At 40.3% G+C, this 53,000-nt stretch overlaps 9 non-coding genes and 1 pseudogene across 9 annotated transcripts; 5 read left to right on the forward strand and 5 right to left on the reverse strand.

Moving 5' to 3' along the window:
• Positions 1–8,086: 8,086 nt before the first annotated feature.
• trnak-uuu (transfer RNA lysine (anticodon UUU)) lies at positions 8,087–8,159 on the reverse strand. Its single transcript has one exon. It is a non-coding gene; the product is annotated as a tRNA-Lys (tRNA).
• Positions 8,160–10,455: 2,296 nt separating this feature from the next.
• On the reverse strand, positions 10,456–10,528 carry trnak-uuu (transfer RNA lysine (anticodon UUU)). Its single transcript has one exon. It is a non-coding gene; the product is annotated as a tRNA-Lys (tRNA).
• A 3,972-nt stretch (positions 10,529–14,500) lies between these two features.
• trnah-gug (transfer RNA histidin (anticodon GUG)) lies at positions 14,501–14,572 on the reverse strand. The gene has a single exon. It is a non-coding gene; the product is annotated as a tRNA-His (tRNA).
• A 185-nt stretch (positions 14,573–14,757) lies between these two features.
• trnar-acg (transfer RNA arginine (anticodon ACG)) lies at positions 14,758–14,830 on the reverse strand. Its single transcript has one exon. It is a non-coding gene; the product is annotated as a tRNA-Arg (tRNA).
• A 1,390-nt stretch (positions 14,831–16,220) lies between these two features.
• On the forward strand, positions 16,221–16,303 carry trnal-cag (transfer RNA leucine (anticodon CAG)). Its single transcript has one exon. It is a non-coding gene; the product is annotated as a tRNA-Leu (tRNA).
• A 12,865-nt stretch (positions 16,304–29,168) lies between these two features.
• trnaa-agc (transfer RNA alanine (anticodon AGC)) lies at positions 29,169–29,241 on the forward strand. Its single transcript has one exon. It is a non-coding gene; the product is annotated as a tRNA-Ala (tRNA).
• A 3,647-nt stretch (positions 29,242–32,888) lies between these two features.
• trnal-cag (transfer RNA leucine (anticodon CAG)) lies at positions 32,889–32,971 on the forward strand. The gene has a single exon. It is a non-coding gene; the product is annotated as a tRNA-Leu (tRNA).
• A 12,908-nt stretch (positions 32,972–45,879) lies between these two features.
• On the forward strand, positions 45,880–45,951 carry trnae-uuc (transfer RNA glutamic acid (anticodon UUC)). Its single transcript has one exon. It is a non-coding gene; the product is annotated as a tRNA-Glu (tRNA).
• Positions 45,952–50,630: 4,679 nt separating this feature from the next.
• Positions 50,631–51,798, reverse strand: LOC134307250 (craniofacial development protein 2-like; annotated as a pseudogene).
• Positions 51,799–52,204: 406 nt separating this feature from the next.
• trnar-acg (transfer RNA arginine (anticodon ACG)) lies at positions 52,205–52,277 on the forward strand. Its single transcript has one exon. It is a non-coding gene; the product is annotated as a tRNA-Arg (tRNA).
• Positions 52,278–53,000: the final 723 nt, after the last annotated feature.

Consider the following 53,000-nt stretch of genomic DNA (forward strand, 5'->3'; position numbering starts at 1 on the left):
CCGAGCGGTCTAAGGCGCTGGATTAAGGCTCCAGTCTCTTCAGAGGTGTGGGTTCGAATCCCACCGCTGCCAACTCAGGCTTTTCAACGCCGGCTCCATGTTTACCCACCCAATGCAACGTATACTCAATCACAGTCCCAAGTATGGCACACGCGATTGGCCCTTTTCGACCCACAACCTTTCTTAACTTTTTTTTTTATGTAACATGAAACAGTTCGACCGCACTGTGCACACAAACCTTAACTTGGTGTACCTTTGTATCGTTGCTGTCATCTCTAGCATCGCTCCGACTACATGCAACTATGATATAATAGGAAGCATAATAAAAAAAAAAAACTTGTACTCACCCAATAACTGTGTTTATACCTAAAATGAAACGCAGACACTGTGAAAACAGCATACGTTCTAAAGCCAATGAGCTTTTAAACAAGCTCAAACACACCGATGCACCACGGAGTCTTAAATTAAGCATACAGCACGATGGTTTAGCAGAAGAAATGTTGTAAGAAAGTAAGCCCTTAAATACTGACCGTCTTGTTGCTCTGCTTGCAAGCTTACTGTAACAAAAGAACGGTCGTGTATCTGATGGGTTAAGATTAGTCGCTACTCCAACAGTTCTTCGCTGTGGCTGGTTAAATGCTGGAAATTACCGCTTACCTAATGCAGCAGGAAGCAACTCACTCAAACAGGGACTTGAACCCTGGATCCTCAGATTAAAAGTCTGATGCTCTACCGACTGAGCTATCCAGGCTCTGCAACCTGCTTTAATCCCCACAAGCATGTGACTTAAATTACAAACTTTAACATATGTTGTCCTGTAGAACTTCAATTAATATAAAATGTTTTTATTTCTGTTTCGGCTCTCTTGAAGGTGATTATATAAAGTTTTAGGTGAAGTATGTTGCTGCTTACACCAGTGGCGGAGCCAGACAATTTTCATAGGGGTGGCCAGACTGAGACCATTGCTCACACAGGGGTGGCACAGAAACTGTCTGAAACCTTTTTTTTATGTGGCAAGTTGCTGTGGATCTAGTAGTGTTTTGGTCACTCACTCATTTACCTATACAGGCAGTGAGTGTCATGTAGAATTACATCAAGCCTAGCATAAAAAAAAAAGCCCAATTTAGAGGAAAACCGCCCAATCTGGCAACACTCAGGGCTCTAGACTAACCTTTTGCACTGGTTGCACTGGTGTGCCTAACTTTTTTTCTTAGGTGCACCAGCACAAAAGTTAGGTGCACCCAAATTTTCAACCGCATCGCATTTAACACCTGTTTCACAGGTTCACTTTTTTTAATACTGACTTTGATTGATATTGATTAACTAACAATCTGGTCAACATAAAGTTCTTTATTTGAAGCACAATTCTACACGAAAGGTAACTTACTGAAAAAGTGTTGGTAATTAAAGTGCTTCACTAAGCTGAAATTTAAACTCAAGATAAATTAAATTAAAAGAAAATCTAAATTAAAAGTGCAAGTGTTTAAGGGCTTCAAAGTGAACATCTCATTTAATGATAAGAATATTACATATAATTAATGCAGTAACGAGACGCATATTATTGACATAGGCTACATGACATGACATTATTACATTTTGAGTCAGTTTGTCGCTGATATTTTTAAAGTGCCTTAAAGAAAAGATGAACTGTGTGATGTGACGCGGTAAAAGTAACCCGGACAGAACGAACAACGTTTAACGTGAAATATAAACACCACACGTGAAGTAAATCCAGTTAAACACAGATACATGTGGAGCTGTTTAACTGGGTTTGATGGTTATTTCACACAGATGTTTGTTTGTATCATGGAACTTTAATGATGTTTTATCTCTCGAGTCGAGCGCTGAGCAAATCGGTTATTTAGGTCGAGAGTCGCGGTGAAAGCGAAGCGCAAAACTCTTCTCACGTCAGTGAACTAAAGAAAACAACAACTGAGACAAACACGTCACGTCTTCTTATCACCGATATTTGATTGATGTTTTTACATTAAAACAAACATCTGTAACAGCAGCACAGATGCTCACACATATTCTACACACTCCGTCATGATATTTCGCTGTGTAACGCCCGCCGGTGATGACGCTGGTCCCGCCCTTCACTATCTCTGATTGGTTTAGATTTATAGATATGATTAGATATGGGCCTAATGTGTGTCTGTTGGTGCACCGGAGACTTTCAGAGTCACAGAGACTTTTTTTTCCCCTCGAACGGCTGGTCGCAGATTGACTGTGGATGCTCGTTCACTCACAGCTGTTGAACTCATTTAGCCGCTAATATCCACCGTGTTGTAGGTATTATAGTGTAATCAGAGCGATAACTGTGGCGCACGTCATCATGCACTTACGTATGCATATCGATCGAATTTGTTTAAAAATCATATCACCGTTATTGAAACATTTTCTATTGCGATATACAGTTTATCACAAAAGTGAGTACACCCTCACATTTCTGCAAATATTTCATTATATCTTTTCATGGGACAACACTATAGACATGAAACTTGGATATAACTTAGAGTAGTCAGTGTACAACTTGTATAGCAGTGTAGATTTACTGTCTTCTGAAAATAACTCAACACACAGCCATTAATGTCTAAATGGCTGGCAACATAAGTGAGTACACCCCACAGTGAACATGTCCAAATTGTGCCCAAAGTGTCAATATTTTGTGTGACCACCATTATTATCCAGCACTGCCTTAACCCTCCTGGGCATGGAATTCACCAGAGCTGCACAGGTTGCTACTGGAATCCTCTTCCACTCCTCCATGATGACATCACGGAGCTGGTGGATGTTAGACACCTTGAACTCCTCCACCTTCCACTTGAGGATGCGCCACAGGTGCTCAATTGGGTTTAGTCCATCACCTTTACCTTCAGCTTCCTCAGCAAGGCAGTTGTCATCTTGGAGATTGTGTTTGGGGTCGTTATCCTGTTGGAAAACTGCCATGAGGCCCAGGGGTTTTTGTATCTGTTGGTCCTGGATTTTGTAAAGTTGCTTTGAGACAATGTATATTGTAAAAAGCGCTATATAAATAAAGTTGACTTGACTTGACTTTTCGAAGGGAGGGGATCATGCTCTGTTTCAGAATGTCACAGTACATGTTGGAATTCATGTTTCCCTCAATGAACTGCAGCTCCCCAGTGCCAGCAACACTCATGCAGCCCAAGACCATGATGCTACCACCACCAGGCTTGACTGTAGGCAAGATACAGTTGTCTTGGTACTTCTCACCAGGGCGCCGCCACACATGCTGGACACCATCTGAGCCAAACAAGTTTATCTTGGTCTCGTCAGACCACAGGGCATTCCAGTAATCCATGTTCTTGGACTGCTTGTCTTCAGCAAACTGTTTGCGGGCTTTCTTGTGCAGACCATGCAGACCGAGTTGATGCAGTGTGCGGCGTATGGTCTGAGCACTGACAGGCTGACCTCCCACGTCTTCAACCTCTGCAGCAATGCTGGCAGCACTCATGTGTCTATTTTTTAAAGCCAACCTCTGGATATGACGCCGAACACGTGGACTCAACTTCTTTGGTCGACCCTGGCGAAGCCTGTTCCGAGTGGAACCTGTCCTGGAAAACCGCTGTATGACCTTGGCCACCATGCTGTAGCTCAGTTTCAGGGTGTTAGCAATCTTCTTATAGCCCAGGCCATCTTTGTGGAGAGCAACAATTCTATTTCTCACATCCTCAGAGAGTTCTTTGCCATGAGGTGCCATGTTGAATATCCAGTGGCCAGTATGAGAGAATTGTACCCAAAACACCAAATTTAACAGCCCTGCTCCCCATTTACACCTGGGACCTTGACACATGACACCAGGGAGGGACAACGACACATTTGGGCACAATTTGGACATGTTCACTGTGGGGTGTACTCACTTATGTTGCCAGCTATTTAGACATTAATGGCTGTGTGTTGAGTTATTTTCAGAAAACAGTAAATCTACACTGCTATACAAGCTGTACACTGACTACTCTAAGTTATATCCAAGTTTTATTTCTATAGTGTTGTCCCATGAAAAGATATAATGAAATATTTGCAGAAATGTGAGGGGTGTACTCACTTTTGTGATACACTGTATATCGATATCGAACTATTGTCCAGCACTAGATATTCCCTTGCAATACTTTATCATTTGGCTGCCAACTTGTGTTTAATGATGAGACTCATTTGAACCCCAGAACATGCTAGTGTGAATGCATGGAAAACTAATTTTAATTTTCTTTTAACAATATGATACAGACTGACCAACACTATTAAGCCAAATCAGCATTGAAAATAGACTTTACTTTTAATAGCCTTCTACAATGCTGGAGCTTCTTAAAACGGAATATATTCTTTTAAATAGAAGTGTTATTTAACTGCGATTAAATTGTTTTCCAACAAAATCCGCCCAATTAGGCGGATAACCGCCCAATCTGGCAACACTGGAACGCGCAGAGCCAGCTGGCGCCTTTACTCGTAGCTCGCCACAAATACTACTAAATAGTACTAGTAGTACTAAGTAGTACTAAGTAGTACTACATCTGTAATTGTGTTGGTGGTTGACATTTATGTCGAGTGTATTACTGCACTGTTTTGGTGGAGAACTACTTCTTTGAGGTGCGCTGTTGAATTGCGTCCCTGTGAGAACACCTGCGTGCAGAAATGCTTCCGCAAAAAAAGTTGCCGGTAAAGCGGTGATGGGGGGGCCGGAGGGGTGGCCGAAGATTCATTTATGGTGGCCATGGCCACCACTGGCCACCCCCTGTCTCCGCCCCTGGCTTACACACAAAAAAAAACATCTCAGGAGGAGAATTTTGCAGGTAGATTACAAACAGATTCCTTTCTTTCACCTTTTTCCTTTTTTCCTGTATCAATTGCACGATTGTTTTCCAGTCCTTAAATGTTACGTGCATTTATATGTGGCAAGAGAAAAAAATCCATAAAAATCAAATTGAGTTAGCAAAGAACCTTGAATTATACTACAGAGTTCTTCAAGTAGAAACAGTTCTAGCAAAAACACAAAAAACCCTTAAGACTTCTTAGTCTTAGTTTTTTATTATTTCAAATGCCATTAATAATTTATAATCACTGATTTGTGAGATATCAGCAGTAGTAGGTCATGTTTAACTGGTTTAATATTGTTTAAGCGCTGATTATCGGCTGTTTTTCATGAGTATGTTGGGCGGTTTTCCATGCATTTTGGCGGGCTTTTAAATGCGCAATCTGGTAACCCTGGCTGAAGCGTTAATTCATATTTTGGAGCGATGTGTGTTTGTATGCTAGAATATAAATAACATCTTTTACAAACTGCTGTCTATTTACATTGACATTTTCTCTTCTGTCTAAACATTTTTGGAATTGGGTTTGTAAAGATAAGGGATACAGTAGATAATATATTTAATGAGCTGAACTAACTGAGAGAAGCGCTAACGGTGGTGGAAGAGTCTAAAAGGGTTTGGAACATAGTCGTATCATCATAGCAGTATCCAGAAGCTAATATACACAAACCTTTCTTTAAAAAATAAACTTACCTTGTTAATAAAGTATGACCTCAATTTCTAAACAAACACAGTATCCGCTGCTGCAGTCTCTACACAAACTTTGCTGCACTGAAATCGCAAGGACACATTTTATGGATATTACGGTAATGCACTGAGAACTCGTCCTGCAGTCATGCAAGCACATACAACAGTGTGTGAGTTTACACTAATCAACCATAACATTAAAACCACCTCCTTGTTTCTACACTCACTGTCCATTTTATCAGCTCCACTTACCATATAGGAGCACTTTGTAGTTCTACAATTATTGACAGGACCACCACAGAGCAGGTATTATTTGGATGGTGGATCATTCTCAGTACTGCATTGACACTGACATGGTGCTGGTGTGTTAGTGTGTGTTGTGCTGGTATGAGTGGATCAGACACAGCAGCGCTGCTGGAGTTTTTAAATACTGTGTCCACTCACTGTCCACTCCATTAGACACTCCTACCTAGTTGGTCCACCTTGTAGATGTAAAGTCAGAAACGATCGCTCATCTATTGCTGCTGTTTGAATTGGTCATCTTCTAGACCTTCATCAGTGGACATAGGACGCTTCCCACAGGGTGCTGATGGCTGGATGTTTTTGGTTGGTGGACTATTCTCAGTCTAGCAGCGCTGCTGTGTCTTATCCAGTCATACCAGCACAACACACACTAACACACCACCACCTGAATTTCCTGCATAAATCTGTTCCATAAAATATTTTCTGCCTTACTCAGCCCTCTGCTTCCTTGTATAGAAATAGGCTAAAAACCGGGTGTAGTAAGTCCTGCTGTCCACAACAAAGGACTTTGGATAAATGTTTTGTTTAGAAAGGGTTAAAATTGCTGTACATTTCTGTAATCTTTATAAACTGAAGTTACGACTCATATTGAACGAAACTGATCTCTTACTTTGCTTATTTCCATGAAATGTAAAATATGACATGGCAGCCATTTTTAAAAGAAAGTTCATGGGCTGCTTGTCGCACACCTACAAATGGGACATTAATAAAAAGCTCAGGATGTACTCTATAAAATACAGTAGTACTCAAATGGATTGAATAAACGGTGCTTGAGTTAGAGATCTCGGACACATGTCAAGTCAGATTTATTTATATGGCGCTTTTTCCAATGAACATTGTCTCAAAGCAACTTTACAGAATCCAGGCCGAAGGGCGAGAGTGGCAAGGAAAAACTCAGGAAGAAACCTTGAGAGGAACCAGACTCAGCAGGGACCCATCCTTCTTGGGTGGCCTGGAGGATACTTTAAATAAAAAGGATTTACACAAATCATACAAACACAAATTTAAATTGAACTGAAAGTTGTAACTAGCAAAAAAATAATGTAAGTTCTTCATTGTTCAGTCCAGTCTGTGATAAAGTCTGTTGTACGTTCTGGACATTTTTGGTGCAAACACGCCAGGTTACTGTCACATCTAGTAGGAGCAGCATTGTTGGCACTGCAGTCTCGACTTGCAGTCTTTAACCTCGAGAGAATGAACAGGTTTCCGTCAGAGCCTCCTCGGGTTAAAACAACAGAAGATGTTGTTACAATGTGAAATCGTTAAGAGTAAAATATCAGAGAGTTTTACAGGTTTAGACTCCAGCACCCCTAACTATTACAGCATAACTAGGTTTGCTTGTTTAGTTTGAAAAGACCAATCAAAAGCCTGAGTAAATAAATATGTTTTCAATCTAGACTTGAACATAGAGACTGTGTCCGAGTTCTGACAGCGGATCTCCCTAAGTTTGAAGCAGATCTGTGATGTAAATGTTGTGTTTCAATAAACAATAAAAGTTATCAGGAGCAATTTCTTGGAAAGACTCCAAAAGGGGTTACCAAAAGTACAGTTGTTTTACATCAGGGGTGCCCAATACGTCGATCACGATCTACCAGTCGATCACACAGTGCATGCTGGTACATCGCCCCTCATTTTAACAGGTCAACGTGATTGACATGAAATGTGGCCACTGTTTTCGTAAATTTGCGGTTTGCCTCCACCTAGTGGACATTTTGAGAAATGCAATATATTACAGGTTAGAACATAACATTAAAAAAACCTCTTTGTTTCTAGACTCACTGTCCATTTTACCAGCTCCGCTTACCATATTAAAGCACTTAGTATTTCTACAATTACTGACTGTAGTCCATCTGTTTCTCTACATAAATTTAAAACCCGGAGGATGCAGGCATCGATCCCGCTACCTCGAGCACTCTACCATTTGAGCTAATTCCCCTTACGAAGGACCCTTTGTAAATTGTAATGTACTAACAGAGCGTTGATGCTGCATTATGTAGGGGCCACAATAGTGCAGGATATACCAACTGTTTAGTGCAGTGCAATAACAAAGCGGCTCTGTGAAGCAAGAACTGAAGTCTGTTTGAAACAGCTGGGCGTACAGCTAGTCGGTGTGGAGAACATGTTACACTCACAGTGTGCTATTATTTCAAGCTGATCAAGTACATGCTATTTCACTTACAAACATCTCACAAAGTACAAATTCTTCATCATTCTAAACAAACCATGTAGTACGGGACATTACCGCTTACCTAATGCAGTAAGAAACAACTCGCCCGAACAGGGACTTGAACCCTGGACCCTCAGATTAAAAGTCTGATGCTCTACCGACTGAGCTACCCAGGCTGTAAAGATCCGTGCTGTCTCTCTTGAAGGCGATTATATAAAGTTTTAAGTGAAGTATGTTCCTGCTTACACACACAAAGAAAAACATCTTGGGAGGAGAATTTTGCAGGTAGAAACAAACAGATTCCTTTCTTTCACCTTTTTCTTTTTTTCCTGTATCAATTGCACGATTGTTTTCCAGTCATTAAAATGTTATGTGCATTTATATGTGGCAAGAGAAAAAAAAATCCATAACACTCAAACTGAGTTAGCAAAGAACCTTAAATTATACTAAAGGGTTCTTCAAGTAGAAACAGTTCTACCAAGAACACAAAAAGAACCCTTAAGAAACACTTCTTAGTGCTACATACATCAGTTGTATTCTAGAGGTCAGCATGCGATGAAACTGTGATAGAAACAGACATCGTTTTACTTTATACAACAGTTAGTTCCGACCTTACAATCTGATTGGTTGAGAAGCGTTCTAACCGTGCTGATATTCGTGATAACAGCACAGCCTTTTCACACCACAACTGTATTACTCCGCTGACGCGTTGCCAGTAACGACAAGCTTCATGCACACAAACGCGCACGCAGGCGACACAGACCTTTTTCCCGATCGCGTTTTAAATCCGTTATCTGATATACAATCTAGCGCACTGTGTAGGGAACATAAATCAGTTGTCTAATTCACTGTCTAGTACACTATGTAGGGAACATAAATCCGTGATCTGATACACAATCTAGTGCACTATGTAGGGAACATTAATGTGTTTGTAACGCGAACAGTTAGTTTAATAGCCCAGTTAGCAGCTCCTAAAAGTTCTGTTATCACCAATATCCTTTGGTGTGTGCAAGAGGTTTTTTATTTCTTTTTTCCCTTCGGAGGTTCTTGCCTTTTTCTTCTTGTTGTTCTTACCTCCCTGAAATGAGTTTTTGCAACTTGGGATGTCTGCTTTGTAGTGTTAAACTTTATATTCGTTGTGGAACTACTTTTTGGCGGAAGGTATTGTCAATATTAAAGCATATTTATTATGAAATTCAGGACTTCTTTGATTTATTTTCTTTCTTTATTTTGTAAAAACTGTTGTATAAAAGCAATAGAGCACTTGAGGTCGTGTGTTATCGCGAATAACACGCGTGCCTGTGACCGAATCACAGCCGTGATGTTAGTCGCGATGACACACTCCCTCTCGTGTTCTATTGCTTGAGTCTAACGCAATATTAACTGTATTCATATTATTCCATCTAGTGGACGATTGAATAGCCTACAACAAGCACAAACAGGGTTTGAGTTCTTAACAACTAATCCAGTCAGTTAAAAACCCAACAAGAAGGCTGTACCTAATACACTCATACCAGAGAAAACACACCCTAACATGCTAGTGCCGTTACAGTGCTAACAATGGTCCACCCAAAAACATTATTTGGTCAGTTGGAGATCTCATATGGGGCTCCCTTTCTATTGATATATGATTTACAACCTAGTGACAAAGTGTACAGTGCAGCAAATGGGTTACAGTCAGTACATTTACCATACATAATAATGTGAAAGATTAAGCAGTTCGTACAAATATTAGTCCATGTGGGGCGAGGGTGGTGTCGAAGGTACCCAAGCTAGTCAGGATGAGGTCTAAAACGCTGAGTTCAGGTCACAGTGTCCCATTGAGGTGTGGGTTTGAATCCCACTTCTGACTGCTAGTGCTTTATACAAATGTATGTCTTTAACCCTCTAACATACATAATAATGTGAAAAGATTCAGCACTTTGTACAAATCTTTGGCCATGTGGGGAAAGCCTTAGTTCAGGTCGCAGTCTCCCCTGGAGGCGTGGGTTCAAATCCCACTTCTGATAGCTCCTGCTTTATACATTTATCGCAGCCTTTAGGACGAACTGAACCAGATTGTACCACTGACAGACTGACTTAAGGGTTGATGCTGCATTAGGGGCCAAAATAGTGCAGGATATACCAACTGTTTAGTGCAGTGCAATAACAAAGCGGCTCTGTGAAGCAACAACTGAAATTATAATGCATGTAATTCAGCATAAAATATGTGGGTATTAATATCTAAAACTCAGTGCATTATTAGGCTGCAGATAAATATAGATTTAAACGGTCCTATATTTACTACAGTCTGTTTAAAATAACTAGTTGGTGTGGAGAACATGTTACACATGCAGTGTGCTATTATTTCAAGCTTATCAAGTACATGCTATTTTACTTAGAAATATCTCACAAAGTACAAATTCTTCATCATTCTAAATAAACCATGTAGTACGGGACATTACCGCTTACTTAATGCAGTAAGAAGCAACTCGCCCGAACAGGGACTTGAACCCTGGACCCTCAGATTAAAAGTCTGATGCTCTACCGACTGAGCTATCCGGGCTCTGCACCCAGCTTTAATCCTCACAAACATGTGACTTAAATTACAAACTTTAACATACGTTGTCCTGTAAAACTTCAATTAATATAAAATGTTTTTATTTCTGTTTCGGCTCTCTTGAAGGCGATTATATAAAGTTTTAGGTGAAGTATGTTGCTGCTTACACACACAAAGAAAAACATCTCTGGAGGAAAATTTTATGTTATGTGCATTTATATGTGGCAAAATAAAAAAATTTATAAAAATCAAATTGAGTTAGCAAAGAACCTTGAATTATACTAAATAGTTCTTCAAGTAGAAACAGTTCTAGCAAGAACACAAAAAACCCTAAAGAAACACTTCTTAAGTTTTTTATTATTTCAAATGCCATTCATTATTTCAAATGCCATTAATAATTTATAATCACTGATTTGTGAGATATCAGCAGTAGTAGATCATGTTTAACTGGTTTAATATTGTTTAAGCGCTGATTATCGGCTGTTTTTCGTGAGTATGTTGGGCGGTTTTCCATGCATTTTGGCGGACTTTGAGATGCGACATCTGGCAACCCTGGTTGAAGCGTTCATTCATATTTTGGAGCGATGTATGTTTGTATGCTAGAATATAAATAACATCTTTTACAAACTGCTGTCTATTTACATTGACATTTTCTCTTCTGTCTAAACCTTGAAATTGGGTTTGTAAAAGTAAGCGATACTGTGGATAATATATTTAAAGCGCTAAACTAACTGAAAGAAGCGCTAACGGTGGTGGAAGAGTCTAAAAGGGTTTGGAACATAGTCGTATCATCATAGCAGTACAACACAGTTTTGTCCGTAGCATCCGAAAATATCCAGAAGCTAATATACAAAAAACGTTTATTTTAATAAACTTACCTTGTTGAAAAAAGTATGACCACAATTTCTAAACAAACACAGTATCCGCTGCTGCAGTCTCTACACAAACTTTTCTGCACTGAAATCGCAAGGACACATTTTATGGATATTACGGTAATGCACTGAAAACGCGTCCTACAGTCATGCAAGCACATACAGCAGTGTGTGAGTTTACACTAATCAACCATAACATTAAAACCACCTCCTTGCTTCTACACTCACTGTCTATTTTATCAGCTCCACTTACCATATAGGAGCACTTTGTAGTTCTACAATTACTGACTCTAGACTGCTCACTCTGTTCTTCAATGGTCAGGACCCCCACAGGACCACCACAGAGCAGGTATTATTTAGATAGTGGATGATTCTCAGCACTGAGAATCAGGGCAGTGGTTCATTATTCCTGGTTCAATCGATTAAGACTCCCATGAAGTCACCCAAATGTCAAAGCATCCCCACACAATCACACTTCCACCACCTGGTGGTATGATGGATGTTCTTATTGTTTCTTATTATGGAATACATTCATTCATTCACTGCCTGTTTTATCCTGGTAATGATCACTGTGAGTCTTTTTTTCAAAAAAACTTCAAAAAGTAAATAAAAAAGATAACAATAATATCATTTCAGTGATATCAATAGCAGCGATCAAACTAAAAAATAAAACTGGTGCATTTTAATATTGTAGCATTATAAGTTCATGCGTTTCTGTCAAAACAAAACAAAAAAGGTATGTAAATAAAACTGTTTAAGAGTAAATAGGGCGTTAATGACATGGTAACACTGACAGACTGGCCTAAAGATTAATGCTGCAACGAATTTTGCCATAATTTTATCATTTCAGATTCCGAGTTGCTGCCAAATGATCATAATGTTTCTGCACTGGACAATGCGGGCATCGATCCCACTACCTCTCGCATGCTAAGCGAGCGCTCTACAATTTGAGTTAATTCCCCTTACGAAGACCCCACCTTTACTAATGTACTAACAGAGCGTTGATGCTGCATTATAAAGTCAGGGTGCAAGTGTTTAAGCTCAGACTCAGCTTTATAGTCATTCTACTGTATTATATAATACAATATTAACTGTATTCATATTATTCAATCTTGTGGATGATTGAATAGCCTACAACAAGCACAAACCGGGTTTGAGTTCGTAACAAATAATCCAGTCAGTTAAAAAGCCAACAAGAAGGCTGTACCTAATACACTCATACCAGAGAAAACACACCCTAACACGCTAGTGCCGTTACAGTGCTAACAATGGTCCACCCAAAAACATTATTTGGTCAGTTGGAGTGCTCATATGGGGCTCCCTTTCTATTGATATATGATTTACAGCGTAGTGACAAAGTGTACAGTGCAGCAAATGGGTTACAGATTAAGGAGTTTGTACAAATCTCAATCCGTGTGGGGTGAGAGTGGTATTAATAATTTCCTGGCTAGTCAGGATGGCTGAGCGGTCTAAGGCGCTGTGTTCAGATCGCAGCTTCCCCTGGAGATGTGGGTTAGAATCCCACTTCTGACAGCACATACTTGATACAAATTTATATCATTAACCCACTACCATACATAATAATGTGAAAAGATATAACAGTTCGTACAAATCTTAGTCTTAGTTTTCTATTACAAAAACTATCCTTTACCCTTTGTAAATTTTAATGGATTAACAGAGCATTGATGCTGCATTAAGTAGGAGTGCAACGTGTTTAATCTTACGTACTCTTTTCTATATTATGTGGTGCTTTTATATCATCACAGACTCAGTTTATTTAAAATGTTCATCCCAGCTTTTAGGACGAACTGAAAAAAATAATAACTGTCTTTGTACCACTGACAGACTGACTTAAGGGTTGATGCTGCATTTAAAGGGGATGTCGTGAGTTTCAGCTGTTCATCTTTTACAAAGCAGTTCACCAGATGAAAAACCAACAAAATGTCACGTACCGCTGCTTTAACCAAAAACATTTCAAAATTGAAAAATTACAAGTTATTGCGTTTGGCAATTTAAAAATCAAAAATGATTTTTAAAAAATCTTTAAAAAAATTTAAAAATGATTTGAGTGAAAATAGAGCATAAATGTTATTGTAACATTGTAAATTTTGATGCTGCATTTCAGTGAGCATTGACGCAACAAGTTTCATATTACGTGATGCCTTAAATGATCATAATGTTTCTGCACTGGAGAATGCGGGCATCAATACCGCTACCTCTCACATGTTAAGCGAGCGCTCTACCATTTGAGCTAATTCCCCCTACTATGAACCTCTTTTACCCTTTGCAAATTGTAATGTACTGACAGAGCAGAGCGTTAATGCTGCATAACTGTCTTTGTACCACTGACAGACGGACTTAAGGGTTGATGCTGCTTTATGTAAGGGCCAAAATAGTGCAGTTCAAAAAGTCTCAGTCAGCCGACAGTGCCAACATGCAGCCATATTCGGGGATGAGATCTTTCATGAAGTGCATTCTCTTTGATTTTGTTGGACTTGTAGGAGATTCTTCTGTTCTTGTTGCAGTGCTGCTGGAGGGTTTTCTTTTTAATGGTGGTGGTGGGGTGTTTGTGATTATATGTAACTGTAATATCTTATGTGCATTTGCATCTTTGTTCCCATTTTGACGGTATAAAGCATGAGCTGTCAGAAGGGGAATTCGAACCCACGGCTCCAGGGGAGACTGCGAGCTGAACGACTGCTTGGCCATCCTGACTTGCTTGCACGTTAACAATGCCAATTTTCCTCAACACCCCCACATGGCCTAGGATTTGAACTGCAAGCTGCTTGAGCTACAGCAACAAGGCGCCGAGGAACTAATACACAGAGTTTTACTCGAGTCCAATCATAAAGGCCAATTCCCAAACGGAAGTCGAAAACCTGGGTAAAAATCAGGAATCCTGACCGCTAGACCATATGGGAAACTGCAAGGCTCAGCACCGGCTGACGCCAGAATCAGCCACTTCATTCTGCTCTGCCAAGTCTTTGTCACCTTGACAAGACCTGCATTGTTGGATCTGGGGTACAGAGAACCATGCACAAGGAGTTAGAGAGACAAAAAAAGAGAGAGAATAGAAACCTTCGAAGCACGGCATACAAAAAGACAGTGCCGTGACCCGGATTCGAACCGGGGTTGCTGCGGCCACAACGCAGAGTACTAACCACTATACGATCACGGCTTCCGAGCAGTCTGCCACTGGTGGCTCATGTCAGCTGCTCCCTGATAGACTGCAGTCATAGCTCCAACAGCATCAGCCACTTCTTTCCGCTCTGACAAGTCTTTTTCACTTTGACAAGACCTCCATTGTTGGATGCATTGTTGGTGCTCCATACACAAGGAGTTAGAGAGACAAAAAAAGGAAACCAGGCCAGCCAGGAGTCGAACCTAGAATCTTCTGATCCGTAGTCAGACGCGTTATCCATTGCGCCACTGGCCCCTGTTTGACTATGGTTCTGACTTTCCTGAAGCTCCAGCCTAATTTCGGTCTCTTGCCAGAGGAGAGAATAGAAACCTTTGAAGCACGGCATACAAAAAGACAGTGCCGTGACTTGGATTCGAACCGGGGTTGCTACGGCCACAACGCAGAGTACTAACCACTATATGAGCATGGCTTCCCAATGCTCAGCCACTGCTCCCTGACAGACTACAGTCACAGTTTCAACAGAACAAGCTGCTTGAGCTACAGCAACAAGGCAACGAGGAACTAATAGGCAAACAACGAGCACAACAGGGTTTGAGTTCTTAAAAAATAATAAATAATCTTAATAAATAATCCAGTCAGTTAAAAACCCAACAAGAAGGCTGTACCTAATACACTCATACCAGAGAAAACACACCCTAACATGCTAGTGCCGTTACAGTGCTAACAATGGTCCACCCAAAAAACATTATTTGGTCAGTTGGAGATCTCATATGGGGCTCCCTTTCTATTGATATATGGTTTACAGCCTAGTGACAAAGTGTACAGTGCAGCAAATGGGTTACAGTCAGTACATTGTTACGATGAAATCTTTTATTGAATGAAGACCAAGAACCTCAAAATTAGCCACTAAAATATAATTATTTATTTAGAAAAGATGGAAGGAGTCTCTGAGCTCTGCAGTTGAGCGCTCGCCTGCAAGTTTCTCTCTGCCTGTGTTATGCCGCCAGCCAAGGAGGAACTCTCTCGCCTCCGTGCTGAATTTCCTTTTTATAGCAGTGCCCCAACTTAAAATCTTCGTCTCTTTAGGTTCTGCAGAACCAGTTCAAACTAGTTTACTCTAACCAAGGTTTAGCTCTGCATACACTTCCTACTCTGCATGCTTTGTTTAGATTGTTGTTTAACACCCAGGCCGACTTCTGACCACCATAACCCCCTACTTGACCCTGATCAGCTTTTTATCTTGTTTGTGCAGTTCCATCTTCTGCTTTCTTATGCTAATGTCTTCGAACATCATGCACACAGTATGGCCTGCAGATATTAGGTGCGTTATTAAGAACACACAGCAACGGTTGAAATCTGTCCCAGAATGCTAACAGGATTTTAAAATTCTAACAACATATACTGTACATAATAATGTGAAAAGTTCGTACAAATATTAGTCCGTGTGGGGCGAGGGTGGTGTCGATGGTACCCAAGCTAGTCAGGATGCGGTCTAACGAGCTGCGTTCAGGTCACAGTCTATCATTGAGGCGTGGGTTTGAACTTCTGACTGCTAGTGCTTTATGCAAACTTATGTCTTTAACCCTCTAACATACATAATAATGTAAAAAGATTCAGCAGTTCGTACAAATCTGTGGCCATGTGGGGGTGTTGAGGAAAATTGTCTTTCATAATGTGCATTCAGGTCAGGATGGCCGAGTGGTCTAAGGCGCTGTGTTCAGGTCGCAGTCTCCCCTAGAGGCGTGGGTTCGAATCCCACTTCTGACAGCTCATGATTTATACAAATCTACTTCTTTAGAGGACACAGTCATCAGGGAATACAGTTTTCATCAAAGGGTGAACATGGTCTGCAACAATGCTGAGGTAGGTGCTACGTGTCAAAGTAACATCCACATGGATGCCAGGACCCAGGCTTTTGATCACTGAAAATGTGAGAAACTGAATCATGTATTCATCCTGATCTTGCTCTGTTTATTGTTGCAGCTCTGCTGGAGGGTTATTTTGTTGGTGTTTGTGGTGGTGGTGGTGGGGTCTTTGTTCCCATTTTGCTTTATTTAGTATATGATGTACTTTACATCCATTTAAATATGTAATTAAATACTTAAATATCCATTTAAGTATGTTTATTCAGCGTCCATTTACATTGTTACAGCAGTATTTTACGACAAAAATGGAAATGTTCACATTATTTAAATGGGTGTAAAGTACATCATTTACTAAATAAACCAAAATGGGAACAAAGACCCCACCACCACCACCACCACAAACTAACAAAATAACCCTCCAGCAGAGCTGCAACAAGAACAGGACAATCTCCTACAGGTCCAACAAAATCAAATACATTTTTACATTTACATTTTCGGCATTTAGCAGACGCTTTTATCCAAAGCGACTTACAATTATGACAGAACACAATTTTTTTTTGAGCAATTGAGGGTTAAGGGCCTTGCTCAGGGGCCCAACAGTGGCAACTTGGTGGTGGTGAGGTTTGAACCGGCAACCTTTTGATTACTGGTCCAGTACCTTAACCACTGAGCTATCACCGCCCAAAGACAAAATGCACTTTATAAAAGACTTCACATTGTTCGTCCTAAAGGCTAAGATCAACGTTTTAAATAAACTGAGTCTGTGATGGTTCAAAAACAACGCATAATATAGAAAAGAGTACGTACCAAAATGGGAACAAAGACACCACCACCACCACAAACACCAAGAAAATAACCCTCCAGCAGAGCTGCAACAAGAACAGGACAATCTCCTACAGGTCCAACAAAATCAAAGACATTTTTACATTTACCAGACGCTTTTATCCAAAGCGACTTACAATTATGACAGAACACAATTTTTTTTGAGCAATTGAGGGTTAAGGGCCTTGCTCAGGGGCCCAACAGTGGCAACTTGGTGGTGGTGAGGCTTGAACCGGCATTTTTTTGATTACTGGTCCAGTACCTTAACCACTGAGCTATCACCGCCCAAAGACAAAATGCACTTTATAAAAGACTTCACATTGTTCGTCCACAGTCGCCCTCGGCTTGCTCAACAGGGGTTTTTGTATCTGTTGGTCCTGGATTTTGTAAAGTTGCTTTGAGACAATGTATATTGTAAAAAGCGCTATATAAATAAAGTTGACTTGACTTGACTTGACTAAAGGCTAAGATCAACGTTTTAAATAAACTGAGTCTGTGATGGTTCAAAAACAACGCATAATATAGAAAAGAGTACGTGAGCTCAAAGACGTTGCACCCTCATTTTATAATGCAGCATAGAATAGAAGAATAGAATAGAATCTTTATTGTCACTATACACAAGTACAATGCAATTTCGAGTGGCATCTCTCCAATAGAGTAGCAGCAGTAGAAGAAAGACAGTAGTAGTAATCACAAAAAAAAGAAAGAACAATAAAAATCCATTGAGCTGTTTTCACTACGCGATGCAGATCCTTACACTCGGCGGCAGTGCAGCTTGAATACCACTCTGTGAAATTGCTGGTCAGAATACTTTCTATTGTGCTCTTGTAAAAGTTTACTAGTAGGTTCTGCCGTAGTTTGGCCTTTTTCAGCTTCCTGAGAAAGAAGAGTCTTTGTTGAGCCTTCTTAATCAGGTGTGAGGTGTTAACGGTCCACGTCAGCTTATCAGACACGTAGACTCTGAGGAATATCAGGCTTTTCACCATCTCCACCTTGTTTCCATGGATGTGCAGGGGGAGGTGGTTTATCTCCTTTGTTCTTCAAAAGTCAATGACGATCTCCTTTGTCTTAGAGGTGTTAAGAGCCAGGTTGTTTAATGTACACCAATCAGACAAGTGAGCTACCTCCTGCCTGTAGGCCATTTCCTGATTGTTGGAGATCAGTCCATCTATAGTTGTGTCATCTGAAATTTTAATTATTCTGTTGGAATTGTGAATGGTGGTACAGTCCTGTGTAAAAAATGTGAAAAGCATAGGGCTTATCACACAACCCTGCGGCGTTCCTGTGTTTAGGATGAGGGTGGAGGAGGTGTGGTTGCCAATTTTGACCTTTTGTGGACGTCCAGTGAGAAAATCCATAATCCAGGTGCACATTGAGGAATTCAGGCCCAGGTTCACCAGTTTGCTGACCAGTTTATTTGGGGATGATCGTGTTAAATGCGGAGCTGAAGTTCACAAATAAAATCCTCACATCGCTGTCAAGTTCCTCCAAATGTGTCAGCGCGGTGTTGAGTGCTGTTGTTATGGCGTCCTCTGTTGAGCGATTTGGTCGGTAGGCAAACTGATACATGTCCAGGCCAGATGGGATGACTGTTCTGATGTGTGAAAGCACCAGCTTCTTGAAGCATTTCATGACTATGGGTGTTGTGTTAGAGCCACTGGACGATAGTCATTCAGGCATGATGAAGCTGATTTCTTGGGTACTGGAACGATGGTGGAGGATTTGAGACACGTTGGGACAGCAGCTTGTTGGAGTGAGAGGTTGAATATGCTGGTAAACACCTCTGTAAGCTGGTCGGCACATGCTTTCAGCACCCGGCCGGGAACTCCATCTGGATCTGCTGCTTTGCTTGCATTGACTTTCCTCAGGGTGGTTCTCACCTGGTGGTGGTTTAGAACCAGTGTTGGTCCTCCAGTAGTTGGGTTGGTGAGTGGCGGGATGGGCGGAGCCACATTCTGAGTATATAAAAATATTAGTCCGTGTGGGGTGGGGGTGGTGTTGAGGATGACTCAGCTAGTCAGGATGGCCGAGCGGTCTAAGGTGCTGCGTTCAGGTCGCAGTCTCCCCTGGAGGCGTGGGTTCGATACAGCTACAGGATGATCAAACCTGAGCTTGTGTCCCATGCCCAATCATGAGAATTGCCTGGTTATTTAAGTGAAGCAGCCCACGGGACTATGCAAGGCAGGGGGTGTCCTCTTCCCCGAGTCAAGCCTAGCACTAATCGTATACCTTGTTCATCCTCCTCCTGGAGGGTGTGACCTGGGTTCTCTAATGGGATGGGGTGTGGGGGGAATTAGTGAGCGGGTCCTGTCGATGCTCTTTGAGCCCAGCAATGGTCCTTCCGCTTGATCCATATCCACTGGCTGCTTCTTTCGGCCGCTTCAGAGACTGATCTAATTGTTTGTCGTAGAGCCTGTCCATGGATGCCAAGTTCTTTCAGCAGCCTGATGGTGGAAGAAGCCACAAAACCTCTGCATCCCACTTCAACTGGATAGACTTTCACGTTCCATCCTCGTTGCTGAGCATCTGCTGCCAGTTCTGTGTAGCGCAGTTTCTTGCGCTCATAGGCCTCTTCTGTTGAATTCTCCCATGGAACTGTGAGCTCTGTGATGTATACAGACTTCAATGAAGGGGACCAGAGTACCAAGTCTGGCCTAAGGGTGGTGCACAACAGGGTTTGAGTTCTTAAAAAATAATAAATAATCTTAATAAATAATCCAGTCAGTTAAAAACCCAACAAGAAAACTGGACCTAATACACTCATACCAGAGAAAACACACCTTAACACGCTAGTGCCGTTACAGTGCTAACAATGGTCCACCCAAAAAACATTATTTGGTCAGTTGGAGTGCTCATATGGGGCTCCCTTTCTATTGATATATGGTTTACAGCGTAGTGACAAAGTGTACAGTGCAGCAAATGGGTTACAGTCAGTAAATTTACCATACATAATAATGTGAAAAGATTCAGGAATTTGTACAAATATTATTCCTTGTGAGGCGAGGATGGTATCTGTGGTACCCTAGCTAGTCAGGATGGCCGAGCGGTTCGGTCTAAGGCGCTGCGTTTAGGTCGCAGTCTCCCCTGAAGGCGTGGGTTCGAATTCCACTTCTGACATCTCATGCTTTGTACAAATTTACATCTTTAATGCTCTACCATACATAATAATGTGAAAAGATACAAAAGTTAGTACAAATCTTAGTCTTAGTTTTTTATTATTTCAAATGCCATTAATAATTTATAATCACTGATTTGTGAGATATCAGCAGTAGTAGGCCATGTTTAACTGGTTTAATATTGTCCTCGATCAGCTCTGTCCTCTTACCCTTAAACGAGGAAAAACTTCTCACCCTGCTCCTTGGCTTTCAGATGCAGCAACAGAAGAGAATTAAGGGCAGCTGAGAGAAAGTGGAGAAAATCTAAGCTTGGTGTTGATCTCCACTCCTACCACGATCTGCTGTCCAGGTTCTCATCCGATGTGACTGCTTCAAAAACATCTTTTTACAAAGCCAAGCTTGAACAATCTGCTGCTGACCCACGTAAGCTTCATGCTATCTTTTCCTCTCTTCTGAACCCTCTTCCTTCTCCCCCATCTGCCTCTCTTACTGCTACTGACTTTGCAACATTCTTTCAGGACAAGATTGACAAAATCAATCAATCCTTCTCTCTGACTGACCCACTTTCAACTGACCCTCAACCCACCAACACACTCACCAGCTTCACCCCACTCACCATGGATGAGGTTGCACAGCTCCTCTCATCCAGCAATCCCACTACATGCACACTCGACCCTATACCATCCACCATCCTCAAAGACATCTCACAGGACCCAATCCCCTTCATCACACCCATCATCAACAACTCCCTGACATCAGGTGTCGTCCCTACTGCTTTTAAGAAGGCTCAGGTCATTCCCCTTCTTAAGAAACGTACACTAGACACTACAGACATTAACAACTACAGACCTGTCTCACTCCTCTCTTTTCTATCCAAAATTCTTGAACGTGCTGTCTATAACCAACTATCTTCCTTTCTTACTCATAATGACCTCCACGATCCGTACCAGTCTGGCTTCAAGGCAGCGCATTCTACGGAAACAGCACTTGTAGCTGTTACTGAGAAGCTTCATGCAGCCAAAGCAGCCAAACTGTCATCTTTCCTTATTCTTCTTGACCTCTCTGCAGCCTTCGACACAGTGAATCACAGCATTCTCCTGTCCACTCTCTCCAACCTTAGAGTAACAGGTTCAGCATGGCAATGGATGGCCTCCTACCTCGAAGGGCGCTCCTACCAAGTGTCATGGAGGGGATCCATATCTCCCCCATGCACTCTCTCAACCGGTGTTCCTCAGGGCTCTGTACTTGGCCCACTTCTTTTCTCTATCTACACCCGCTCTCTGGGTAAGGTCATAGCCTCCCATGGCTTCTCCTACCACTCCTATGCAGATGACACTCAGCTCGTTCTGTCATTTCCTCCTTCAGACACACAAGTCTCAGCTCGCATCTCAGCATGTCTGCGAGATATCTCACAATGGATGTCAGCTCATCATCTAAAACTTTATCCCAGCAAGACAGAGGTGTTGCTTATTCCTGGAGATCAGTCTCCAACCCAGGACCTAGTCATTTCTCTGGATGACTCCCAGATCAGGCCATCTGATAAGGTAAGAAGTCTTGGTGCTGTCCTGGATAACCAGCTGACCTTCTCTCCTTATATAGCCAACATGACAAGATCGTGCCGGTTCCTCCTGTACAACATCAGGAAGATTCGGCCATTTCTCTCCAGGAAAGCTACCCAGATTCTGGTCCAATCACTTGTAATCTCACGGTTGGACTACTGCAACTCCCTCCTGGCAGGAGCTCCCATGTCCACTATTAAACCCTTGCAGCTCATTCAAAATGCAGCTGCACGTCTGGTTTTTAACCAGCCCAAACACTGCCACATCACCCCACTGCTGCGTTCTCTTCACTGGCTTCCTGTAGCTGAACGCATTCAGTTTGAAACACTGATGCTCGCCTACAAAGCCAAAAATGGACCAGCCCCAAGCTATCTTCGCGGTCTAATCAAACCCCCGCTCTGTACCACGCAACCTCCGAATCACTAGTCTCGCCCGACTTGATCCTCCACCCAGGACTAAAGGAAGACAAGCATCAAGGCTCTTCTCTGTTCTAGCACCCAAGTGGTGGAAGTGGGTGAGTCTCTTGCTGTCTTTAAAAAAACGATTAAAAACCCACCTTTTTACTAAGCACTTAAGCTGACTTGTACCTATTTACTAACATTTTTTTCCATTTCCAAAAAAAAAAAAAAAAACACTTTGGTTCTAACAGGTTTCAGCAGATTTGTTTTCTTCGACTGTTGTTAACTAAAACTTGAGAAATGAAATGTTTACTATGGAAGCACTTCTGTCGCTCTGGATGAGAGCGTCTGCTAAATGCAGAAAATGTAAAATGTAAATGTAATTATAGATTTAAACGGTCCTCTATTTACTACAGTCTGTTTGAAACAGCTGGGCGTACAACTAGTTGGTGTGGAGAACATGTTACACATACAGTGTGCTATTATTTCAAGCTTATGAAGTACATGCTAGTTCACTACAAACAACTCACAAAGTACAAATTCTTCATCATTCTAAACAAAGCATGTAGTACAGGACATTACCGCTTACCTAATGCAGTAAGAAACAACTCTCCCGAACAGGGACTTGAACACTGGACCTCAGATTAAAAGTCTGACGCACTACCGACTGAGCTATCCAGGCTCAACCCTTTTACAGCTTACAATAGATAACCCTTTTACATCTTTAACACTTCTGTAAGTCGCTCTGGATAAGAGCGTCTGCTAAATGCAGAAAATGTAAATGTAAATGTAAAATGTAAAACCCTCTACCATACATAATAATGTGAAAAGCTATAACAGTTAGTACAAATCTTAGTACTAGTTAGTCTTAGTTTTTTATTATTTATTATTTCAAATGCCATTAATAATTTATATTCACTGATTTGTGAGATATCAGCAGTAGTAGGTCATGTTTAACTGGTTTAATATTGTGAGTATGTTGGGCGGTTTTCCATTCATTTTGGCAGCTTTTAAATGCGCAATCTGGCAACCCTGGCTGAAGAGTTCATTCATATTTTGGAGCGATGTATGTTTGTATGCTAGAATATAAATAACATCTTTTACAAACTGTCTATTACATTGACATTTTCTCTTCTGTCTAAACATTTTTGGAATTGGGTTTGTAAAGATAAGGGATACAGTAGATAATATATGTAAAGAGCTAAACTAACCGAGAGAAGCGCTAACGGTGGTGGAAGAGTCTAAAAGAGTTTGGAACATAGTCGTATCATCATAGCAGTACAACACAGTTTTGTCCGTAGCATCCGAAAATATCCAGAAGCTAATATACACAAACTTTTCTTTAAAAAATAAACTTACCTTGTTAATAAAGTATGACCACAATTTCTAAACAAACACAGTATCCGCTGCTGCAGTCTCTACACAAACTTTTCTGCACTGAAATCGCAAGAACACATTTTATGGATATTACGGTAATGCACTGAAAACGCGTCCTACAGTCATACAAGCACATACAGCAGTGTGTGAGTTTACACTAATCAACCATAACATTAAAACCACCTCCTTGTTTCTACACTCACTGTCTATTTTATCAGCTCCACTTACCATATAGGAGCACTTTGTAGTTCTACAATTATTGACATGACCACTACAGAGCAGGTATTATTTGGATGGTGGATCATTCTCAGCACTGCAGTGACACTGACATGGTGTTGGTGTGTTAGTGTGTGTTGTGCTGGTATGAGTGGATCAGACACAGCAGCGCTGCTGGAGTTTTTAAATACCGTGTCCACTCACTGTCCACTCTATTAGACACTCCTACCTAGTTGGTCCACCTTGTAGAGATAGTCAGAGACGATCGTTCATCTATTGCTGCTGTTTGAGTTGGTCATCTTCTAGACCTTCATCAGTGGTCATAGGACACTGCCCACAGGGTGCTGTTGGCTAGATGTTTTTGGTTGGTGGACTGTTCTCGGTCCAGCAGTGACAATGAGGTGTTTAAAAACCTGCAGCGCTGCTATGTCTTATCCACTCATACCAGCACAACACACTAAGACACCACCACCATGTCAGTGTCACTGCAGTGTTGAGAATGATCCACCACCCAAATAATACCTGCTCTGTAGTGGTCCTGGGAGAGTCCTGACCATTGAAGAACAGCATAAAAGGGGGATAAAAAAGCATGTAGAGAAACAGATGGATTACAGTCAGTAATTGTAGAACTACAAAGTGCTTCTATATGGTGGAGCTGATAAAATGGACAGTGAGTGTAGAAACAAGGAGGTGGTTTTAATGTTATGGCTGATCGGTGTATACTCACCATGTATGCGTGGCTTTCCTCCGGGTATGAAAACGTGCCAGTAGGTGTAATTGCTGCTCTAAATTGCACCTGTATGTGTGAGTGAGTGGATAAATTAGTGTGTGATGCTTTGCGATGGTTTGATGCGCCCTGTCCAGGGTGTATTTTTGTCTTGAGCCCCGTGTTCGTGACACTGGACTCACGCTTGCCCTGTAATGCTGAATATCAATACAGGCAAATGAAGCGCATTTAAAAAAAGCTTTAAAGCATTCTTGAAAAATGATGAGGCCAACCTTTTTAAAAAGTAGATCCCGATGACCTGTTGACTGAAATAGTAGATCCCAAACCACAGAAGTGTGGGCACCAGTTTTCCATTGGCTACGTTTTAACAAGACGTACCAAGAATGGCCTGTAGATGGCGCACTGTAGTCGTTTTTAAAAGCAAGCCAATTATGCCACTGAACTTAAATATGTACAATACTTTATAATGTATCAATTGTAACAGTATCAAATAATAAAACATTATAAAAAATTATAAGTTTATGCGTTTCTGTCAAAACAAAACAAAAAAGGTATGTAAACAAAACTGTTTGAGCGTAAATAGGGCGTTACTGACATTGTAACACGGACAGACTAGCCTTATGGTTGATGCTGCAACGAATTTGACCGTAATTTCATCTTTTCAGATTGCAAAATGATCATAATGTTTGTGTACTGGAGAATGTGGGCATCGATCCCGCTACCTCTCGCATGCAAAGCGAGCACTCTACCATTTGAGCTAATTCCCCTTACACAAAACTTTCCTTTACCCTTTGTAAATTGTAATATACTAACAGAGTGTTAATGCTGCATTATAAAGTGAGGGGGCAACATGTTTAAGCTCACGTACTCTTTTCTATATTATGCGTTGCTTTTCATTAAAATGTTATGTGCATTTATATGTGGCAAAATAAAAAAATCCATAAAAATCAAATTGAGTTAGCAGAGAACCTTAAATTATACTAAATGGTTCTTCAAGTAGAAACAGTTCTACCAAGAACACAAAAAGAACCCTTAAGAAACACTTCTTAGTGCTACATACATCAGTTGTATTCCACACAGGTCAGCATGCGATTAAACTTTGAAACAGACGTCGTTTTACTTTCTAACTGTATTCATGTTATGTCATCTAGTGGACAATTGAATAGCCTACAACCAGCACAAACAGGGTTTGAGTTCTTAATGAATAATTATTAATCTTAATAAATAATCCAGTCAGTTAAAAACCCAACAAGAAGGCTGTACCTAATACACTCATAGTAGAGAAAACACACCCTAACATGCTAGTGCTGTTACAGTGCTAAGAATGATCCACCCAAAATCATTATTTGGTCAGTTGGAGATCTCATATGGGGCTCCCTTTCTATTGATTTTTGGTTTACAGCCTAGTGACAAAGTGTACAGTGCAGCAAATGGGTTACAGTCAGTACATTTACAATACATAATAATGTTTAAAGATTAAGCAGTTTATGGGTTCGAATCCCACTTCTGACAGCTCATGATTTAAACAAATCTACTTCTTTAGAGGACACAACCATCAGGGAATACAGTTTTCATCAAAGGGTGAACATGGTCTGCAACAATGCTGAGGTAGGTGGTACGTGTCAAGGTGAGGTAGGTTTGGTTTATTTGATGTACTTTACATCCATTTAAATATGTACTTAAATACTTAAATATCCATTTAAGTATGTTTATTCAGCGTCCATTTACATTGTTACAGCAGTATTTTATGACAAAAATGGAAATGTTCACATTAATGAAATTAGGGCTGCACGATATTTCGTTTCAGCATCGTCATCGCGATGTGTGCATGCGCGATAGTCACATCGCAGGACGTGCGATGTTTCTTAATGCAAATGATATCAAATACGTCATGCTACAACTTTTTTGCTGCTTGACACAAAACAAAAATTCACACCGTTCTCATTTTCAATGACGGCTCACACCCGCCTTGTGTACTGAGCAGCAGCCAGTCAGAGGACTCATAAGATCTGGGTTCATTGAGATTTCGGACTCGTGATTCCTGATTCAGTACAAAGATTCGAATCATTAACCCGGTTGATTCAGGAACCGCCCAGCTCTAGTATTGAACAGTCTAATCTGCAGCATTTCTCTCCCATTGATAAAAATACGGAACAAAGCGCATCCCGTATCAGTTCAATACGGAACACGACATTCAGTTTTCAAATACGGAACGATTCCGTATTTTACGGGACGGTTGGCAACCCTAGCGCTAACATGTCAATATAACATCTCGATTCGTGTACAGAAAACGGTTACATTTGCTGACAAGCCCATACTTGCTAATAAAAACACTTGTTTAAAATCAATAATTATTTATTTACGTTTGAAAATAACTTTGTCCGCTCCGTCAGCCATGTTTATTTTTCTGTGAGAGAAGAGATATTGAAGCTTTCTTAGTTTAATGCTCAGTTTCAACCAAGTACAAAGATGTAGCTGGTCATAATCTTTTGTAACCCTTGTAGGCACCACCCTTTTTCACAGATGAGCCCCTTATTTAGAGTAAGATACATGCATTATTAATATTATTAGCAATGTGGTGAAAATTCCTGCATTTTTTTAATATCGCAATATACAGTATATCGCAGGGGGAAAAAAAATCGCAATGTCAGTTTTTTCCAATATCGTGCAGCCCTAATTGAAATGGACGTAAAGTACATCATTTACTAAATAAACCAAAATGGGAACAAAGACCCCACCACCACCACCACCACCACCACCACAAACACCAAGAAAATAACCCTCCAGCAGAGCTGCAACAAGAACAGGACAATCTCCTACAGGTCCAACGAAATAAAATAGAAAAATGCACTTCAAAAAAGACCTCACATTGTTCGTCCTAAAGGCTAAGATTAACGTTTTAAATTAACTGAGTCTGTGATGGTTTAAAAACAACGCGTAATATAGAAAAGAGTACGTGAGTTTAAACACGTTGCACCCTCACTTTATAATGCAGCATCAACACTCTGTTAGTCAGTGGTGTATAGTAACGAAGTAATAATACTTCGTTACAGTACTTAAGTAGTTTTTTGAAGTACTTGTACTTTACTGGAGTATAAAAACTTTCACTTTTACTCCACTACATCTTCTAAAGAAATTGTGTACTTTTACTCCGTTACATTCGCTGTATGTAAATTCGTTACTCGTTACTACAAAATGAAAGTTAAATGATGTGAGATGTGTGACGGACTGCACGCTGGTTTGGTGAATCTGCGCTTGTGAGTTAAACACATTAATGCGCATGTGCAAACGTTCTCTAAAAGCTATCAGAGTTTTCTAGATGTGCGTCGTTCACCCAAAGACCCGCAAATATGGAGATTTCAGAAGCTCCAACACACTGATGTAAGTTAACAATGATTAACAAAGTAAAGCTGAAGCATCAGCGTTTTTTTTTTCATATTATTAGCATTAACATTGTTCAGATATCTACCTACCACTTTCACCGATTACATTCGAACCACAAATAAAACGTTTCATAAATCATTACATTTGTTTGGAATTCATTGACTGCAAAACTCATGAAGACACGTCCATTATTTTTAAAAACTCGCCTACGGACAAATATTTCCTCAGATAACTTCTGTATTAGACCGGCGGAGGAGAGATTCATGGTGCTGAGGAACATGCAGCACGTCTTTAACCTTTAATGCTCTCAACAAGAACTCAACTTATCCAACTTATTATTAATGATTTTTCAGCTGTTGGCTTCAAGTTAGAAATGGTGTTTTCTTAAAGTAAGAATACCAATATTTTTTTAGTTTAACACATGCCATTCAGTGAGTAGATACAGCCCAAAAAAGATGATTTAAATACAGCTTATTTTACTCAAATATTTTGATTTAAAATAATGGTTGAACAGATCATTAAAGGGATAAAAGTGCCACACGTTGTTAAACTCTCTTGAGTTTTGCTTTAAATTAATTATGCCAAAATTATTTTTTTGTTATTGAAATATACTACCCAAATAAAAAAATGGGACAGTATAGAAAATGCAAATAAAATAGATGCAGTGTTTCTTACATTTACATCGACTCATATTCTAAAAACGTTGGAACAGGAACATTTAGGGCTAGTAATAAGTTAAAAAAACAATTAAATAATGTCATGATTTCAAACAGGTGATGTCAACAAATGATCATGAATTGGCACAAATCATGTTCAGATGAAAGGAAGAAAACAGGTTAATTGTTAAGGTGGTTTACAGGCTTAAAAGAACAATCTTTATATTTAAAATGACCGCTTCCATTTATACTAACAGCATTTACTTTTACTTCTACTTTTAATACTTAAGTACATTTAATATCAAATTACTTTTGATACTTAAGTACATTAAACATCATATACTTTTAGACTTTTACTTAAGTAATATTCTAAAAGGTGACTTTTACTTCTATCAAAGTAAATTTCTGGTAAGATACTTGTACTTTTACTCAAGTATGGCCTTCCAGTACTTTATACACCACTGCTGTTAGTACATTACAATTTACAAATCATAAAGGAAGGTTCTGTGTAAGGGGAATTAGCTCCAATGGTAGAGCGCTCGCTTAGCATGCGAGAGGTAGTGGGATCGATGCCCACATTCTCCAATGCCGAAACATTATGATCACTTAAAGGCAACACATAATATGAAAGTCGTTGCTCACTGAAACGCTGCATCAAACATTAGGTCAGTCTGTAAGTTTTACAGCGACAGTTATGCTCTATTTTTACTCAAATCCTTTGGTTTAAAGGCCTTTTTTGACTTGTTTAAATTGACAAATGTAGCGCCCCCTAGCACCCCTGGCTGTATTTGGAAAGCGCTCCCTGACTTCTTTTATTTGTTTAAGAAATCTCTTTCTTTGTGGTAATGTAAGGATTTAAAAGGGCCATTACTTATCAGTACTTACGGTTATTTTATATTTAAGCTATACTCTTATTTAAACCGAAAAACTACTTCAATTACCCTATATTTATGTGGTACTAACCTTGCACAAAAAAACCTGCGACTAACACCATTTACAGTAGCTGTATCAACATTATCCCTGACTCACATACCAAACTTGTATACGTTAATAATACTTAAACAAATTAACTATTTACTCATTTACACAATCTTTAATATGCATTTCAAACCCCAATATATTTTACAAAAATGTCATAATACAGATTCACTCAAATTACCATCAGTAATATTCAAAATATTATCAATCTCTCCTAAGTTAGGTAAATAACTAACTAAAAATTTTTTTAATTACCATTGCATTGCAGGCCTGATCCAACCTAATAGTCCCAATCAACACAGATCATGAAGTATATTTGGTCGGTTGTGGTGGAGCTGTCCACGTTCTTTGTTTACATGGATGAAACAGAAAAAATCCACCAGTCTTTTTCCTTTTGATCTTGGATGAAACAATCAGAGTTAATCCGATGCTTTTAATCCACTGTAATCATCACAGTTGCTGAGGAAGCGTACTGCCTTCAATGTCCATGCGCGAAACTCAAGAGACGAAGTTCACGGCTGATACAGCATAAACAATGTCACTAATCGACTGCAAGATGTTAATATAAGATTCACTGTCCGTTTGTCTTTACGCATCAACAGAGATAAATCCTAAACAGGTGTTTTACCCGCTTACATGACACTTGTTTCACATCACGCTATTTTCTCCACTTTTTTCTTCTTTTCCCGACCTGTGACAGTTCATGCTGATTGGCTTAAAAATGAATCAAGGGATTTACATACACTTTACTTTAAACAGCATAAAACAACCAGAACATTATTTACAGAACAAATAAGAACAACTTATTTACTAGTTATAAATTAACATAAAATATTAGTAATCCCCAAATTTTAATTGGGCTACACAAACACACAATAACTTATAATTCTCCAATTTTGAAATGTCTCGGAGTTTTATCTAAAACGACTTTTTGTTAAAGTAGCGGTACGTGACTTTTTAATGATTTTTCATCTGGTGAACTGTTTTGTAAAAGATGAAAAGCTGAAACTCACGACATCCCCTTTAAAATGCAGCATCAACCCTTAAGTCAGTCTATCAGTGGTACAAAGACAGTTTTGATTGGGTTTAGTTCGTCCTAAAGTCTGCGATAAACGGAGTCTGTGATGGTTTAAAAGCAAGGTATAATACAGAAAAGAGTATGTGAGCTTAAACACGTTGCACCCTCACTTTATAATGCAGCATCAACGCTCTGATAGTACATTACAATTTACAAAAGGCTAAAGGGGGTTAATCGTAAGGGGAATTAGCTCGAATGGTAGAGTGTTCGTTTAGCATGCGAGCGGTAGCTGGATCGATGCTCGCATTCTCCAATGCAGAAGCATTGCAAACTTTTAAGCACATTTTCCCATGAGCTAAGTAGGGACTTGTAAATAACATTTAGACTTGTAACGCACTGTAGTTAAAAACATGGTCTTCATAATATTTATTTTGTTCTTCTGTCTGTGTAGGGTTTTTACCATGAAGTAAAATCGAGGGAATCTAAATGCAATTATCCATCCAACAATCCATTCATTAGCTTTTAACTATTCATGCAAATGAATGACTTTTTATATTTATATATTGCTCATTGTAGTACTTGTGTCTACATGGACTTGAACATCACATGACTAAACATTAGGTAGAACTACAGAGACTTATTTACTGTCTTTACAAATTGGCATAAAGTACTCGACGAGTACAACACACTGAACAATAAAATATAGATGACATACTATAGGCCAGTGAGGTGGCTGCTGCTTCTGGGTGTGTAGTTTCTAAATGATCAAGTCAGCACAGGCACAAGCACTACAAGTATTTATAATAAATATCATTTTATGTTCAATATTGTGTATATACTGTATCCTTTCCCTCCGCCCAGTAAAAAATGACCCACCACAACCCCGTCCAAGATAAAATGTTTGATGAAAATTAAATAAAATAAAAGAATATGCTGCACTTACAAGCACCTGAGATAAATCTACTTTTGGTTTAAACTAGACTGTGCTGGTGTTATGTTGGGTTAGTCTGTAACTGAGCAACAGTGTATGCTACAATGACAACTATAACAATGGTTATCACTGCACACTAAGCTATTCAGTTTTTTTGTGATTGTCATTTTAAGACAATACTGAACCAGTCATCAATAAGAGGTCAGTCAGGACACAGAAAGAACTAATTATGTAAGGGCCAAAATAGTGCAGGATATACCTACTGTTTAGTGCAGTGCAGTAACAAAACAGCTTTGTAAGGCAAGAACTGAACAATTTAAAAAAGCATGTAATTCGACATAGAATATGTGGGTATTAATATGTACAACTCAGTGCATTTTTAGGCTGCACATAATTATAGTTTAGTTGGTGTGGAGAACACATTCACTATGCGATTGTTTCAAGCTGATCACTTAGAAATATCTCACCAAGTATAAATTCTTTAACTTTCTTAACAAACCATGTAGTACGGGACAATGCCGCTTACCCAACACAGTAAGAAACAACTCACCCCAACAGGGACTTGAACCCTGGACCCTCAGATTAAAAGTCTGTTGCTCTACCGACTGGGCTGTAAAGATCCGTGCTGGCTCTCTTGAAGGCGATTATAAAAAGTTTTAGGTGAAGGTTGTTGCTGTTTACACACAAAGAAAAACATCTCTGGAGGAGAATTTTGCAGGTAGATTACAAACAGACTCCTTTCTTTCACCTTTTCCCTTTTTTCCTGTATCAATTGCACGATTGTTTTCCAGTCATTAAAATGTTATGTGCATTTATATGTGGCAAGAGAAAAAAAATCCATAAAAATCTAATTGAGTTAGCAAAGAACCTTGAATTATAGTTCTACCAAGAACACAAAAAGAACCCTTTCAAAAAACATTAATTCGTCAGTTGGAGATCTCATATGGGGCTCCCTTTCGATTGATATATGGTTTACAGCCTAGTGACAAAGTGTACAGTGCAGCAAATGGGTTACAGTCAGTAAATTTACCATACATAATAATGTGAAAAGATTAAGCAGTTCGTACAAATGGTGGTGTCGATGGTACCCAAGCTAGTCAGGATGAGGTCTAAAACGCTAAGTTCAGGTCACAGTGTCCCATGAGGTGTGGGTTTGAATCCCACTTCTGACTGCTAGTGCTCTATACAAATTTATGTCTTTAACCCACTAACATACATAATAATGTGAAAAGACTCGGCACTTTGTACAAATCTTTGGCCATGTGAGGGTGTTGTTGGTAATTGGCATTAGGACCTCGCAAGCATGTCAGGATGGCCGAGCGGTCTAAGGCGCTGCGTTCAGGTCGCAGTCTCCCCTGGAGGCGTGGGTTCAAATCCCACTTCTGACATCTCATGCTTTATGCAAGTTTACTTCTTCAGAGGACACAGCCATCAGGGAATACAGTTTGCATGAACTGGGTGTACATGGTCTGCAACAATGCTGAGGTACAGTAGGTGGTACGTGTCAAAGTAACATCTGCATGGATGCCAGGACCTTGGTTTTTGATCTCTAAAAATGTGAGAAATTTAAACATGTATTCATCCTGATCATAAAGTATGTTTATTCAGCGTCTATTTACATTGTTACAGCAGTATTTTACAACTGAAATGTTCACATTATTTAAATGTATGTTAAGTACATTGTATACTAGCTGTTTACTTTTTTCCTAAGTAAAAACTGTCATTACCTCAACATGTCATTACCAACACATATCTTGTTGTGATGGTAAAAACACTTAGTGATGGTAATTACAGGTTTTTAGTTTCACCATCACTATCTTATTAACTATTTAATAATTAAAGCTAATTAAAGCTAAATAAGCATAATGGTTTTATTATACAAGGAAACATTAATTTTCACTGATTAGTCAATATGGCCCACAATTCTCCTTTACCCTTTGTAAATTGTAATGTACTACAGAGCGTTGATGCTGCATTATGAAAGGGCCAAAATAGTGTGGAGCTGATAAAATGGACAGTGAGTTTAGAAACAGAGAGGTTTTTTTAATGTTATGTTCTAACCTGTAATAAATTAGGTGGAGGTGGAGGCAAACCGCAAATTAGAAAAACAGTGGCCACATTTCATGTAAATCACGCTGACCTGTTAGAATGAGGGGCGATGTACCAGTATGCACTGTGCGAACAACTGGTAGATCGCGATCGACGTATTGGGCACACCTGATGTATAACAACTGTACTTTTGGTAACCCCTTTGGAGTCCTTCTAAGGAATTGCTCCTGATAACTTTTATTGTTTATTGAAACACAACATTTCCATCACAGATCTGTTTCAAAATTTGTAAGGTCAGTTATCAGATCTTGTATTTCTAAATTAAACTGTAATGAGTGACATTATGAGCTTTAATTAACATATCCTTCTGAGACAGAGCAATTCATTTTTGTCCCCTGTGGGAACATGTGTCTGAGATCTCTAACACAAGCACCATTGATGCAATGCATTTGAGTACTACTGTACTTTATAGAGTACACCCTGGGCTTTTTAGTAATGTCACATTTGTGGGTGTGTGGCAGCTCATGATCTTTCTTGTAATCTTTTCCTAATAATCAAATTGTTTCAAAAGATTTAAAAATGTACAGCAATTTTATTCAATGTCCTTTGTAGTGGACAGCAGGACTTTCTACCCCCTGTATTTAGCCTATTTCTATACAAGGAAGCAGAAGGCTAAGTAAGACAGAAGATTTTATTACAAATGTATGCAAGAGAGTCAGATTTAAGGGGTGGCTTGGTGGGTAGCACTGTCACCTCACAGCAAGAAGGTCCTGGGTTCAATCCCCAGGCGGGCCGCTCTGCGTCCTTTCTGTGTGGAGTTTGCATGTTCTTCCAGTGTCTGTGTGGGTTTCCTGGAGTTAATTGGAGACACTGAATTGCCCTATGGGTGTGTGTGTGTGTGTCTTCCCTGCAATAAGACACACACAGCAGTGCTTCTGGAGTTTTTAAACACTGTTACTGCTGGACTGAGAATAGTCCACCAACCAAAAACATCCAGCAAACAGCACCCTGTGGGAAGCGTCCTATGACCACTGATGAAGGTCTAGAAGATGACCAACTCAAACAGCAGCAATAGATGAGCGATCGTTTCTGAATTTACATCTACAAGGTGGACCAACTAGGTAGGAGTGTCTAATAGAGTGGACAGTGAGTGGACACTGTATTTAAAAACTCCAGCAGTGCTGCTGTGTCTGATCCACTTATACCAGCACAGCACACACTAACACACCACACACTAACACACTAACACACTAACACACTAACACACCACCACAGTGGTAGCCTAGTGGGTAGAGCTTTGGGCTATTACCCAGAATTGGCGGTTCAAATCCAGGCTCTGCTATGCAGCCACTGTTGGGTCCTTGAGCAAGGCCCCTGTCTGCTCCAGGGGTGCTGTACGATGGTTGACCCTGTACTCTGACCCCAGCTTCCAAACAAGCTGGGATATGCGAAGAAAGAATTTCATTGTACTATGTATATATGACAAATAAAGTATGTCTATATCTTTATATCTACCATGTCACTGCAGTGCTGAGAATCATCCACCACCTAAATAATACCTGCTCTGTGGTGCTCATGTCAATAATTGTAGAACTACAAAGTGCTCCAATATGGTAAGTGGAGCTGATGAAATAGACAGTGAGTGTAGAAACAAGGAGGTGGTTTTAATGTTATGGTTGATTAGTGTAAACTCACACACTGTTGTATGTGCTTGCATGACTGTAGGACGCGTTTTCAGTGCATTACCGTAATATCCATAAAATGTGTTCTTGAGATTTCAGTGCAGAAAAGTTTGTGTAGGGACTGCAGCAGCGGATACTGTGTTTGTTTAGAAATTGTGGTCATACTTTTTTCAACAAGGTAAGTTTATTAAAATAAACGTTTTTTTATATTAGCTTCTGGATATTTTCGGATGCTACGGACAAAACTGTGTTGTACTGCCATGATGATACGACTATGTTCCAAATCCTTTTAGACTCTTTCACCACCGTTAGCGCTTCTCTCAGTTAGTTCAGCTCATTAAATATATTATCCACAGTATCGCTTACTTTTACAAACCCAATTTAAAAAATGTTTAGACAGAAGAGAAAATGTCAATGTAAATAGACAGCAGTTTGTAAAAGATAGCATACAAACATACATCTCTCTAACATGTGAATAAACGCTTTAGCCAGGGTTGCCAGATTGCTCATTTCAAAGTCTGTCAAAATGCATGGAAAAACTCCCAACATACTCACGAAAAACAGCCGATAATCAGCGCTTAAACAATATTAAACCAGTTAAACATGATCTACTACTGCTGATATCTCACAAATCAGTGATTATAAATTATGAATGGCATTTTAAATAATAAAAAACTAAGACTAAGACTAACTAGGACTAAGATTTGTACGAACTTTTGTATCTTTTCACATTATTATGTGTGGTAGAGGGTTAAAGAAGTAAATTTGTATAAAGCATGAGCTGTCAGAAGTGGGATTCAAACTCACGCCTCCAGGGGAGACTGCGACCTGAACGCAGCGCCTTAGACCACTCGGCCATCCTGACTAGCTGGGATTTCATTGATACCACTTTCGCCCACACCGACTAAGATTTGTGCAAACTGCTTAATCTTTTCACATTATTATGTATGGTAGAGGGTTAAAGACGTAAATTTGTATAAAGCATGAGCTATCAGAAGTGGGATTTGAACCCACCCCTCCAGCGAATACTGCATACTGAACACAGTGCCTTAGACTGCTAAACCATTCTGTCTAACTTGGACACTGTTGACACCACTCCCGCCCCACACAAACTAATATTTGTACGAACTCCTGAATCTTTTCACATTATTATGTATGGTAAATGTACTGACTGTAACCCATTTGCTGCACTGTACACTTTGTTACTAGGCTGTAAATAATATATCAATCGAAAGGGAGACCCATATGAGCACTCCAACTGATTAAATTAAGTTTTTTGGGTGGACCATTGTTGTAATGGTAACGGCACTAGCATGTTAGGATGTGTTTTCTCTGGTATGAGTGTATTAGGTACAGCCTTCTTGTTGGGTTTTAAACTGACTGGATTATTTATTAAGAACTCAAACCCTGTTTGTGCTTGTTGTAGGCTATTCAATCGTCCACTAGATGGCATAATATGAATCCAGTTAATATTGCGTTGGAAAGTTTCATTGCGTGCTGATCTGTGTGGAATACAACTGATGTATGTAGCACTAAGAAGTGGAACGCCTTTTCAGAAGAGTTGAAGCTGTTATAGCTGCAAAGGGTGGGCCGACATCATATTAAACCCTTTGGATTAAGAATGGGATTTCACTCAAGTTCATATGCATGTGAAGGCAGATGAGTAAATACTTTTGGCAATAAAACCTTTTTATATTAATTGAAGTTTTACAGGACAACGTATGTTAAAGTTTGTAATTTATGTCACGTCCTTGTGAGGATTAAAGCAGGTTGCAGAGTCCGGATAGCTCAGTCGGTAGAGCATCAGGGTCCAGGGTTCAAGTCCCTGTTTGGGCAAGTCATTTATTAATGCGTTGTGTAAGCGGTAATGTTCTGTACTACATGGTTTATTTAGAAAGTTGAAGAATTTGTACTTTGTGAGATATTTTCAAGTGAAATATGTACTTGATCAGCTTGAAATAATAGCACGCTATATGTGTAACATGTTCTCCACCCCAAGTAGTTGTACGCCCAGCTGTTGCAAACAGACTGTAGTAAATAGAGGACCGTTTAAATCTATATTCATGTGCAGCCTAATAATGCTAATAATGCAATATCTAAGAGTTTTAGATATTAATACCCACATATTTTATGTTGAATTACATGCATTATTATTTCAGTCCTTGCTTCACAGAGCTGCTTTGTTATTGCACTGCACTAAACAGTTGGTATATCCTGCACTATTTTGTCTACATAATGCAGCATCAACGCTCTGCTCTGTTAGTACATTACAAAGGGTAAAGGTGGTTTCTTCGTCAGGGGAATTAGCTCAAATGGTAGGGCGCTCGCTTAGCATGCGAGAGGTAGCGGAATCGATGGCCGCATTCTCCAAGGCAGAAACATTATGATCATTTAAGGGCATCACGTAATATGAAACTCGTTGCGTCATTGCTTACTGAAACGCAGCATCAAAAATCAGGTCAGTCAGTAAGTGTTACAAAGACATTTAGGCTCTGTAATTAATCGTTTTGTTTGACTTTTTGAAATTGACAAACATGCAATAACTTTTAATTTTCGAAATTTGTAATGTCTTGGATTTTTAACACCACTTTTTTGTATCGTTACATGACCTTTTGATTGTTTATTAAGTGAACTGCTTGGTAAAAGATGAACCGCTGATATTCACAACATTCCCTTTTAAAATGCAGCATCAACACTTAAGTCTGTCAGTGTTACAAAGACACTTTTTTTTCAGTTCGTCCTAAAGGCTGAGATGAACGTTTTAAATAAAGTGAGTCTGTGATGGTTTAAAAGCAACACATAATATAGAAAAGAGTACATGAGCTGAAACACTTGAAGGCAACACGAAATATGAACTCGTTGCGTCATTGCTCACTGAAATGCAGAATCAAAAATCAGGTCAGTCTAGGTTCGACTACTGGCTGACTTGGTTACCTTATGGCTTTTTGGTCTCTTTATGGGTATGGGAAGTGGTCTTTATTGTAGCGTAAAAGAGAGATTTGCATTTGATTATTTTTTTATAATTAATAGCTTCACGAGGCACCACCAACATTTAGTTGTTTGGTTAGGCTAAATTGTTTCAAAAAACCTAATTCATAACATATCAGTCCCTTTCTGTTGGGGTAAATAAATAAAGCAGATTATTTTTCTCACCGAGGTAATTAAAACCACAGTGCTAAGTTTTGAATCGTTGTAATGTTTCTTAAACTAACAAAACATAACACATATAATGACAGTTAATAAGTAGGTGGCATAACTAAGTGGTAATGATAGAAGTATAAATCTGTAGGCGAACTATAACATGAAATTAGCATATGATTCAAGAGATTGTCGTGGATCTTTTGTTAGAATCGATCCGAATTTATCAGAAGGCAAGGTGACGTTCTTTAAAAGTTTTATTCAGAAAAGCTTGGTTCGTCTTCCAGGTCACAAGCAGCTGCGTTCTGAAGCCTCTCCGTCTAAGTGAAGAATACAACAGACCTCGAGTAGAGCGCGCAGTTGTTATTCATAGTTTACCACCACCCCCTAGTGGCCAGGTGTAGTACTACTCCATATAAGGTATGCCTTTTGTTCCAGGCTTCCACTCAGCCAGTTCTAACCGGTTTTATGCCACGTGGCGGTTTGGCACAACTCCAATCACATTCCTTGAATACCAAAATGTTTTAGACCAATATTGTAATGCCCAATAATAATTTACATTATAACAATTCCCCCTTTGAATGCAAAACATTGCATTCACTTCAACAAAGAGCTTCAGAAGTCTATAGTTACACAATCAAAGCTTACTTGGACCTTTCAGCAACCGGATAGGAAAGAAATTCAAAATTTATAGTCCTTTAGAGACTTCCCTATATGTGTTACATCTTCAAAGTAAGCTAAATTCCCTTATGTGTTGATGATGATATCTTTTTGTTGACAGGAAATCCATGGTCCCCCTTTTGATCTCAGTGATCTCCTTTTGGACAACTTGAACCATCACCAATCATGCAAGGATTACATTAATCAAATATGTGCCTATGTATTTTGCAACTTAACATTACTATTTACTTAAACTATCAATATGTCCTTTACCCTATATATGTTGTATTGTAGCTAAATACACACAAAACATTAATTCACTACATTTTCTTCTATTCTTGCTTCTTGGGGTCCCCCTTTGGTGTCATCCATCGATCAGCAATCTAGACAGAAGAATATTGACAAACGAGACAGACAAACACTCAACATTGAAGTTAAGTCCAGTACTCCTGATCTTCCTCATTCTTTAAGTTTTCTTTTGGCCCATCGGTTTGTATGTAGAGTACAGTTTCCTGGACTTCGCCTGCTGCTGCCCCCTTTTGAATCACGGTGTTGATGAATCTCACAATCAGGGTCTTTATGCATGGCACACAACAACATCCACACACCACTAGGATAGCCAATCCCACACAAACTGCCATAGCCAATTGAGTTATTACTCCTTTCCATGAGCCAAAGAAATTCTCCATCCACTTAGTGAACCAATTTTCGATACCAGAGTTCTCTTTCCATTCCTTTGAGAGAGCCTTCAGCCCCTCCAAGGCTCTGGAAACAGTTCCATCTGGGGCAGTATTGTTGGGTATATCAGTGAAATCGATGCAAATTTCTTTAAAGGGTCTTTCAGGGACAGGAAACCGTCCTGCAGTCACTCTATACCCTGGTTTTGGATTGTAGCTCTGACACACCTCACAGTCAACCACGAACCTCTTCACCATATCCCTAATGTGTGGATGCCACCAATTTTGCATCAGACTGTCAAGCATGTTGGACGTACCTACATGTGTTGGACCATGTGCTTCTTTCATCAACAGTGTGAGCAAATGTGATGGTGCCACAATCAATCTCTTTACTTTTCCACAGTCCTTCCACTACACTAGCTCCCTTATCTAACCAGCTGTTCTTTTCATATGCTCCTGCCTTTTCCTGCATTTCCCTTACCTGCTCTTCTTCTAGCTCAGGCAAGTTTTCTGACGCCAACACCACCATTTGGCTAATGTATCCTCCCGCTTTCTTTGCTGCCTGATCTGCTGCATCATTACCTAGTGTCACTAGTCCAGGCTCTTTTGAATGACCCTTACACTTAATCACAGCCACTCTCTTTAGTTTATTTACTGCTTTCAACAGCTGAAAAATCTGTGTTGCATGCTTGATGGGTGTCCCTTGTGCAGTCACTAGTCCTCTCCTTATCCACTGCGGCCCATCTAGATGCAACGCAGAATGGGCATAAGCTGAGTCTGTGTAGATGTTAACTGTTTGATCAGCAGCTTTCTCCAATGCTTTGGTGATTGCTACTAACTCAGCCAATTGGGCAGACGCTGGTTGTTTAATGATTCCTGAGTCCACAGGGATGAAACCCTCATTAGTCTGCTTGACTACTGCATATGAGGCTACAAGTCCCTTGTCCCCTTTGTAACAGCATCCGTCACAGAATAGAGTCAAGTCAGGGTCCTCTAAAGGAGTGTCTTCCAAATCTTCCCTACACTTCAACAGTTTTTGTGTAATTTGCTCACAGCAATGTGGTTCTGCATCAGGGTCGGAATTCAGACCTTCAGTCATGTTCACCCTGTAGTGTATGAGATATGAGGTTGAGTGAGAATACTATTGATTCTGTCTTTTCTCGCTCTTGACAGGGTAAAGGCTGTGGAAATAAAAAATGCAGTCACACCATGACTTGTATTGACAATAAGAGGATGACACATGACCAAATGTGCTGTTTTGGTAATTGCTGTGGACAATGCTGCTAGGTATCTGACACAACCTGGTTGACCTGTTACCACAGGGTCCAATCTTGAGCTATGGTACAAGAGTACAGCTCTGACACCACTCCCCCTTTTCTGAAAAAGAACTGCATTTATAATGCCATTCTTTTCAGAAACATCCAAATAGAAAGGGTCAGAGTATTTCGGTTGTTGTAGGTCACTGGCTAAGGTCAGTTGCTGTTTTAATTCAATAAAAGCAGCCTCAAGGGGCTTGGTCCACTCTACTTTGGCTGTTAGGTTTCTTTGACCTAACCTGGTAATTTCAGCCCTCAAAGGTGCAACCAAGCCTGAGTAATTAGGAATGTAATTCCTGGAATAACCTGTCAAGCCAAGAAAAGACAGAAAAAGACTCACGGTAGTTGGCTTCGGGTGATTCAGGATGCAAACTCTGGTGTCAGCAGTCAGGGAGTGACCCTTGCTGGAAACCCTCCGTCCTAGAAATGTCTTGAGTGCTGCAACTTTCAGGAGTTTCACTTGACACCATCTGCTTCTTTAAGCTTATTCAGTTTCATGAGTACATTTTTATCAACATTTTCGGAGTCTTTAATTTTTCTGTCATGTTTTGTCAAATAATGAACAACCTGTGTGCTCCACATCTGCTCATCCATCTGATCTAACCCTACCACATCCTCTAGCTTTTCTTGTACAGGCTTTGGTAAGCATCCCATTACTCCTTGTCTAAAAAGGGTCTGTGTAGCATGATTGCAATCAGGTCTAGTTCCAGTAGAAGATCTCCAAGTCCTAGCAGCACGCTCCAAAAATTCCCTAGGATCCTCATTCTCCTTCCTAGCCATTCCCTTGAGCGCCTGATAGTCCACTGAAGCTGGCAACAATTGTCTTAACTGTCCCCATGCTGCATTCCTGTGTTGATCGAACAACCTATCATCTGGTACAGCTCCCAATCTCAGAGCTACCTCTATAGCCTGCCAGGTTGAGTCATTACTCGTCCTTTTCATGATAGCCCTTATGTCCCCTAGGGCTAATGTGTCCGCTGCCGTTAACTTTTCAAAGGTACTGATCCATGGAGATGCCCCTTTAGACAGAGGAGGTAAGTCCTCTGCTAGAGCTTGCATGTCTCTGTGCGACCATGGAACGTAATCACGTCCATTTCCTGTCACTACCACAGGGAATTGTCCTACCCCAAGCTCATTACTCTGTTCATTAGTAAAGCCCATGTCCACTAGGGGTTCTAGTTCGTCCCAACATTGTAGTTTCCCCCTAGACACAGGGCTACCAGTTCTAGTACATTTTGGCTCTTCATGGCCAGTCTCACCTGTTCCTGTGGTATTTGAGGTATGTGTGAGAGTGAGAGACGGGAGGGGGGTAGTCGTCTGCTCAGGAATGGCTGACGCTACATATGGGGGAGGGGCGCAGTCCAGCACAGCTGTGTCGGGCGGAGCCAACTGTGCTGAATTGGTTACTTCCTGTTTCTCCTCAGTGGGTGTGGGTGTGTGATTCTCAGCGGGGGCAGAACTCACGCTTAAACAAATATGATTCATATGTTGGACTATAATCTGTGTCAGAGCTAAATCATTTTCAGCAGATATTAAAACCCTTTTAACAGTACATTTTTTTCAACCCTTTAGCTTTCTTCAATTCAGTTTTTGCATCGCTTACACCCTGTTTAGCAATTTTCACATACGCCAATCTAGTATTTGTGTCGGGGGTTGGGTCACCACGTGTAGGATACAGTCCTTTGTCTACTCGAAATTTAAACCATTGTTCTACCTTCTTCAGCATGGCCTTGCGAATTTTCATTGAAGAAGTTTGTTCAATTTGACTTTTTACCCGCCTTTCCAATTCCCCAGCTGTTATGAAGGCCATTTTTTTATTTTTTTATTTTTTTAATTTTTTTAGAGAGTTAGAAGAATAGAAAACTAGAGAAAATAGAACAGAGCACACAGAAACAGGAAACTATACAAATCCTATACAACAACTAAAACAACATACCCATAACCAAGACACCGGTAAATAGTTTCCCTGACCAGTTCTAGCCTCACTGACTTTACTAACCAATTACTAACAATGCAATAGGAAACTTAATCAATTCCAATGATTATTCCACAAAGCAATTGCTATATTGGTTTTCAGGACCGACTGCTCAAAACCGACCAGAAAAAACTTGCCACACAAACGGTTGAACTTTAACCAACCGACCTGGACCCATCCAGGCTTTCACAGTTGGACTCAAACCAACTGACCTGGTACCAGGCTTTGCGTTTGGACTCTAACCAAACGGGCATGGACTCTAACCACACTGGATCCTTTAGACTCACCTGGAGTCAGGGCATGCCCACCATACCTTTGCTAGTGAAAGAGGAACCACGCCTTAGCATTTATCAGTAATTATTTCTAATTATCTACGAGAGAATTCTCAACATACCAGACTCAGAACTAAATATTTGATTGCATCTAAATGAGGACTTAAATCGCCCTTACCTTTTTAGTCGGGTACCCTTTTGAGTCTGGCAGATTTCGAATTCTCACGATCCGGGACCCAATCTGGTCCCGTCGACCTCTGCAGTCCTCCTGATTTCTCCAATGAACACTAATTAATCGATTTTAAACCATCCTCTGCTACCATTTATTGTCGTGGATCTTTTGTTAGAATCGATCCGAATTTATCAGAAGGCAAAGTGACGTTCTTTAAAAGTTTTATTCAGAAAAGGTTGGTTCGTCTTCCAGGTCACAAGCAGCTGCGTTCTGAAGCCTCTCCGTCTAAGTGAAGAATACAACAGACCTCGAGTAGAGTGCACAGTTGTTATTTATAGTTTACCACCACCCCCTAGTGGCCAGGTGTAGTACTACTCCATATAAGGTATGCCTTTTGTTCCAGGCTTCCACTCAGCCAGTTCTAACCGGTTTTATGCCACGTGGCGGTTTGGCACAACTCCGATCACATTCCTTGAATACCAAAATGTTTTAGACCAATATTGTAATGCCCAATAATAATTTAGATTATAACAAGATTTAGAGCCTGATTGAAACGTATGCTATTGTAACCCATATGAAATATGGAGCTACTAAAACCTCAAAAGTCATTTAAGAGGTGTAATTACTTGTCGTCCCCAAAACAGGGCGCAGTGGTAGAAAAAGACTTTACCTTCGTTAGTTTTTCTCTTTTTGGCTTGAGAGATCTTGAGAGGTTGCTGCAGACCAGCTGAGCAATATTCGCTACAAAATAATACATAATGGTTTAAAATATTGACTTTTAGCATATATTAGAGCTGATAAACTGTTTTTTTTTTTTTTTTTTTTTTTTACCAGAGTTCCAGCTATGAACGTGAGGGAGGCGGTTTTCTGTCAAGTAATAAATGTTTGAAACTTCCGTGAGTTTGTTCTGATAGCCTAGCTAGCCACTGTAAAAGGAGAGTACACCTTTCTTTTGAGTTCATACGCTTTTCATTAGAAATGGAAGGAATAAAAAACCAATTGGAGTTATGAGAATGTTCTTTAATGCTTGTCGAAATGATTTAAAAGTATAGCTATGCTAATCGCTTGCTAGTGGCTAGTTAGCAAGTAGAATTACTAATAGCGTGGTGGAGCCTTAAAGGCACAGTGCACATATTCCGTTAAGTCATTCAGTTTGGTTAGATTGATACATCTTAATTATTTACAGCACAACTGTGCTATGATTGAACATATTTTGGTTATCATAATGCACATATTAATGGAGTTTAGTGATGGTTCAATTCAAATTCATGTTAAAGGGATAATTGCACATGTTACAGCTAAAAAGTTGGAAAAGCGTAGTAATTCATTAGTCAGTGCTAAAATACCAATACTGAAGTGATGTTCATGTTAAATGTCAATGTTGCTGTGATGTATGAATGTTAATTAATCATTTGTAGTCAAGGTGCATCCTTAGTTTTTGTACATGTTATAAGATGTTCTGAAATGAAGAAAAGAACTTAATGAGATCTCATTTTAGGGAACATAAAATAATAGGAGCATTCATTGTTCTGCACTATCTGTGTAGACTGGTTTTTCTTAGACGCACAGAAAGACGTAGAGAATTGTGATGGCGAGCCCAGCCCTGTGAAACTGTTGATGGTCGTAGAAGCGGTGTGGCCTACCGTTTACAGAAGACTCCGGATATATCAGAGTTTTTGCCCAGGACCAGATAAGAACCTACTCACACTATTTACTCTACCTGGGTAAAACAGCCATAGGAAAATACCTTTAATACACACATTCAAGGACTAGAACTTAATTTTTTTATCTATACCTCTTTAAATATAAGGAGTGGTATTGAATTGAAGATCTCTTGCACTTAACATAATTCCTATTTGTAAGAGCTATTTTATTTCTTTATTTCTAAGTTTTTTTTTGCAGCACTGTATGTGATATTTCATTGCTTGTGTGGCAATAAATGTGTTAGCTGTTTAACTTCACCTTAACTCCTCTTATGATTTCGAAGTATACCGCTGTTCGAACCTAGTTAAATGTTAGTGCCTTTTTGTTACTGTTATTAGCAAGCGTAGGTGCTACACTATCAATTATTAGTAGAAACAAATTAAACAGGGTAGCGAAGCCAACAATTCACCGTGAGCACCTGAAAAACGTGTACCTGTCCGCTGAAGGAAAACTGCAGGGGAGGGTCCGGAGCCGAATCACCTCAACGTCGGTCGGTTTCTCTGTTCAGGCCCTGATTCATGAACAAATGGCTTTGTCTGCCAGCAGAACTAATCCCAGACTCCGCGACACAGCGACCGTTGGTTCAAAGTTGTTCAAATCGGACTGAAGCGCTTCCCTTTCTTTGTCTTTGCCAGTGCTGTGCTTGCAGTTTCCCATGTGGTCTAGCGGTCAGGATTCCTGGTTTTCACCCAGGCGGCCCGGGTTCAATTCCCGGTATGGGAATCGGTCTTTATGATTGGACTTGAGCAAAACTTTGCCTATTAGTTCCTCGGCGCCTTGTTGCTGTTGCTCATGTGTCTTGTTCTGTTGGAACTATGACTGCAGCCAACGTGAGCCACCAGTGACTGACCGCTGGGAAGCCGTGGTCGTATAGTACTCTGCGTTGTGGCCGCAGTAACCCCGGTCATGGCACTGTCCTTTTGTATGCCATGTTTGGAAGGTTTCTATGCTCTTCTCAGGCAAGAGACAGAAATGAGGCTGAAGCTTCAGGAAAGTCATGACCGTGGTTCCACAGGGGCCAGTGGCACAATGGATAATGCGTCTGACTACGGGTCAGAGGATTCTAGGTTTGACTCCTGGCTGGCTTGGTTACCTTGTGCCTTTTTTTGTCTCTCTAACTCTTTGTGTATGGTTCTCTGTACCCCAGATTCAACAATGCAGGTCTTGTCAAGGTGACAAAGGCTTGTCAGAGGAAAGAAGTTGGATGAGTGTATTATTCTCTGTACCACACATTCAACAATGCAGCTCTGGTCAAGGTGACAAAGGCTTGTCAGAGCGGAAAGAAGTGGCTGATGCTGGTGTCAGCGGGTGCTGAGCCTTGCGGTTTCCCATATGGTCTAGCGGTTAGGATTCCTGGTTTTTAGCCAGGTAGCCTGCGCCTGACTCCCGGTGTATGAGGGAGTCTATCAGGGAGCAGCCAACGTGAGCCACCAGTGGCTGACCGCTGGAAAGCTGTGATTGTATGGTGGTTAGTACTCTGCGTTGTGGCAGCAGCAACCCCGGTTCGAATCCAGGTCATGGCACTGTCTTTTTGTATGCTGTGCTTCTCTCCTCGGTCAAGAGAAATGGGGCTGGAGCGTCAGGGAGGTCACGACCGCGATCATGCAGGGACCAGTGACGCAATGGATAACGCATCTGACTACGGATTAGAAGATTCTAGGTTTGACTCCTGGCTGGCTTGGTTACCTTATGCCTTTTTTTCTCTCTAACTCCTTGTGTGTGGTTCTCTGTACCCCAGATCCAACAATGCAGGTCTTGTTAAGGTGACAAAGACTTGGCAGAGCAGAAAGAAGTGGCTGATGCTGGTGTCAGCCGGTGCAGAGCCTTGCGGTTTCCCATATCGTCTAGCGGTCAGGATTCCTGGTTTTCACCCAGGCTGCCAGAGTTCGGCTCCTGGTATTGGAATTGGTCTTTATGATTGGACTTGAGCAAAAATTTGCCAGTTGGGTTCTTTGTAAGGGGAATTAGCTGAAATAATAGAGCGCTCGCTTAGCGTGCCGGGTCAATGCCCGCATTCTCCAGTGCAGAAATATTGTGATCATTTAAGTGCGTAACACGAAACTCATTGCTCACTGAAACACAGCATCCAAAGTTTTTATTTTTTTCAATTGACATGATGGGTTAAAGACATGAATTTGTATAAAGCAAGTATTGTCAGAAGTGGGATTTGAACCCACTCCTCCAGTGGAGACTATGACCTGAACACAGCACCTTAGACCACTCAGCCATCCTGACTAGCTGAGTTACAATCAACACCACCCTCACTCCACACGGACTAATATTTGTACGACCCGCTTAAAAATTTCACATTATTATGTATGATAAATGTACTGAGTCAGGATGGCCGAGCGGTCTAAGGCCTAAGGTTTAAGTTCAGTTCATAGTCCACTGGAGGTGTGGGTTCAAATCTCGCTTCTGACAGCACATGCTTTAGATTGACTTGCTTCATCTCGACGAGAGCAGTAACAATGTCAGGAAGAGGCAAGGTGGCATTACGCTGTTTCTTTGACACCTTTTCGTCAAAACTGTAAGAAATCCCTAAATAAAGGCCACTATGGGATCAACTGGAACTTTTACTTCTCAAACGGGAAAATATTGGGCCATAATCCGGTATGTAGGCTAAGATGAAGCTCCAAACAGATCAACTATCGGTGCTCATCTAATGCAAAGTCAATGGCTAAACGTCACAGACATTTATTCATTTATCTCACTTCCCAATAAAAAAGACTACGAGTTGATCTTTCACCAAGAGTGTGCTCTACAACACTTTGTTTAAATCTTTAACAATGGAGGAAGCCAAGGATTTTGGAAGGATTGGGAGCTGGATTGTGCAACCCCACTGAACATGAAAATATATATGTTAAGTTCTGGACAGGGAGAGTTTCCGATGAAGACATTGAACAGTATATCTCAAGGTTTTGTGTAATCATACAACCTGTCTTTAAACCACTTGACCAGTTCGGACTTTGGTATGGGATACGGCGATACAAAGTTAAACTGAAATTGAACCCGAATGGAAGTTTAATGCAGATTCCAAACTCGATATCAATGGGACCCTACAACGGCAAAATAACATATCAAGGACAATCGCAGCAATGTTATATATGCAATTCACATGAACACCAGGTTAAAGACTGTACTAAACTCAAGTGTTGAAAGTGTGGTGAGTTTGGTCATAAAGGGAAACAATGTACCAATAGTGAGACATGTAATTTATGTGGTGGACAAGGCCATACGTACTTTGGATGTCCAAAATCATATAGTAACAAAGCAAAAGCTGGACAACTAAATGTAAAACACGTAATCAACAACGACTCTAACGTGACTGCAAAGGAAAAACAAACAAATGAAGAGAAGCTTGGAGAAGAAACGAAACATGATGATGGTGTTGAAAGTTCCAGCGACAGCGGTGAATCATCCAGTGGAGACTTGAGTGAATCCAGCACCGACGAATCATTAGAATCTTCCGTCACGGATACAAGCAACGAAGACACGACGTCTCTCACCGAACAACCCAACAAACATTCCAATCAAGCAGGGAGCGGAACACAAGAAGTGGAGGAAGAAGACGACGGAAAAGACTCTAAAGATAAGGGTGAAACTTTTTTATCTTCTTTAGAAAATGTATCAAATACAGGGACACAGGACCACCCTACAGTTATGCAGCCTAAAAAAAGACGTAAAAGTACAGAATTGTCAGAAAAAAGTGTAAATAAAAAAGCGAAAAGTAAAAGGTCACAAAAAAACAAACAAACAAAAAATTTTTATTAAATTAACAAAACATAACATATAATACAACACAACATATAACATATAATACAACACATATAATGACAGTTAATAAGTAAGTGGCATAACTAAGTGGTAATGACAGAAGTATAAATCTGTAGGCGAACTATAACATGAAATTAGCATATGATTCAAGAGATTTAGAGCCTGATTGAAGCGTATGCTATTGTAACCCATATGAAATATGGAGCTACTAAAACCTCGTCATTCAAGAGGTGTAATTACTTGTCGTCCCCAAAATAGGGCGCAGTGGTAGAAAAAGACTTTACCTTTGTTAGTTTTTCCCTTTTTGGCTTGATAGATCTTTAGAGATTGCTGCAGACCAGCTGAGCAATATTCGGTACAAAATAATACATAATGGTTTAAAATATTGACTTTTAGCATATATTAGAGCTGATAAACTGTTTTGTTCTTTTTTTTTTACCAGAATTCCAGCTATGAACGTGAGGGAGGCGGTTTTCTGTCAAGTGTTTGAAACTCCCGTGAGTTTATTATGATAGCCTAGCTAGCCACTGTAAAGGGAGAGTACACCTTCCTTTTGAGTTCATACGCTTTTCATTAGAAATGGAAGGAATAAAAAACCAATTGGAGTTATGAAAATGTTCTTTAATGCTTGTCGAAATGATTTAAAAGTATAGCTATGCTAATCGCTTGCTAGTGGCTAGTTAGCAAGTAGAATTACTAATAGCGTGGTGGAGCCTTAAAGGCACAGTGCACATATTCTGTTAAGTCATTCAGTTTGGTTAGATTGATACATCTTAATTATTTACAGCACAACTGTGCTATGATTGAACATATTTTGGTTATCATAATGTACATATTAATGGAGTTTAGTGATGGTTCAATTCAAATTCATGTTAAAGGGATAATTGCACATGTTACAGCTAAAAAGTTGGAAAAGAGTAGTAATTCATTGGTCAGTGCTAAAATACCAATACTGAAGGGATGTTCATGTTAAATGTCAATGTTGCTGTGATGTATGAATGTTAATTAATCATTTGTAGTCAAGGTGCATCCTTAGTTTTTGTACATGTTATAAGATGTTCTGAAATGAAGAAAAGAACTTAATGAGATCTCATTTCAGGGAACATAAAATAATAGGAGCATTCATTGTTCTGCACTATCTGTGTAGATTGGTTTTTCTTAGACGCACAGAAAGACGTAGAGAATTGTGATGGCGAGCCCAGCCCTGTGAAACTGTTGATGGTCGTAGAAGCGGTGTGGCCTACCGTTTACAGAAGACTCCGGATATATCAGAGTTTTTGCCCAGGACCAGATAAGAACCTACTCACACTATTTATTCTACCTGGGTAAAACAGCCATAGGAAAATACCTTTAATACGCACATTCAAGGACTAGAACTTAATTTTTGAATCTATACCTCTTTAAATATAAGGAGTGGTATTGAATTGAAGATCTCTTGCACTTAACATAATTCCTATTTGTAAGAGCTATTTTATTTCTTTATTTCTACGTTTTTTTTGCAGCACTGTATGTGATATTTCATTGCTTGTGTGGCAATAAATGTGTTAGCTGTTTAACTTCACCTTAACTAGGGGGTCTTTTCTGTCTCTTGTTTATTGACTTGCTAGCTTCTTCGGTAATAATAGTCTTTATATGTGTTCCTCAGGCTTATTTTCATCCGTGTCCAGAGATGTGAACCGGTTGTGCAGACTATTCCAGAAAACTTCAGGTATTTTGGTCAAGTCAAAGTTAGGAACAGACTGTTGTCTAGTCCGTTTGTGCAGCTTGACTCTAATTTTTGATGTTAAACGTTCATGATCAGTTCCACAGTCAGCTCCTGGCTGTGTTTTCACGGTAATGATAGACGACCTCCATCTTTGGCGAACACATATGTAGTCAATCTGATTCTTATAGGCCCCATTTGGTGATGTCCATGTGTAGAGTCTCCTTTTGTGATGTTGAAAGAAAGTGTTCATGATGGACAGTTGATTTTTTGTACAAAAGTCAATTAATCTTTCTCCAGCTTCATTTCGTTTGCTAAGTCCAAACTTTCCAACAACAGTTCCTTGTTTGCCATGGCCCACTTTGGCATTAAAATCTCCCATGATAATGAGTAAGTCTTGATTTTGCGTCCTGTCAATTTCCTCTTAAACTTGTTCATAGAATAGTTCAACGTCCTCCTCCTTGGCATCTGTTGTTGGTGAGTAGACTTGTATGACTGTGACATGGATTGGTGCTCCTTGTAGTCGTATCGAGATGACTCTATCGCTGACTGTGTTGTACTTCAGGACAGTATTGGCCAGTCTTCGATTAAGAATAAAGGCAACGCCATTTCGTCTTTGGTTATCATTTCCAGAATAGTAGACCCAATGTTCGTTTGACTGGAAATGTCCGGATTGAGTCCACTTTAGTTCACTAATTCTGAGTAAATCAAGTCCTGTTCTGTCCATTTTGGCTTTGACAATGTCGAGTTTGCCTTGGTTCATGGTTCGTACATTCCAAGTTCCTAGTCTGATGATATATATGATTTGATCTTCCCTTTCGACCAAGCGACATCAGCACCAAGACGACCTTGCGGCTTTGATCCTGGCGCATCATAAGCATTTATTCTACTCAAGACGACCATCGGCTCTTCCCCAGTAGCTTGTTGAGTGCCTTTCGACCTAGGGGCGCATCTTCCAGCACTATATCGCATTCCTTTAGTTGTACGCTACATCAAGTTTTCTTGGCATAGTACGGAAGTAGATTGCCAGGCCTTTCTCCTGCGCAGTAATGTGGTACCTGTGAGAAGCCACACTGGATCAGTGTTGTAGCCATTGTCAATACGAGATTGATAAGAGATTGATAATTTGCTTCCATCACGCAACGTCCTGCTGCCGACATTGGGCTGTACGTTTAGTCTGGCACCTCAGTTGAGACCTATCCCCCTTGGGGGCCCCTGCTAGCATAATACACTTGGCTCTAAACTGCTTTTAGCCAGGTGGCCTGCGTTCGACTCCCGGTATATGAGGGAGTCTATCAAGGAGCAGTCAACATGAGCCACCAGTGGCTGACCACTGGGAAGCTTGATTGTATAGTGGTTAGTACTCTGCGTTGTGGCCGCAGCAACCCCGTTTCGAATCCAGGTCATGGCACTGTCTTTTTGTATGCCGTGCTTCTCTCCTCGGGCAAGAGACAAAAATGGGGCTGGAGCTTCAGGGAGGTCATGACCACACTCATGCAGGGGCCAGTGGCGCAATGGATAGCGCGTCTGACTACGGATCAGAAGATTCTAGGTTCGACTCCTGGCTGGCTCGGTTACCTTATGCCTTTTTTTCTCTCTAACTCCTTGTGTGTGGTTCTCTGTACCCCAGATCCAACAATGCAGGTCTTGTTAAGGTGACAAAGGCTTGGCAGAGCGAAAAGAAGTGGCTGATGCCGGTGCAGAGCCTTGCAGTTTCCCATATGGTCTAGCGGTCAGGATTCCTGGTTTTCACCCAGGCGGCGGAGTTCGACTCCTGGTATTGGAATTGGTCTTTATGATTGGACTTGAGCAAAAATTTGCCTATTCGGCTCTTTGTAAGGGGAATTAGCTCAAATGGTAGAGTGCTCGCTTAGCATGCGAGAGGTAGTGAGATCAATGCCCGCGTTCTCCAGGTTTTAAAATTATGTAGAGAAACAGATGGACTACAGTCAGTAATTGTAGAACTACAAAGTGCTTCAATATGGTAAGTGGAGCTGATAAAATGGACAGTGAGTTTAGAAACAAAGAGGTTGTTTTAATGTCATGTTCTAACCCAGGGGTGGGGAACCTTCTACCCACTGAGGGCCAGTTTAATAATTACATATCTGGTCACGGGCCACAGACTACAATGACGCAACATAGAGCCAAATTAATATAGGCTTTATAAATACATGATGCTGATGGTATGTAGTGTTTATATTTGATCTCAGACTAACCTTATCATAATTTCAATGTGACGGTTGTGAATGTTTGGTCTTGACCAGCTGTGAAATATCTGGGGGCAATGATGTCGTGG

The sequence above is a fragment of the Trichomycterus rosablanca genome, unplaced genomic scaffold, assembly GCF_030014385.1.
Source record: "Trichomycterus rosablanca isolate fTriRos1 unplaced genomic scaffold, fTriRos1.hap1 scaffold_261, whole genome shotgun sequence".
NCBI lineage: Eukaryota > Metazoa > Chordata > Actinopteri > Siluriformes > Trichomycteridae > Trichomycterus > Trichomycterus rosablanca.